This window comes from Amblyomma americanum, chromosome 5 (assembly GCF_052857255.1).
Source record: "Amblyomma americanum isolate KBUSLIRL-KWMA chromosome 5, ASM5285725v1, whole genome shotgun sequence".
NCBI lineage: Eukaryota > Metazoa > Arthropoda > Arachnida > Ixodida > Ixodidae > Amblyomma > Amblyomma americanum.
In genome coordinates, this window is record NC_135501.1 from 169,959,933 (window position 1) to 170,032,021 (window position 72,089).

Here is a 72,089-nt window from a genome sequence, read left to right on the forward strand (position 1 = left end):
TCACTCAAAAATTCTTTAACGCTGTACAGTTCAAGAATTTGTTAGACCAGGCGTTTTCCTCTCCTGACCCCTCGGTTAACTTTGACCGGGCCCCTCGTGTTTTATCGTCTCTGTTAGAAGCCACTCAGCGTTCTGTGCTTACGAATTATTCAGCTGTGGGAAACAAGATTACTTCGTACTGGTGGAATGAAGACGGCGAAACCGCCTACCGTCGCTGGAAGGCTGCATGGAAGAGCCTAACGCAGAATCAGTCCCCACGCATTTCGATAAATTAAAATTTTTTACAGCGTCGTTTAAAAGTGCTGTCTCTAAACCTACAGAGGTATAAATTGCAAATTTAACTACCCATTTGTCTAGCACACAAAACCGATAAGCTTTGCAGAGATTTATGGAACGCACAAACTCTGTACCTTCCAGTCCAGTAGCCCTGTCCACAGTTCTGTCCCCTCAATAAGCATTAGAAAATATGAACTGCATAGCTCCGGGCCTCGTCGCGCGATTTCATGCACCCAGTATGGTTTTTTCGATTTTCGAATCACCCGCAGCGGTAGTGGCTATAGGGCGCTCGGCTACTGATCCCGAGTTCCCGGGTACGAACCCAGCCGCTGAGGCTGCGTTTTTATGGAGGAAAAACGCTAAGGCGCCCGTGTGCTGTGCGATGTCAGTGCACGTTAAAGATCCCCAGGTGGTCGAAATTATTCCGGAGCCCTCCAATACGGCACCTCTTTCTTCCTTTCTTCTTTCACTCCCTCCTTTATTCCTTCCCTTACGGCGCGGCTCAGGTGTCCAACGATATATGAAAAAGATACTGCACCATTTCCTTTCCCCAAAAACCAATAATTATTATTATTGTGTTCGAATCAGCGTGCAGGCTGCACTGCAGTCGTTCCACCTGAGTCAGTCAGTCAGTCTATAGTTAGTGGTCTGCAATCTGCCGCTCTGGTGTTGACAGAGTCACAGTTGGCATGTTGAGAGCTTTAGAGACTTAGAACTTTAGAGCCTATTCCAGGATTGGCTTGCCTCATATTTACCACATCCCCGACTCTGTTCTCCGGTATTATTTGGCCTAGCTATAAGCTCCCTAAGATTAGGCTCACAAATTCTCTGCTATCAAAAATTTCAGTCACAATACGTTCGGTAGTAAAAGTTCGCAATCTGAGGACCGATGCTAGTATTCACTTTGACAACACTCTCCCAAGAAACGGAAAGAATGTGCCTAGAGATGTTTTAAATGGTTTAATAGAAGAATATCTGGACAAATTTCCAACAGATACGGCAATTATTACATATACGCTTCAGCAAAAGGAAAAAGTGGCTATTGGCATTTATTACAGGGCTCTTGATTCGAGTTATTCCTTTCGGGCCCCTGAATATCTGCTTATATTAGTTGCTGAATTTCTAGCGATTCAGTTGGCCATGCATAAGGTTGTTTCCAGCGTTACTGATGTCATTAGACTTGCTTACAGCCTTTCTGTCCGGACTGCACTCGAAGGCTCGAGGGACGCTCTCGAGGACGTTCCCTAAGATTTTTCATTCCACGTCATGTTAAAGAAGTGCGCTTTCACTGGACGTTGCGGCATTGATGCTAATGTGATGGCTGATTTTTTAGCAAAGTCTGCACTTTGCGGACCAGTGGTACCATTTAATCCTAATTCTGTGCAATTGACAACAGCCAGCTTACAACGGTTGCTGCAGCTGAATTCCTTGGGTCATCAGCCTTTTATTTTTGCCGCCGATTTTAAGGCGGAAGCCTTTAATTAATGGCTCATACTCCCGGTCGAGATCCTGTCCGTCTATTACATTGCCAACCGGAAGTCACGACAACGGAAGTGACGTCATACCTACACTTTGACCTTGGCCGATTTGCATCGAAATCAATGTCCAGCCTAATTCGACTTTCACGAACACCCCAAATTTGGACCCGGGTCACCTCCAAAATTGGACCTTGGCCGATTTGCAGCCAAATCCATGTCCAGCCTATTTCGACTACGGCGAACACAATAGTGACCCCCAAATTTCGCACGGGTCACCTCCGAAATTTCACCTTGACTGACTTGCGCCAAATAGGTGTCCAGCCTATTTCGACTACGGCGAACACCATGGTGACCCCCAAATTTGGCTCGGCTCAGCCCAAATTGGCCCACCCATCGTCCGAAATTTCACCTTGGCCGAAGGCTTTTGCCTCCCGCACATTAGATCGCCAAGGTGCCCTCTGAATTTTCAACATTTTGGCTTTCCCGTGGAGTGTGCGCTTAGTAGTTCATAGCAATGCGAGGTGTCTGTGACCGTTTTGCGATGCAGAATTCCACGACTAACTCTATATTTTTTTCGATCACGGTTCTCTCTGTTGAACCTTTGTGCAGCATGTGGTGAAATCGAAACACTAGATCACTTTCTTCCCTCCTGTCGACGGTGTGCTTCTCAGCAAAAAGCTCATCTGCAGATTCCCCTTACTCGATTAGGGCTTCCGCTATATGTTTGGTTCTTCTCTTCTTTGCGGCAAGCGCCAGGGGATATGTCCTAAAACCAGTCTGCGATTACCTGCACAATTTCATCATTGCGTCTAGGAGACTCCTTCGGAAATTATATTGCACATTTTTTTACAAGCCAGGCGTGGTGGCTGAGCGGTTATGGATCTGGCTGCTGGCCCGAGAGACGCGTGTTCGATCCCGGCCGCGGTGGTCGAATTTAGATGGAGGCGAAATTCTGGAGGCCCGTGTACTGTGCGATGTCATTGCACGTTAAAGAACCCCAGGTGGTCGAAATTCCCGGAGCCCTTCACTACGGCGTCCCTTCTAGCCTGAGTCGCTTTGGGACGTTAAACCCCCATAAACTAAATAAACTATATTTTTACAAGTACAAAATTCAACCTCTTCGACTACCTTAACTGAGACATTGTTTGGTTTGATTGATTTGGATTTAACGTCGCAAAGCGACTCAGGCTATGAGGGACGCCGTAGTGAAGGGCTCCGGAAATCTCGACCACCTGGGGTTCTTTAACGTGCACTGACATCGCACAGTACACGGGCCTCTGGAATTTCGCCTCTATCGAAATTTGACCACCGCGGCCAGGATCGAACCCGCGTCTTTCGGGTCAGCAGCCGAGCGCCATAACCACTGAACTACCACGGCGGCTTACTGAGACATTGTTACACAAATGTTTGTCTGATCAAGGCATCCTGACCAATTCCCCACTGTTTGTATGTGCCACTCTAGCAGAGGACAACTACAACAACAACTCCAGGCGGCTGCGGCGATAGCGTACTGCACTCGTGGCCATCAAATTCATAGTCTTCATGCCTCATTATCGCCCTGAGTAGTGCCGCCATTGGCAGGCAGAAGTTTCTAAGCGATGCTTGCAGTTTTTGTTTGCTGCAAAATTCGAAGAGCCAAAAACTGGTTTTTTAATTACTGCATCCAAAATGACTGTTTGCACATCTTTAGTGAAATTACAATTCACCAAGGTTTATTTTTGTTTCTGCAGGATCCAAACTTGCAATTTTGCGAAATTGCAAAAGCCACGTTTTCCACATCTTGTGATAAACAGTTTTGTAGAAGAACTAAGGTCCATTTCTTTGTGGTGGGACATTTGCCCGTCCCGTATAAAAATTTAATTAAGAACAAAGAATGGTGATCAGACCTCAACTGTCATCCTTATCTAGATACACCCATACACCTGAAGTGCCGGCAAACTTTGGTCAAGATTTAAAAATCTACCGGGGATCGATATTTGAACGGAACCTGAAGCATTTCATTCACCCCAGCTAAAGGAAAAAGTTGTATTTTTATATCTAGTTAAACTGAATAAATAAATCAATCGGAAAGCTAGTTTTTTGGCTATGCTTTTTCCGATGAATACTGCAGTCCAAATTGTGAAACGGCCCCCCAAAAAACTTCAAAATTTTAAGTGCTTATTTTGATATGCGCTTTAGGTTAGTTTCTGTCAGGCTGGAAAAAAGGCCAGCCAAAAAGAAAGCCAAGAACAGATGACCAGCGCATGCGCTCCGTGATATTGTCACAAAGTGGTGACTGCAGTCCGCAGAGCAAAAAGGCTGCGAAAATGGTGTCTAAACAAAACTCTTTATTTGGGCTTACTCGCGCCCACGATTGAATGAATCACTCGGCGGCGACGTAGCATCAAGTGTGCTCGGTGGTCGTCGAACAGAATGGCCCGCCGCTGTCGGCCGTGCTCAATCTGAAGCTGACAGCGAACTTTCGAGATAAAGCGTGCAAAGCTACTAGGACATCCTGGAAGAACGTACAATCAGCTCTGCCTGGATGCGATCAATCGAGACAAATCCAGTCGCGTCTTGCATCGCAAACAAAGCGATAAAGAGGCGTGCCGGCTCCTTTGAAGAATGAACAAACACTGCAAATATTCGCGGCAATATCAACGCGCTCCAACATAGAACTCGTGAGTGGCGCTGCGAATGTTAGAGGATGAAGCAATCGAGGTGGCGTTGGCGGCAAAGTTGAAAGCAACGCCAGCGACCTGGTAAATTTCAGTATGAAAAACAGCGGGCGCGCTGATGCAGGCCGGGATGCCGCCGAAAGCGTATGCAGGCCGAAACACTAAGCTGCGTTCCTTGTCGTCGACTGGAATTTTGCGTATCGCTTCTCGGATCTGGTGTCTTGGCGGCCCAACGCCATGCTGTGCCCCTGAAGTTGGAGGCTTTCTGTGACATTGTAGACAAAAAGGCCGACTGACCACTTGAAAGATACCCGAAAGCCATAGATCAGTAAAGCAGTCTGCGGCTATTCCTTTCCAAGTAGACTCCACGAAGCTATTATCTATCAGAGAATTCACATTTACGAAAAATTGCTTTACGATCAGATGTGAACACGACGTATAATATGGTGTAAATGCATAATATTGTTACAAAGCTGCATGCAATTCAAAGGGTATGTATCATGGGTATTTTCACCTGATAATCTCGGGCCTATAGTATGCAGCTGGTATACTCTAGTCTCTAAACTCTTTTCCAACACTTCCAACGCAATGAAGGTTGCAGGGGCGAAGTTGTTGCGCTGCGGATTATGGTGTTCCTCTAAATTTCTTCTCCGTGATTGGAGAATAATGATATGCGTAAGTGACACTTTGAAGGCAGCAGATTGAAAGCTGTACACGTTTCGAAGAAAGTTCGGAGTTGAAAAAAATTCGTCCGGGTCCTTGGCTCGATTTCGGAATCACCGCGGGTCTGTAGCATTCGCTTTACCAAGTGAACTAGCTAAGGCGGACAGCAGCTGGTAGAGCGAGAGCGTACTGATTAACAACTCAAAGTGCGAACAGCTACAGAAGTTTAGGGAAATCCCCCGATGCGGAGTAGATTTTTAGTAAGGAAGTAATTACTCATTAGCATCCATGCCCGCGCAGCCATACAGCTACAAGGGAATGCTACACAGCTAGTTTTCATAAAAGGGAGTAATTACAAATTAGCATACATTCAAATGGAGGCCCATGGCTACAAAAGAAATGTGTAAAGCTTTCACTTCAACTTCAACAAATATTGGACTAGTTCTCTACTTTCTTGCCTATGCCGTAGTAAAAAGCGTCATAAGAACTACATTGTTGAATACACACTCAGTTTCGTGAGTAGGAATCATGAGACCAAGAAGACGCAGAGACCTGTTAAAAGTACCCGTAAACATCCAGCGCACAGCGGAAGCATACGACTGCGTAGCGCATCAGATTTCTCAAAAGATGACGCTTACAGCCGCCTGTTGCTAGTAACGACTTAAGTTATGTGTTACTTACAGTTTAAAGCCTAAATGCCAGCACATGCGCACATGCGAAAGAACACAGGGACATGTTTCAGATCTGTTCTGGTTGATTGAACAGGCCTGTAGCTTTCATAGTCCTCCAATGAAGTGTTGAGCAGTAAGTAGTACACATCTTGCTGCACAGATTTTTAAATCATTCAGAGTTTGTAGGAGCTTAGGAGGGTTTCGTTTGGTAGTCAGATATAGCTTCTAGGTCACGTAGTTTAGGCTTATAGTTTTGTGCTACCTTTGTCGTCGCATCGAGGGCGTACGGTCGTAAGTAGCAGCCGCGAAATTAGAACGCGTCTCTGTAAAACAACCGGAAGTAATTCGTCTTACCATTCTGGTTTTGATTGAAAATCATCGATCCTGCTCGCGGGCGACTGAAACTTCGACGTTATGAAGCGCAATTCATTCGTCTTTGAAGTCGTATCAGAAGGCTTCATTTTTGAAGCCGGTGCAACGCAGCTAGCAACTTCCCGGAACGATTGCGTCGTTGTGTCGTTCCACAGGGAGTGGGCTCAAAAAGTGATTACGAATACAAGCACGCATTCCTCAGCAGAGATAATCACGATGCAAGCAGTACAAACAGCACGAGCCAGTAAATATTGTGGCAAAAGCAAAAATTCCTATTCTTGTCACTTAACAGGCAATCATGCATTCACCGTCACTAAACATTACCGACAACATGAAGATGCTGTGAATGCCAGCACTAACTTTAGAGACCACCCGATTGACTTGTGATTAAACATTGCGCTTGAATTCGGAGCATCTTCAGCATGACTTTCGATATAAATTTTTGGTGGTGACATTAGTATTTCCACAGGAAAGAGCGAATGACCTCGATCGTCAGTTTTATTCTTCGGCAACCGTGCAAGGATATACACTACAGATTTAACTACCTCGCATGCACGAACGCTACCAAGTTATGAAACGGCCCCCTTTTGCAGTTTTTTCGCTTGGTTAGACGATGATGGGCGTGTCCATAAAAAAAAACACGAAGGAAACAGGGCCAACGAGTTCTTCGCCCCCAAGCAAGGATGTCTGTTCAGATTCATTTGATTCGAAAGAAAACCTACCAGGATACCACTTGTTAGATTTCAAAGAAAAGTGTTACCTTATGATCTACCTAGCGATAGAAAGCACGTACGGAAAAATTAGTGGAGAAATCAGAAAGCTATGCGATGTCACCCAGTTCCTGATATCCCGCTGATAATGGGTGGTTATTTTTTTTAGATAGTTTATTCGATCTGTGCGAATTTTTTCACAAGTGCAGAGAGAATATGTTTCCAGCAGGGAGTAAAATCTAGGTGACGCTGGTTATTCGGCTCTTCTTGCATTGATTGGCTTGTGCAGATACCTATTTCCGCCGTTCTGCTTCTCCAGCCTCTTGCAAATGATCTTTGCTTTTCGCCTGCTCAGTCCTAGAGAAAAAAAAGAAAAAAAAGAGTGCGTGAAGAACACATTACTAGGGAGTGTAATATAATAGTGCATTTTACTACAGCATCGCTATCATTATTGCGATTATATTCATTTCGTTTATGGGGGTTTACCGTCCCAAAGCGACTCAGGCTATCAGGGACACCGTATAGTGAACGCGTCTCCGGAAATTTCGACCACCTGAGGTTCTCTGACGCGCACTAACATCATACAGTACACGGGCTTCTAGAATTTGGCCTCCATCGAAGCTGTCCCTTTTAGGATAGCAGCCGAGCACCATAACCTCTGTACCACCGCAGCGGCGCTATTGCCATTATATTGCACAATATTATGCATACATGATCTCAGTCTATCAAAAACCGCGTGTGTACGCTATGGTGTAACTTAGTGGTGAATAAGCTGCGCCAACAAAAGGATAATGGCGATTCTGCAGAGGTTTTTTAACTTTTTTAATTTCAGAAAACTATTTTACATCGCTGGATCCGGAGTTCCCGGGTTCGAACCCGACCGCGGCGGCTGCGTTTTTATGGAGGAAAAACGCTAAGGCGCCCGTGTGCTGTGCGATTTCAGTGCACGTTAAAGATCCCCAGGTGGTCGCAATTATTCCGGAGCCCTCCACTACGGCACCTCTTTCTTCCTTTCTTCTTTCACTCCCTCCTTTATTCATTCCCTTACGGCGCGGTTCAGGTGTCCTCCGAGACATGAGACAGATACTGCGCCATTTCCTTTTCCCCCAAACCTATTATTATTATTATTGCTGGAGTGTTGCTCCGAAGTGTAATTGGGCCATTAACTATTGCGGACAGCTCTATCTGTAATTCTTTGTTCCACCTGGTAATTGCAAAAATACGTAGGCGTGGATGAGGAAACATTCCTAATATTTGGAGAAAACTGGAAACCAATAACTTAAAGTCTTTGAAGTTATTTGAGGAAGTCTGCCTTAGGTACAAGATTTAGCTTAGAATTATTTTCATTGCTCTGTAGAATTAATACAATGATGCAAGGTAAAATTAACATTCACATTGCTCAGTTCGGAATATAGCTACCGAGAAGCGACTTGCAAATAACCGTTCGAACACTCATTGTGAACGCAAATGGCATTGAATTGATCACGCTTTGAATCCAGACCTAGTAAGGAAACTTGCTACTCTTGTTCCGTTCCATGTGATCCGATGAGGCACTTTACCCGAAAAGCGCTGGGTCACACGGTTCAGACAGAAGCATCTCGTGGCAGTCTGATTGCGTTGTTTTTCTTCCGTATTCGTTCCCATGGTTTCTCAGCGGTGGCTATGCGTTACTCACCTATGTCGTTTTAGAACCATACGAATAAATAGCTTGGCGGCTCTTTTTATGGCCGCCCGCATGATACCGTTGCAGCTCTGTTCATTGATTGACGTCGAAGCCCTGTCTTAGCAAGGAATTTGTTACCTTGCCCCTACTTTCTCCTAGCCCTTCGCTTTTTGCTTCACAGTTGCGTCGGAGGCGGATGTGTTGGACGACCTGCAAAAGTCGACCATGCGCTTCAACGAGGTGTCCGCACAGCTTTTCTTCCTTGAAATTGCACTTGTTTTCGGACTCCTGTGTCGCACCGTCATGCGCGGAGTGGCTGCTGTGATTATTCTTTATCTCTTTAAAGTACCATAATTACGCTTGGCCGTGGCATGGGATTCTAAAGCGCTTGCGAAAATCCGTAAATGCATTCCTACCAACTCTTTATAGAATTTATTCACTTTACTGTTGGCACCTGTGTACAAGGTACATAACCGTGATGCAGGCCCACACATGGCTTCATGAAGAATGGCAAAAGGTGATGGTGAAAATAAGGTGAAAAATTAAGGCTGCCACCCTCTCTTTGCTCTGTTATATTCCCTGTTTGCTTTTCTCTTTTCCACACTACCACGCCACACGGAGCCATGATTCGCGTTAAGCACAAAATGTATTGGTCAAGGCATAACGGTGTATTCTCTCTTACAGATATTCTCATGATGCTTTTTCGGAATTGAATTTTAGACGAAAAAAAAAGATGTTATTGGGGCGCCAAGGGTTGACACGAGTATGGGGCGGCCGGGTTGAAAAGGCAGGCGGCTGCGTCGGAGGGTAGAACGGGACAAACCCGTCGGCCCTTCGTCTTCAGACGGCGTCGGCGCATGTGAGCGGCGCCGCAGCAGGAGCCTGCGGACGAACAGGTGGTAGCGCTTCGGACACTTGCTCGCGAATCACAGTGTGGAGGGCCGGAGCCAGGGGCGGTGGGAGATCCGGGAGGTCCCTGAACGCCGTGAAGAAGTCACAGCTGTCGAGCCACCTCTTCACGTACAGTCTTTGATCTTGTCAAACAGTGAGCTGTTATAAATCGGCACAGCGAGGCAGGAAAGCAAGTCAGGCTGCACGGAAGGTAATGAAACCAAAATGCGCTGCTTGGGGACGTCATCACAGCTATGGCAGGCGATGAATACATCGGCAACGGTGGTAGGTTTTTGGGCGATAAGCTTCAGCTTCGATGCCTTTCAGGACATGCTTGATCCGCTCCGCCTCGGAAATAGACGAGTCTACGCTTGTACAGAGGTTGATGACATCCTCGATGTAGCTGGTTAATGATTCACCCTGCAGCTGGGCTCTCACTCGCAGGCGCTGTTCGGCGCGCAGCTTACGTACGGCAGGGCGCCCAAAGATATCTGATAGGGCGCGTTTAAAGGCCGACCGGGTGGTGGAGTCTTTGTGGTTTTTCTACCATAGGCTGGCCACGTCCGTCAGGTAAAACACCATGTTGTTTAGCTTCACGGCCTCGTACCACCGGTTGTGGCCGCTTACCCGCTCGTAGGAGGCAAGCCAATAATCCACGTCGTGGCCATCGGACCCGCTGAATATGGCTGGGTCCCGCTGTTGGAGAGCGCCAGGGCACACGACGGTCGTAGGTGAAGGGGCAGATGACTGGCTTGTATCGGTGGAGATGGTTGACGCGATGGTTCCGCAGCGAAGCTGCAGGACATAAGCCAAAGGCTGCATCCAGCACATCCACCAAATTGTAAGAGGATTCCCAGAGAAACCAGCCTAAGAACAGCTAGCCAAAATGGCGGGCCGAGCTTCGGTCATCAACACAACGATCTCGCACCGTGCGCTGGCTGTAGGTAGGTAGGTAGGTACGCCTCAGACATTGCTGGCACATACCCACTACGGGGGGAGTGGCCAAGACACAGGCGGTTAATTGCTGGATAAAGGAAAGTTTTGGCGGGAAAAGGAGTGGTAATAGCATGTAGGCTGATAGATTGGAAGACGCAAGGACAGGGGTCCTGTTAACTAGGAGATCGAAGACGGGACAATGGCTTAATGTGCATAATAGTATACAATGCCTGTAATGTTTCAATTTCGTACTGACTGAGAGCCGGAAAAAGGAATTAGAATGGGAGTCGTTGCGTTTCTTGAAGGAAATTTTGCACAGCAGACCGCACACTCCCTGTCGCTTCGTCCTTGCATAGAAGCGCCAATGGAAAGAACTACCGCGGAGGACACTGGCAAACCCAGTTGATGAAATGGAATTTGCAAAAGACGCTTCCTCAATTGAGAGAAGCGGCCAGCTAACTTGGGCCAAGGGTTAAAAATAAATTATTAGAGGCAGGCGAATGAAACCAGTTGCATATTGGCGACAGCCTTCTTGCGCACCAAAGGAAATTTTTTGTTTCATAATTAAATAATAGTTTAATTAAGTTTCAATACCTAAATGAATAAATATTGATATCAGACAACGATTTACATTTGAAGAGTTGTCGAGTACCTTCAGAAACCCAAATTCCATCAATAACGATAAGGTAACCCTCACGCGTGTTTTTTTCCCAGCTACAAAGAAAGCACGCGAAATACAAAATTAACCACGTAACTGACGCACTTGCGTGCCGAGATCGCGCTGCTCTCAAGTGTGGTTTGAGCAAACGAAATAGCCTGCAGCCTTGACTCGACGGCATCGCACCAGCGGCCGGCCGATATGTTGGCGTCGGCTACTCGCACCATCAAGTGTGCTACCGGCTGACGCAGACGAGATACCACCGCCAATATATCAGCCTGCCAATTGTGCGATGCCGTCGAGTCAAGGCTGCAGGCTATTTCGTTTGCTCAAACCACACTTGAGAGCAGCGCGATCTCGGCACGCAAGTGCGTCAGTTACGTGGTTAATTTTGTATTTCGCGTGCTTTCTTTGGAGCTGGAAAAAAACACGCGTGAGGGTTACCTTATCGTTATTGATGACATGTGGGTTTCTGAAGGTGCTCGACAGCTCTTCAAATGCAATTTGCTGTCTAAAGTCAATATTTATTCATTGAGTTAATGAAACTTAAGTAAACTACTAATTAATTGCGAAATAAAAAATTGCCGGTGGTGCGCAAGATGGCTGTCACAAATATGCAACTGGTTTCACTCGCCTGTATCTAATAATTTATTTTTTTAACCCTTGGCTCAAGTTAGCGGGGACACCCGGCATAAGCTTGGCTGGCTTAGCCTTGGCACTAGGCATGAACTACTTCATAATTGTTATTCTTGACTAAAAAAAAAACTCTTTTGATATCTTACCGCCACATTTCGTCATGCAGTCCTCGCAGTGATCAAAACTGTTATCATTTCCCTGGCAGCCGCCGTAGATAAAGAAAACACAGGAACCTGTTTTGATGTTATACCACCACTTGGGCATGGATGCTTTGCAGGGCCCAACGACTTTTGGAAGGGAGCAGACTTTTTTTCTGTTGAAACGGGCTGAAAATTGAAAAGAAATACGCAGTCAAGACATGCTAACGTTAGAAAAAGAACGAATATTCTGCGATTACAAATGGATTCACTGTGGAGAGCAGTTGTCAAATTTTTATCATCACTCGATACGGCGGAGCGATATCCCAGGTTGTTATCTGCTACTCACCAATGCTTATATTCGTCATGTCAACCTGGATACCCTTAATTTTACATTTACTTTGAACTTCAATGAGATAGAAACCTGTAGCACTCCTGGGCCCTCCTAGCGAGCACTGATGTTAGTGTATTGAAAAAGAAGAATGTCTCTGACAGCTTAATCCATCCCGACGTTGCGCTAACTAAGTTGCTTGATTGCTGCGCAGAAATCCTAGGGATAGCTTAAGGCGTGATTATGAAAAAAAAAGTCTGCGCACAGAAACGTTCTTGCACTCTGAGGACTCTAATGCAGTAACAATCAACCAGAAGCTCTGCAGCATTGCGTTTTCGTAAATTACAGTTAATTTCGCGCCTAAAGCGCCACAAACTTGTGATTCTGGACGCCGCCTCTTACTAAAACGCCGTTTATATGGAGCTTTTTGCTTCGATACTTTCCTGAACGAAACTTATGTGATTGCCATTGAAGGCATGTGCAACTTATGCACGAAAAAACTGCGGGATATTCTGTATACAGCGATGTTTTCCCTTGTTATGTCTGCATCTTTGGCATCACTGCCAGAGTACAAAATAACCTCAGCTAAATATGAGTGAGTCAGGCTGTACGCAGTTACAGTGGGACAGTATTCTATACGGTCTTTTTCGTTCTAACTCTGCAAATTGTCGTGACATTGTTTTCTTGAGGAAAATAACTTTCATGTACTTATAGTCCTTGAAAGGTCTGATTTATAGTGCTTTGCACATTGCTAGTGCTTCTAATACTTGCTTTATTTTTCTGATGTTTCGAACAAAGGAATCCAGAGCACATACTGCAGAAGATTAATGCGGCGCAAAGAACGTGGGTGCTTTTAACCAGCCTCGTCACTTGCATCTTGCAGAATAGAGGAAAAATGAAGGAACCAGACCTCTTATATTCGCAAAAGAAATCAAGCGCAGATAAATAAGAAGAACATTGACCCTGTTACCAGCCTCGCGAAAAACAAGTTCTAAAAAATAGAGGAAAACTGAGTTAACTTTACCTCTTATATCAGAGGAATATTATAATGAAATTTCGTAGAAGTATTTTGACGCTGCAGTCAGTTCTTTGAAACCTCATTATGCGGAAATCGGACTTCGTGCCGGGAAACAACGCTTAGAACTTGGGAATTCCCAATAGCATTACTAGGTATTAGTTTTACATGCTTTACTCTATACACTAATGATCCGACAGACTCGGGGCTGGTAATGAAAATGCTAACTGCAGTACCTCAGGCCCCGTTGGACTGGTGGCTACCCGCGCGTCCCGACCAGTGCCTCCTTGTTAGCGCAGTATACAGGGTGTTAGACCTAAATCTTTAGACAGTTTTAAAAATAGGCTTTTTTAGTTAGAAGGGCGCCTTTTTCGGCATAGCATTGTCAACTGTGTAGTACATCGCGGCGACGTTCTCGAGAAGGTGTTCGGCCACCCGCCTTTCTTGTTCGCCTCGTGTACCTACAGGCTATAGAAACTACATTTTCCCCGGTAACTTTCACCCTAAGGACTGTCGCTCTAAAATTGGAATTCATAATTGGCTGCACAGAAAAAAGCGTTAGTCCGGATTACGGCTCGAGCATCAACCTCGCCCTCAGACCGTGCATCTTGCACTCCTTCGCCTCACCCTCATCATGTCTTTCCTCCCTCAACCTGTGCTCACGAATTTTCATGCGCCGATCCTGCCTACCCTTCACCTCACGAAGTGATATCTTCATGAGGTGAGGGTGAGCACGCCCTGATGAGGGCTGGCCCTCGTGAGGATGTCCATATCTGGCCGGAGCCGTCTGCGTCGTTGGGACGATTTCGCAAACCACTCTTAGCTGAGCTCGACTGCAACCATTTTTAATGCAGCAATGTATTCCTGGGGCACACTCCGCCCTTTCAGCTCACACTTCAGGCCAGCGCCTCTGTTCGTGAAAGAAAGTGTGGCGCCGGATTTATGGGGTGTCCTCCTATTGAGCGCCTCGAAATCGTCGACCATCTGCCGCGAACAGACAGGAGTAAATAGAAAAATTCCGCCAGCGCTGCCTATGTGTTCGACTTAAAGGAACCCAGAAAGGGAGTCTCGATAAAGATACGATATGTATGGGATGTTCAAACACGACGGTTCACAATTAACCCACAGCAAGAATTATTTCAATGCGTTTTGTGGAAGCTGAGTTATATGCAGACAAAATTTGAACTTCCGCGTCTTCGCGCCTTTCCCTCTCCTCTCGCACGCCAGAACGGAGGCGCTCCTCCGCCGGCCCCACTCACTCGGCCGCTCCCCACCTCCGCCGGCTGCGGCGCGCGCGGAGTGGCCTCTGCCACGGTAGTGCGTGACGTCTGCAAGAATTTGGCGCTGTGAACTAATGATAACTCCCGGCTGTTGACGTCATTAGCAAGACGTGACGTCGTCTGCCAGGTTTTCGTGCGAAAACTCGACACCGCGCGTCGCCGTGAGGTGCGAAAGCAGGTATTTTTAAAAATGTATTGTAAATATCCCGCTCGCTTTTGAGGTCTCGTACGCGGCATGGACGCTCGGTGGCCTGTACTCTACTAAGTGCATGCATTTTAAAGCCAAGCTCAAACACCCCTTTCTGTGGCCCTTTGAGAGCGTTAGCTACGGGAGCTTCAAGCGTTTACATCGGTGTGCTCAGCAAACGTGTAGAAGCCCAAATCCAAACATCTCTGGGTGTTTCCTTTCCGGAAACAGCTCTTGGATGGATGGATGGATGGATGGATGGATGGATGGATGGATGGATGGTTGGATGGATGGATGGATGGATGGATGGATGGATGGATGGATGGATGGATGGATGGATGGATAGATGGACGGACGGACGGACGGACGGACGGACGGACGGATGGATGGATGGATGAGGCTGAACCCTTTAAATTGGGTGGTGGCTCAAGCCACCTAGCCATGACATATCAAATTTTAGCTTTGTCTTGATTTTAGCCACCAATCAGATAACCATCGCTTGATTACTTCTACCCGCCTAAAATCTACTTTCCATTCACTGTCCTTATATCCCAACGCCTTGGGTAAGTCAGCCCCGCTGCTTTCCACTGTAGGGTGAAGCCCTTTACGGAAAAGTATCAAGTGTTCAGCCGTTTCCTCCTCCTCTCCGCACGCAACGCACAACGTTTCTATCTTGTGGTACATGACTCTATATGTCCTAGTCCGCAAACCTCCCGTCCTGGTCTCAAAAAACAAAGAGCTTCCCCTACAATTATCATAGATATTTTCTTTAGCAATTTCCTGCTTAAAGATCCTGTATGTTCCCAGTGCCAATTTCGTCAGCATCCCTGTTTTCCACAGAGCTCTCTCTGTTTCTTTAACCTTTTTCTTAACCGATAAACGCTGATTTGACCCCCCCCCCCCCCCGCCCCACTCCTGTACAGATATTTGCTTGCCAATTTTCTAGTTCGCTCGTTCGCTTTCTTCCTTTAGTGTCAACATTCCTTATGTACAGGTATCAGAAAACTTTACTAGCCCACTGCTTTTCCCCCATTTTTCTCAACCGCTCCTCAAATACTATCTTACTGCTAGCTTCTCTGCTCTAAAACGACGCCCATCCCATATCACCCTGTTCCCCCTGATTTGGTGTATTGCCATGTGCTCCCAAAGCTAGCCTCTCTACGCCGCGTTGCTTGATTTCTAACCTTGCTTGAAGATCTGGTCTCATGCACAGCACCGCATTACCGAAAGTTAGGCTAGGAACCATCACACCATTCTAGATCTCTCTTACCACTTCATACCTATTGTAATTGAACAGTGCCCTATTTTTCAGGACAGCTGCATTCCCACTAGCTTTATTCATTACATATTTTTCATGCTCTGTCAGATGCTCTGCTCCATTATTTATCCACACCCCAAGAAACTTGTACTCATCCACTACTTCTAGCGTGAACTCTTGTATTCTGTGCTCCCCGCCCTCATCATTAAATATCATGACTGCAGATTTTTCCTTACTGAACTTGAAATCCTAATCTATCTCCCTCTTCTAAGACACAAGCAGCGCCATCTACCTTATTGACTTTGCACTACTATTATGATTTACAGCCCCCTTCGCTATATCCGGTATATTTCCTAGTATTATCAGTTAACACATTTTACAAACGTCTTCATCGCAACACGAAAAATCGTTTCACACCATCCGGAAACTCCTGCGACAAACGGTTCGGCCGTAATTGCGGTCTGAAGGCCCCCGGAATGCTCGGTTTGGGGGCGGAAAAGTCGTCGGTGCGAATCCCACACGTAATTCGAGCTTCACCTCAGCTCGTAATTTTATCCTCAAGAACATTCCAAATCACTTGGCACCACCTCGAACATTCTGTGTCCGACACGTGGCCCCAAAATTTAATGCTAATGGTGGTACCGGGAGAGGGGGGGGGGGGGGGTCCACTTCGATGGCCGCTATACTCGCTCATAAATAAAGGATCGAATGTATAGGTGCGAATTGAGGCGCTGCGCGCCCACTGTTGCTATGTGAATAGTGTGGTCACGTGGTTACTGTTTCGGTCAATTTGACCTTCATTGCAGACAGTGACCTTCATCGCAGACATTGCAGACATTGCGTCCTTGAGAAACGTTAGTGCTAAGAGCTAACATTCTTAAAAGGTTCCAAAGACCGGAAAAATAGGCACGCGTTCCACTAACCGGCGAAGCGATGCACTTGCTATTTGTTTGGGCTTCTCTCTGTGTAGCTTCCTGGCTAAAGAATCTGAGCGAAGCTCGGTTACAAACGGATGAAGTGCAAAATCAGCTCCTGACTGCCATGACGGTTCGTTGCGTTTAAATGGCAGCTTTTTCAGTAGGACTTCGCAGCACATGACTGTTCTTCGAGGGAAGGCCTGCCGTAAAAATATAGCTATAAGTATAGAAATAAAGTTACGTAGCCATCGTGTGGCTTTTCATTTCATATCTTGCGCGCATGTTACTCATTTTTCGCTAAATTGAACTAGCGATTCGACAAATGTTACTTGGATATTTCGTGATGCACGTGCGAGCTTAATGAACAGGCTGCAATGGTTAGGGGTGAGGCATATCATCATGCATGTGACATGAAATGTGTTCAGATATGCTGTAGCTAGCGGCATTTACGAGTCATCTGGCCGGTCGGTTGAATATGTATTAGATAAATTTGTATTGTGGCGCAATGAAATCGATGCGTTTCATGGAAGGCTGTTGCCCTCGGTATTCGCTGCCGTTGTAGTCCAAGGCTGCTGAGATTTTATTCTCGATTACCTTAGTAAACACCTTACTAAAAACAAACAGAGCTAAACGGTCAATAATGTTTCAAGTCTCTAATGGTGATTACCTCACAAATTATTATAACGTAAGCATTAATTCTTGCTTACGGCAACCTTGGTGTTGATAATGATATATCTCATTGAAGCCCATGAGCGAGGCTAGGGCTTAGGGGACGCCCTAGTCGAGGGCTCTGTTATCATGTAGATTACCTGTATTCTTTGAAGAGCACAGACATCGCACAATACATGGCTGTTCTTGATTTCTCTTCCACCGAAATCCGGCCTCGGCTGTCGAGATTCGTTGGGCAGCAAAATTGGGATAGCCACAGAACGCCAATGCCAGCGCGGTTGTTTGACTCGCTTGCGTTCACGGAAGACTGGGCTGGAGGATGGGAAGTTTTTCGGGCGAAATATTTCAACCGTTTCTCATGAGATCGGCGTTTACATGCTGTCCACCCGCAGTTTTTTGGATCTGAATTGTTTGCAAGTATTTTAATAGTTCCATTTTCTTAACTACGCGAATGTACAATTCGCTTTTGGTCGCCCACTCTGCCATTGGCGCCACTGTATGTACTGAGCTGTAGATATTAGTATAGATTTTGTCAGAAAATTTTCATATCTTAACATAATTAGTAAAACCCTGGCCAGCTGCTCACATAGATCTGTGGATATGATTTATGAGAGTGCCCAATTTTCGCTTCGTTGTATTAAGGGTAATTTGCTCTTTAAACTAGCTTTATGCAGGCTACCTGTCATGTTTCTAGACGCAGTACCATTTATTTCAACTCAGTATTCCGTGAGTGTATTGGTTTATGAATTATGATTTGTAGGGTAGCGACACAGGCTTTGAGGGATGCCGTTGTGAAGGGCTTCGGGAATTTCGGCCACCAGGGGTTCTTTCACGTGCACTGCATCCCTCAGTACTCGGGCCTCTAGAATTTCTTCATCATCATCATCAGTCTGACTACGCCCACTGCAGGGCAAATGACTCTCCCATGTCTCTCCAATTAACCCTGTCCTTTGCCAGCTGCGCCCACCGTATCTACACGAACTTCTTAATCTCATCCACCCTTCCAACTTTCTCCCGCTTCTTGCTACTCTTGCCTTCTCATGGAATCTACTCCGCTACCCTTAAGGACTTAACTTAAGCTGAACGCTTTCCGTTAGTCTCCACGTTTCTGCCCCATGAGTGGGCACCGGTCAGACACAGCCGTTGTATACTTTTATCTTCAGGGATCAAAGAAAACTATTCCTGTGACATTTTATCTGATCACTGCTTAAGTGACGACGACATAGAAATGCTGGCAGTTAGGTGTGGCGGTCAAGCTTTTTGCGTTGTTTATCGTCCCCCACATGGCAATATAGCCAATTTTTTTTGGCAGCTTCGAACACGAGTTATCTTTTCTTTCTGAAAACTTCTTGGCGTGCATCGGGGGCGATTTCAACATAGATATGAGCACAAGCAGTTCAGTGCAAGAGCGCATGTTAGTCACCATACAAACAGCTGGCTTCCAAAATAAAATCCGCGGACCTACACGTGTTACCCCACATTCTTCTTCTTCTTTGGATTTACTAATCACCAATCGCGAGGATGCGTCATTTGTCGGTCGTATTGCGATAGACATTAGCGACCATCTTCCTATCTTCGTCCGTCTTCAAAGAGAACCTTTCGCCAAGACAGCCTTGAAAGTCCGTCGACAGCTACTTTCCCAAAACCGCCTTGACCATTTCAGGAACAGTATTTCACTTGTGAACTGGAATCCTGTTTTCCAGCACACAACACCCGATGAATCATACAGTGAGCTCCTTCGGCTCTTTCTCCCAATTTATGATGAGTGTTTCCCTATCGTTGAGATAAAACCTTCAAAAAAAGCACGAAAGCCATGGATGACTGCTCGCCTGGTACGACTGGTAAAAAAGAAACATAAGCTCTTCGCGACTTTCATAAAAAGTAGAGCCCCCGCAGTGTTAGCCACTTATAAGTCGCTAAGGAACCGCTTAAATAGCGAAATTAAATCATCCAGGACTGCCTACTATAATAATTTGTTTAATGCGCATCTCTCCGACCGCCCGAAAGAAAAGTGGAGACGCCTAAATGTTCTGCTAAATCGAAATAACCAACATCAGGACCTCGCGAGCCTAGTTATGCATGGCAAGGAAATAGCTGGGCCGTCCCTTGCAAATGCCTTCAACCAATATTTCACTGAAGTTGGAAGCAGTCAGTACAATCCAGGTATGTCTCGATTTTTGGGCGACAGGCTAAACGAATCGATGTTTCTTGAACCAACCGACGAAGCTGAGGTTTACTCAGTGTGCAAAAGTTTAAAGAACACGACAAGTCTTGACCCAAGTAATATTCAAAGTTTACCTGTAAAATACGTACTACCTTTGATCGTGCCATGCCTCACACATATTTACAATACCGCGCTTCGCACAGGACGTTTTCCCGCTGCCATGCAGGTGGCCAAAGTTGTGGTTATTTATAAAAAAGGTGACAAAAACGTTCTAGGAAATTACAGGCCAATATCTGTACTACCTTTTTTCTCCAAGGGGCTAGAGCGAATAATGCATCGACGATACTATAATTTCCTACAGAAGCACTGTGTAATAGCCAACTGTCAGTATGGATTCACCAAGCATAGATCAACTGAGCATGCTCTGCTTGATCAAAAAGAATACATATTAAATAACTTCGAAGCTCAACACCTCACCTTAGGCGTCTTTGTAGACTTTAGCAAAGCATTCGATACACTGAATCACGAAACTCTGTTTAAAAAACTCGACCACTACGGTATACGTGGCCACGCCCTCTGTCTCATTCAATCGTATTTCAGTGCTCGTCGCCAGTATGTCTCTTTAAATCACTGCTCTTCGGACTTGTTAGCAATCACAAACGGCGTGCCCCAGGGCAGCCTTCTGGGGCCACTCCTATTCAACATATATATTAATGACGTATGCAACATCAGTAATTTAGTTAAATACATCATATATGCTGACGACACCAGTCTATTTTTGTCCTCACCTGGCATTAAAGAACTAACTAGCAGCGCAAATACAGTTCTGTCATCGTTATCTGAGTGGTCATCTTTGAACTCATTAAAAATAAACAAACTAAAAACTAAAGCTTTATTGTTTCATCCGAAAGGGCAGCATATAGGCAGTGTGCCACCACTCTATTTCGACAACGCCCCCATTGAGTACGTGGAAACCTTCACATTACTCGGAGTGGTATTTACTGCTACTATGTCGTGGGACGCCCACGTAAGCAAAGTGTGCCTATCCCTTTCCAGATATATTGGGATAATTTCGCGGAATAAACATATTCTACCCGCCAAAACCAAGCTTAATCTGTACTATGCGTTCTTTTATTCTTATGTATCGTATTGCTTCCTTGTATGGGGACAAACCACAGCATCTAACATCCAGAAGCTTCTAGTACTGCAAAAAAGAATACTTCGCGTAATTGCTAATGTACCGTATGATGCTCCGACACGTCCTATCTACCAGCAATACAGAATGATACCCGTAACAAGAATGTTCGATTACAGGTTTTCATTGTTCTATAAAAAAATAATAGCCGAAGACGACGCATTTTTTTCCGGCATTGTGACACTTACACCACATCGGACACCGTATGTGACACGACAGCGTATGATCTATTCATTACCACGATGCAGAACAAACTATGGCTTTTCCACACTAAAATACATTCTTCCGAAATACTTGAACACGCCATTTTACGACACGTTACACAGCATGTCTGTCTCGGCTATTCGAAATGTGTTTTCAAGCTAGGTGCCACAGTATGTGTACCCATGTATAGAACTCTATTGCATTGAACTGTAAATTTTGTGTAAAACCTTTATTCTGTTGTGCGGAAATACTACTTGCCCATGCTAATAAAAAAAAAAGTTTCCTTTCATGCATGTATTTGAAAAAAAAAAGTTTCTTTTTATGCACGTATTCAAAAAAAAAATATTTCCTTTTGAGCATGTATTTTACACGCCTTGTCTTTCCATGTACCTTTGCGTTGTTACAAGTGTATGTAACCATCACAGTCGCTACCAAACTGCCTCTTTGTAGGGGTGGCGAGGCTTGTCAAGCGGTCGTAATGACTGCTTTTTTCTTGCCACCCTCAGTTTTGTAAAAGAAGCTGAAATAAAGTGATTGATTGATATCGGTAAGCTGCCATTTATGATCTGAGAGAACCTGCCAAATGCTCTCCTCGCCATTCTTATCCTTCTAGTTATTTCCCTCCCATGATCCGGATCAGCTGTCACTACCTGCCCTAAATAAGTATGCGCCCTTACCACTTTGAGCACCTCGCTACCAATTGTGAACTGCTGTTCCCTTGCGAGACTGTTGAACATTACTGTGGTTTTACTGGAGCCAGAAATTCTTAGCACCCCCCGCTGCGTCACAGGTCTGACCGCCGCCTTGGTGAGTTGCTCCGCAGCCACTGGGCACTCAGGGCCGAGGGTTAATTGGTTTGTTCATAGAAGGTTGCGGCGAAGTACTCCAGGGTGGCCAAATCCTGGTATGCTGAGGGAGTGCGTTGTCTGTACTGGTCACCTAAATCAGGCCTCAGCTCAGGCATGGTTGTGCGTCGACACGCGGAGTTGTTTTTTTTATTCAAACCCGGTGGAGAATTCAAAGACGCGATTCGAACCACAGTCTTCTTGGACGCGATCCGGATGCTCTACCTCTGCGCCCTTGCTGCTCTAGAATTTCGCGTCCGCCTAAATTCGACCGACATGGCCGGGATCAAACACGCATCTTTTGGGTAAGCAGCCAAGGGCGCTATAACCACCGAGCCACCGCGGCGACTGTGAGCGTATTGGCAAGCCGGTCATTAATCGCCAGTATGCTGGGGCTGCCTTCATTGATAAAATCAAATATCTGTCCTGCAGGCGCGATCCTCAGGTGCTGTAATTTTCTCTTACCTCTAATTTTTCATTTTCTTCTTCTGCACTAAGTAAACCCATTTCCTTTTCAAATGATTTAGCTCTGGTCATTACCATATGATGGTCGGCTGATGTAACCTTGCTTAGTACCGCCACATCCTAGACGACGTCATGATGTGCGTGACATATGAAGTGTGTTTTATTACTAAGACTTCTTTAGTTGGATTACCCGAGTTTTGCCATATATCTGGTGTCGTAAGGGCACTTGATTGCTGAGAAGGCGACCTGTCAGTGCCCGGCTGCACGCTTGCCGCAGGTTGAAAAATTGAAACGCCGCCCGCCGCGTATGCGCACATGCGGCCATTTGATCGGCAAAGCTCGTGCTCGCTCTCCAAGCGGGAGGCCAGGCAGCTCGCGCTGCCGAACAGAAGTTCAAGCGCTCTTCCTTTCATATGACATGGCCCCTCGCAGAAGGCAACATGCCACAGAAGAGGAGCTTCTTGATGAAAGAAAAATATCGATGTGCAGCCGGCGAATGCCGCCGACGCGCTCCATAGCAGGACGATGCGAAACAACAGCGCCAGAAGGCATGCGGCAAGTCTGCCGTCGCCGAGGCGCAGTCAATACTGAGACGCAGCGGCGCCTGAAAATTATTCCGAAAGCGGCCCGATAACGGCGCACCCGCCAAAGCACCGAGGAGCACTAAGCGAGGGGCGAAAATACGCGTGCAGTTAGGCGTCGTTGTGTGCCAGAACGACTATCTACGGTCGTCGTAGATGCCTCCTTTTCGAAGCACTTCATGCCAGACGAGCTCAGCGCTTCTTGCAGCGGGTGCGATAGACTGTTGTTTACGTCGGAGCTTACGCGCGTACAAGAAGTATGCAACGAGATACCCTCCTGCGTCGTGTTCGCTGTCGATTCCGTCCCGAGTGTCCTAACGAGTGCTTTCGCACTTTTTGGAAAAAGAGCGTAGTGGCTGTGGCAACATTTTTCATTTTTATTTCATTATTCACCCTTTGTATCTACAGCGCCATAACAAAAAAATTTGAACAGAGGCATTTTTGAACGAGAAAGGGTTTATGAGCTCATATTTTTCATATATTGGAACATTTCACTATAATAATCAATATATCCACAGATCTCCTATCGACACGTTAGCATTTTTTCGCTATTAATGTTTTTGCTATCGTCTAAAACCTTTCCTATTGGTTTTCTGTGCCAGACTTAGCTGTGCGATGCGGGCAACAGAAAAACATAAAATAAAGATTTTGCTGCACATGGGAGCAATGAACCGCTACCTTCAATAATTCTAGCAAAGTACTTTATAATTTTCCAATACACTGATATTTTTGTCTAAGAATGTTTCACAAGAGGTATTGCCCCAAAAACGGATCTGCTCGATTAGGCTACTGTTTATACCTCGCGTTAATGCTTCTCCGCAACAATATACTCAGTGACGTACAGACGTTGCCTTTAGCCCTCAGCGGAAATGCGGAGAGGGATAATGAATACTAGAGCATGAATACCACATGCGTATTATGAGCCCTAGAGGATGGCAACGCAGTCGTGTCATGAGAGCAAGAAAGGTACAGTTTTCGTGTTAACCGTAAATCGAGGATCCCCTTCCCCCTTTTTTGTTCATAGTGAATCATTGGAAACTTCGCACGATCCGACCGACAAAAAAGGAAAGCTTCAAAGAAATATTGCAAATTAAATGCGGTAAGGCCTATCCTAACGTTTTGAAGCGGCAATAGCAAACAGATTATCCAGAGAGTTATAAGAAAAAGTCTCTACTTTTTCCGACCACTATAATTTAGAATTCGAGTCACATTTTCGAACACACCAAGATGAAAAATTTGACCATGCGTGTTTTCATGTGCGATGTTTCTGATGTTATTTCGGCAGTGCCGCTGAAGTATAAATTAATAATAATAATAATTGGTTTTTGGGGAAAGGAAATGGCGCAGTATCTGTCTCATATATCGTTGGACACCTGAACCGCGCGCCGTAAGGGAAGGGATAAAGAAGGGAGTGAAAGAAGTACAAATTCCCTAATTTCTTTTTTCAGGTTCTTTCCACAGTTCAAATTTCCCCGAAGACGTGCGAATATTCAAGCATATCTGCCTCCCGTGTTTTGAAAATAAAAAAATTTACCATGTGAAAGAGCCAGGCCGAGGAGGAGCAGAAAGAAGCACGCCGGTAACCTGGTCATCGTGTTCATTTTTCGAATCGTTGCCAAGAAGGCGGCTTTGTCGAGGTGAGTGCGGTACAATCCATTGTTTCCCGCCTTTTATTTGCGAGTGTTGCTGGGTGAATACTCATTCACCTCAGTAGATACTCAATCATGCCGGTGGCTTTGCAATAGAAAAACCCTATGAATAATACATTGTCTTCTACGTTGTTGGTAGGCTTACGCCCATACACAAAATTCGCATTTCAAATTTATGGTAATCTAAGATTAGCATTTCATGTTTTTTTTCTTTTTTTTGTAGGTTTGCGTCATACGTTATGAATTTCAGAGAACAGTAAAGCCGTACTTCATGAACAAAACAATTCTTCCGGGTCACCGTGAACGAACGGTCGTATGTGAGCTCTTTTGGCCATTGTTTATTTGTACCCCAGAAATATCTCAGTCTGACAGGTGACGAAATAGAGGCAGTTACCGGCTGTGCAGTTCTCTATTCTTCCGTCCACAATCGCCGCTCAATATTGCGCCCTCAGTGACCTTGCTCACTGGAGTCTACCATATCCTTTCTCTAATATAGAATGAAGACAGTGGAAAAGAAGTCGTCATTGAAAGGACTCACAAGGTGAGAAGCCTCTCCCAAGCGCGCGAGCACGAAGGCCAAAACTTTACCTTCGTTCATGGAGGAAAAGAGGAGCTGCGTTTTCTCGTCTTCTGGTTGAAAAACTTAACAGTTGTAACTCCACAGGGTCCTGTCTCTTCACAAGAGCCCCCTGTGCCAGGCCCACTTGAATCACATGATCAAGTACGGTTCATTGTTGAGGGCATTAGTGAATACGTCGGAAAGACGGCGGGAACGGAACAGCGGTCATTACGAGCGTACTTCTAGCAACGTCTTTCTCTGAACAGCCCCGAGCTTCGCTGAACAGCGATGCTCGGGGCTGTTCAGAAGCACAGAAGACACATCCAAATGTTTTTGCGACTGAGACCACCAGTTTTATGATGACAGTGAATTTTTATGACGCAAGCGCTGCAGCCAAAGAGCGCCATGGCAGAAGGTATTTTCGTTTTTGCTTAAGGTGGAGACGAAGACTCATTTCCCAAGAATTTCGCCCCTTACTAGCCGAGAACCAGGCCAGGGGAAGCTTGTACCCATTTGTTTCACCGGTGTGTACCCGGCGGCACTGGGGATTGAACCTAGCACCTCCCGTATGCGAGGCGGATGCTCATCCACTAGGTCACCACTGCGGTCCACCCGTTCTAGCTCCAGTATCATATATTACAGAATAAGCGGCGAGAAACGGCTTTCCGAATGCCAGGACCAGGGGCCAGGAATCACCTAGCGATTTCACGAAGCTAAAATCTGCCGGTTTCATTGAGGACTGGCCAAATATAAGTTGAAGTAGCCGAACAGTCAGGCGTATATGGCCACGGTCTGTCCCGAGTCAGACTGCAATGTGCGAACGCCAGGGTTAATTACAGAGTACACAGAATCGACTACCTTTAGTCAAAAGTTGAGCGGAAAGAAATGCCCACAAGCATGAGCACCCAATTCGTTTCGATCAATTATTTATACGCTAATTGATCTCTAAGACACGTTCTGCCAGCGCTGGCTGATAGCTTGAGTGAAGTTTTTTTTTCTACTTTCTGCACGTTCGTAGCTTGAGGGGAGGCTCGATTCCCGCCAGTTCCCTCGGAAAGCAAAACTATTCATGGAATGGGACTCTCACATTTAAAGGCGGATGCTTGAAGAAACAACGGACTGAATAAAATTAGGACCCTATATAGAAGAAAGGTGTTTAAAATATAGCGGTGAAGAGTTCTGCAGGAATTGAACTAAGCCGGTGTTACAAAATCACGTGAAATGAGATTTGTGGGTTTCAGGAAATAAGAGTGCGGAATTGGAAAGGAGGTTGCCGCATGACCGCCATTGTTTAACTCATTGTTCCCTCCCAAACCAGTTATTAGTAATCAGAATCTGCACCCTTTCCTCTTATATCTGTGGTAAACTCTGTGTACATATCTTATGTCCTAACTGCTTTTGTCCCCAGATCAAAGAAACTTCTAACCCTCCAGAAATTGCTCTGCATTTTTTTGCACGCTTTTCCGCATTTGAACCATATAATTTTTGGCACAACTACAGTAAGAGTGCAAATGAATTACTTGCATGACGGGCACTTGCTTTGACATTTACTAATTTAAGAAATACTGCAAACCCTTACAATAGGCCGAAGGAGGAGGGTCGTAAACATGTTCACACAAAACAATGCATCAAAAAGCGGAGGGGACATGGTACAAAAAAAAAATGCTCACAGAAAACAATGCATCAAAAAGCAGAAGGGACATGGTACAAAAAAAAAAACAAACTAACGCGTCTCTTAAAGTATGAAATGCAATGGCAAAGTACAAAGTGTTAGGACACAAAAAAACAAACGGTGAAGCACAAAGCTACGAAAATAAAAATACAACTGAAGCATACAAGCCGTTGACTATCTATATTATAAAAAATGTATGCTGTTTGAAGGTTAGGTAACAACTTGTTACAGTTAATATGCGCACTCATAGCGCAACACCTATTCATAATTTATAAATAGCCTGAATAAAAAAGAACACTACGCGTAAATTCTGTCGATTGGGCATCAGTTACCAATCGCTTACCCGCATTTGCTTTCCAGTTGTCGCAAGTTTAAATTATGTAAAATTGGCCAACATTTTCGAAGCGCCAATAGCTCTCTTCTTTATCACCTTTTCTCGATAAGACCGAAGGACGGACGGAACTGATGGTAACAACCTCCCATATGCATATATAGGTTAAGAAGTGTTCTTGCGCAGACAAAAAGTAACCCTTGTTCGCTGAGTGGTGAACATACTGGAGATTAGGTGTGCCTGCATATCTCGTATCACACTTTTTGTAGTTACAGTCTGCATTTCGCGCGTTACATTAATTTTATTCGATTTATACATGCCGTTTCAATGGCAATGATTGTAATTTTTTTTCCTGTTGTAATGCCGCAATAGGCAACTAATGTAAAAAAAAACTGAATTATGTTCAAATCGCAGTAGCGTGAAAAGTACAGCAGCAACCAATTTTTTTTTCTTGTGCTAGAGTTTGAGGGCTCGCATTGTTGGTCACTTGAGCCGCAATTTTTGCCTCGCACTGTACATTCGTTGAGCCAGTTGTAGCCAATCGCAGAAATCATTTTGCTTTATTTATTTTGAATCGAAAGGTTCGACAAAAAAAAACGAACATCGTATCGGAAAAGCCCGGGATAGAAAAACCGTGTGTGTTCATAAGTTTGGTTAGTCGGGAACCAGTTGGAGCACGTTGGAACCAATGTTAAGTAGAACAAATTGCTGTCAGGAGCCGAATCTGATTCCAGACGAACAGCCCGAACCCCAAAAAATTCTTCTTGGTGCTGTAAATCCTTCCGAGAGTGGTTGAACAAATGCAATGGAAAATTTGTCTTTATAATATTAGTACAAAACCTCAATTGAATTCGTCTTTTCTACCTTCTATCTTTCTTAAAACGAGAATCTGTCCTGTGATATTGACCGTAGTTTTTACAGAGAACGCTATGTGAGGATATATATATATATATATATATATATATATATATATATATATATATAGCGTGACGCGGCGCTGGTGAACACTCTCAAGGTTCGCGTACACCAAATAAACATAAATACCCGCGGGAGCAGCAGATTGGACCGCCGTCGCCGTAGCTCAGTTGGTAAGAGCACCGGACGCGATATTCGGAAGTCGTGGGTTCGGATCCCACCGGCGGTAGGGTTGTTTTTTCTGCTGCTTTATAAGTAATTTTCTTTAAGCGATTTATCAACGTAAGTAATATTATCCCACTAATAAGCACAACATATTAAAAAAAATAATGTTCCCGTATGCACCTTGGTTGCGGTGACTCTTGGCTCCCTTCATATATATATATAAAGATTTAGGAGAAGTGGGCACGTTCTAGCCCTCAGCTCACCGGAAATTTGTGAGACCCCCAAAAGGCGCCTGGTTTGGCCTGTTCGTCGCTGCCAGTGTCATTTGCGCAGCGGCTCCTCTTTGGCCACGCATCTGCAGCGGCGCCCTTTGTGCCTGTGCATTTTGTTTGCGTGTTTTGTTTGCACATTTTGCTTTCGTACGCCTGTGGTTGCCGCGCTGCCCATGTCCCCCGCACCGTCTTCCTCTCCCTTTCTCTCGTTTCGCCATCTCCTTTTGTACCCCATCCTTCCTTACTATACTAGTTTTCCCCTTTTTTATTTCTATTTTTTTGCTTCCTCCTCCAATATTGTCTCTGTCTGCTCCCCGCACCCTCATCTTTATTTCTTATTTTTTGTTCAATCTTTTGAACTGTTGTTGCTATTTGCTTGTTACACTCTTTTCTCCCTCCTCTTCTGCTCACAAACTTAAAGCGTCCATCAGACGCGAGACCACTACAGTCCTGAAGAAGACTGCACCGCGGTCGAAACGTTGATGACTAAATGTGTCTTTGTAGAAATATATCTTTATTCTGCGGAGCCAACGCAACCTACGTTCGTAACACACACACACACACACACATACACGCACACACACATATATATATATATATATATATATATATATATATATATATATATATATATATATATATATATATATATATATATATATATATATATATATATATTAGCAGACAAGGCAAATGAAGTGAGGGGCTCGTTTTGACAAACATATTAAGGAAGCGAACAGTTACCGAAATCAAGGTGCATAGGGGAATGTTTCGTTTTTTGTAATATCTGGTGCCAATCAATTGGTTTTTTTAAAGAAGATTACTTAAAAAGCAGCAGGGAAATGACCATGCCGCCTGTGGGATTCGAACCCATGACCTCCGAATATCGTGTCCGGTGCTCTTACCAACTGAGCTACGGCGACGGCTGTCCAATCTGCTGCTTTCGTGGGTATTTATGTTTCGCGTGTAAGCGAACCTTGAGAGTGTTCACCAGCGCCACCCTTGTCCATAGCGGTGGACGTAGCACGTCCTGGGGCGCGATTACGGATCAGTCTCAATCGAAATTGTCTCAAAAAGTATATCATTTGCCTCTCTCCTATTGGTCGGCGGCCATTTTGATTTTTTTCGTCACTGACTGACGTCGTAAATGGCGCAGAAGTGGTGACGTTGGCCATCTAATTATGCGGGCAGATTGAGACGATTTTTTGAGACTGGAAAAAGTAGTATCAACACGTTTGAGACAGAAAATGGCGGCTGTTTACATCGTCGTATACGCGGGTGACCGCGCGAGCAACGGTGTCGGAGGGTGCATGAAGACGACTTTGACGCGCGGGAGAGTTATTTCGAGGAGACTGCGCAGTGTCTGTGCGACGAACTCGCCGTTGAACTGGGAAGTGCGCGGGTGAGTGCGCTGTCAGTGGTGCGCGCTGCGCTTCTTCGCCTCCGGTGGGTTTCAAGGCGCCGTTGGAAGTGAAGAAAACGTCGGCGCAGCCCAACCGACTGTGAACAAGCCTTTGCGGCGGGCAGCGGAGACCAATGTCAACGTTGGGTAACAGAAGGGGGGTGTTCGCTTTCCGAGGAGACCCGAGGAGAAGGCGGCGGTGAAGGAGGGCGTCCTTTGCCTAAACGTTCGCCGCGGCAGCATCTCCGGCGTCGTCGGGTGTGTCGATTGGGCACTCATCACTATCAAGGAGTCTGGGGGCAGTGCTGCGAACGAGCCGCAAGCGGTTCTACGCTGCGGACGTAATAGTGAGTATACCTCGGCTACTGTTTTTGAACGCACGAGTTCAAGTGCTACAAGTGCATGAGCTACAAGTGCGGGCCTCGGCAGCGAGAGTGAGTATGGGCTGTGCTTGTTTTTTCTCAGATCTGTGGCGCGAACATGTGCATCCTGGCCGTGGACTCGCGCTGACCCGGATCCTTCCGCGACGCGTTTGTCTGGCGGCATTCCGAGGCGGAGGAAGGCCTGCTGGACGACGGTGATTTTTTTTCTGGGTAAGCAGTAAAATAGCCGTGTCACCCGTCGGGCGAACTCAGTCACATCTATTGAGCTCCAGCACTATGCATTTGGCCGGATCTGCTAAAGCTACAAGAATCAGTCTGGACAGTTACACAAATGCAGACACTTTACAGTATGATACAGTGTATTGCCACCCTTTCCTTTTGTTAAATATAATTGCAGCAGAAACACAGGACACATATTACATTGTTGAAATGCATAGCCTTTCCTGTTGAAGAAACCAAAGCAAAATGCACCTGACAGCGCTTGTGTTTTGTAGGCAATCATAGCGTATCATCTATATGAATATGGTGGTAAAAGACTGACCTTACAGTAATGCTCACTTATACATCTAAATCCTGCATGTATGTATGCTCTTGAATGTCATATTCAGCAAAACCTGGATGTGGGCTACTTGGCGTGAGTCTTCTACTGTATAGCAGAGTGTCCTGTAATGCTGTTGAGATCACTGAGAAAGGACATGCTTAGCCGCATCATTTTTTGTTATGCAGGAGACTATGTCTACCCACTGGAGCCATGGCTGCCTGCACCAGTTGCATGACATTACAGACCTGACTAAGCAGAAGGCCTGTACAACACGCCACATGCTTTCACACAATTTGTGGCTGAGCGCTGTATTGGTGTGCCGAAGAGCTGCTTCCGTTGCTTTCAAGGGCACCGGATGCACCAGTGCCAGTGGAAGTGGACAGTGCGCATCATCACCGCACGTGCTGCACTTCACAGCCTCTGTTTGGATGTGCCCATATCAGCCGAGGGTGCAGGCGACACTGCCTCTGACCCAGATAACAACGGGCCACCTCTAAATGGTGGCTGCCTCGTACAGACGGGATCCCTCCTCACCTGCCTCCTGAGAAGAGCATGCGGTGCTGTACTTTTGGCCTCTCTAGGACGACCCGTCTCCAGAGGAAGGCGTACCGAGGGATGGTGCAGCGGCAGTTGCGATGGAAAATCTAGCGTCCAGAGACGACTCACCATGCTGGCATAGAGAGTCATATCAGGCACTCTTCCCCTGTTGCCACTGTCATTTCCTTGTGTCATTGCACAACACACATCTGCAAGTGTGTGAGTAATTGTGTGATGTGGTTGTGCCCTTGGCCAACCTGTGTGCAGCGAGAAGCCAGCAGTGACAAACAAGTGCCCCCCACCGGCTGCCACTTCATTTTCAGTGTGTTTGCTAGTATATCTTCCAGTCCCTCAGCAGCGTGTTGCACAGTCTCTTCCTGAAGACGGAAAAGGTGTTGAAGCAGCTCGCCCAATTTCTGAAAAGCATCATTTTGAACTCTCTTTTGTCAATGCTTATGTCAGCCCACCTGCCCCTTCTCTGCTGTCTCCTTCCAGCTTGGTGGAGTGCCTGTGGTCATTACCTGTGTGACGAACATGCATGAACCAAACGTGTAGTGCTGGAATAAGGCATGAAATATTTGTGATGCTTGTTGGAATCGAAAAGCTGTTTTTTATTGCATCATACATTCAGTAAGCGCGTTTATTTTTTTAGGCACAGCATTTGACACGAGTGTTTCTATTGCAGAAAAGGCAGTGTACATACAAGCATAGTTTACCTTGATGTACAATTACCGTATGGCATTTCTGAGTGCAGTTAAGAAAAAAAATCTGAAAAATTGAGTTCAAAGTGCATGTTTTCTTTCATACAGAGGCTACCTGTACAATAAATATGGCATAGTACAGTGTACATGATGCATTTTCCAGACTACAAAACATTTTGGCACATATAAGTAGTGTAAATACCAAAGCTAAGCTTTTAGCGTAATGGTGTGTGGCTAAGGGTTTCGCTCTGTGCTAAATGCTGTACCTACTGCAAGGAAACCGCTGTACAACAATGCATAATAAAGATTGTAAGGTGCAGTGGCTCCAATGGCTGCTGAATGACTAGAACATCTTCACTGATAGACAAAGATGTGTAAACATCACAGACACATCATCAAGGAGATGGTGTGTGATTGGAGGTTAGTTTACAATCACAAATCATGCAACACCGTTACTGGAAATGCTCTACAGCTCTAAGAATATACATGCAGCTCCATTGTGGGAAATTTTGAGCACTCGGTTATTGCCCTATAACTGACACCTAGCTTGGTTTGCGTAACACAGGGCTATGAAGTCTTGTCCATGATGACACGAGACGGTGACAATGCCGAATGGCCGGACAAGCTCCTTGTGCTATCATATAATATGTGTGATAAGTGCAACTGCTGTCAAGCTACTTTTCGCCTAGGTATTTAATGTCCTAGTCATTTTCAACTGGCTGTTCCCTTTCAAACTGGAGTGGCCTGTATACAGGGTGTCTCAGATATGATGGACCATAATTAAAAAAAAAAAAAACAAGTGGTCTTCCGACCTGAAAGGAAGTGCATGTTAGAAGCTATGCAAAGTATTTAAAGCCCTTCAAACACTCCCTCACCAAACCCAGTTATACCAACATCACTCCGCCTGCTGAGCAAAATACAATATTACACATCACTGCCCTGTCCTACCTACCTCACTGCCCTGGATCATATGCAATTCAAGCGCTGTGTACCAGAAAACATGAACAAACTTGCTCAACTTTCTGCCCAGTTGCAATTAGCCTCTATACAAGCAAACTACTTCTTTCCAGGTTGACCCTGGATCTACTACATGATCAGTAAATAACGTTAATGGAACAAGCTCGTTCTCTCCTCGGTGACAATAGCAAAGTTATCAAGTCAAGTGCTTCCTTTCTCTCTAAACAAAGTGGAGCATAAACATCACAATTTCTGCATCTTGCACAGGAAAAAAAAGAAACTACGGCAACAACTGAACATAAACCGAACGGAGCTACAAAAATACAAACGGAACATCAAGTGCTTAGCCCGATGTGGGCGGCAACACTTGGTTACGAGGCAGAAGAGTGCTGCCACAGAGGCAGGCCGTGTCGGCTCTCATTTCCCGCACCGAGATTGCAAGCTATCAGCAGCTGCACCTGTCTGTCGGCAGTTGCTTCTATGTGATGATTCATGGTTTTCTGGTATTTTCTAAAGAAAATAAACAGAACCACACGTCACTCGGCGATCGAAAGGCGCCGACCGAGAACACAGACTAAAGTTGTCTTCGTCGATTTTCGAGCCGAGCGCTGCTTGTAAGTTGATCTCGGCAGGCCCGTAGCATTCACTGCCTTCAATCAGATTTTTCTGCGCACTTAAGACATCCGCAAAGTACCTTGATTTTAGACGACACGCGAAAAAACAGGAACTAGCCATGGAATCAGCTGTTTTCTTGCAGGCCGCCATGTTCACGTTATGCCACTGCCAGCGCGCCCTCATGGCAAGAGAAGTTAACCTGCAGCAAATTTAATTGAAAAACTGAGAATGCTTCTAATTTTCCCTCGTGTTGTTGAGATTGCAACAAAGTTTACTACCAAAATAAAACATTACTTGTTTTCTTCATTACGTTTTTGTTCATTTTCAGACTAACATGTTCACGCTATACCGCTGACAGCACACCTTCGCGGCAAAAAAAGTGACTAAACAGCAAAATTAATTGCAAAAATGAAAACACCGGTTCTTTTGCTTGGTGCTGTTGGGTTTGAAATACAGTTACTTAGCAAAATAAAACATTACTTGTTTTTATTCACTGCGTTTTTACTGGAAAACATTAGTCTACGGTCCCTTGTCGTGCGATTAGTGGTTTCGGGGCGGAGTCCACCGCCTCCTTGCTCCGCATTGGCCGATTCAGCGGTCGGCATTTCTCGGTGTCGTCATTTTGACGTCACTGTCTCAATATTGAGACAGTTTTTTGAGACTGATCCGTAATCGCGCCCCTGTAATACCGCAAGTGTGAAGTAGAACGTCATCTAACGGCGAGGGCGGAAACTGCGAGAGCCCTCTTATGCTACCTATTGCATCAAGACTGCCAGAGCCGAGACCCCCGTTAAGCTATTAGCAGACAAGGCAAATGAAGTGAGGGGCTCGTTTTGACAAACATATTAAGGAAGCCAACAGTTACCGAAATCAAGGTGCATAGGGGAATGTTTCGTTTTTTGTAATATCTGGTGCCAATCAATTGGTTTTTTAAAAAAGATTACTTAAAAAGCAGCAGAAAAACGACCATGCCGCCTGTGGGATTCGAACCCACGACCTCCGAATATCGTGTCCGGTGCTCTTACCAACTGAGCTACGGCGACGGCTGTCCAATCTGCTGCTTTCGTGGGTATTTATGTTTCGCGTGTAAGCGAACCTTGAGAGTGTTCACCAGCGCCACCCTTGTCCTTAGCGGTGGACGTAGCACGTCCTGTAATACCCCAAGTGTGACGTAGAACGTCATCTAACAGCGAGGGCGGAAACTGTGCGAGAGCCCTCTTATGCTACCTATGGCATCAAGACTGCCAGAACCGAGACCTCCGTTAAGCTATTAGCAGACAAGGCAAATGAAGTGAGGGGCTCGTTTTGGCAAACATATTAAGGAAGCCAACAGTCACCGAAATCAAGGTGCATAGGGGAATGTTTCGTTTTTTTTAAATATCTAGTGCCAATCAATTAGTTTTTTTAGTTTTTTTAAAGAAGAATACTTATAAAGCAGCAGAAAAAACAACACTCTCAACAACAACAACAAACAACAACACTCTCAAGGTTCGCTTACACGAAAAACATAAATACCCACGAAAGCAGCAGATTGGACAGCCGTCGCCGTAGCTCAGTTGGTAAGAGCACCGGACGCGATATTCGGAGGTCGTGGGTTCGGATCCCACCGGCGTCATGGTTGTTTTTTCTGCTGCTTTATAAGTAATTTTCTTTAAAAAAACTAATTGATTGGCACTTGATATTAAAAAAAACGAAACATTCCCCTATGCATCTTGATTTCGGTGACTGTTGGCTTCCTTAATATGTTTGTCAAAACGAGCCCTTCACTTCATTTGCCTTGTCTGCTAATAGCTTAACAGGGGTCTCGGTTCTGGCAGTCTTGATGCCATAGGTAGCATAAGAGGGCTCTCGCACAGTTTCCGCCCTCGCCGTTAGATGACATTCTACGTCACACTTGCGGTATTACAGGACGTGCTACGTCCACCGCTATGGACAAGGGTGGCGCTCGTGAACACTCTCAAGGTTCGCTTACACGCAAAACATAAATACCCACGAAAGCAGAAGATTGGACAGCCGTCGCCGTAGCTCAGTTGGTAAGAGCACCGGACGCGATATTCGGAGGTGGTGGGTTCGGATCCCACCGGCGGCATGGTTGTTTTTTCTGCTGCCTTATAAGTAATTTTCTTTAAAAAAACTAATTGATTGGCACTAGATATTAAAAAAACGAAACATTCTCCTATGCACCTTGATTTCGGGGACTGTTGGCTTCCTTAATATATATATATATATATATATATATATATATATATATATATATATATATATATATATATATATATATATATATATATATATATATATATATATATATATATATAGCTCTGCGGGACTGATCTTTAGTTGGAACTACCATTAAAAGTTGGGACTGTGAAAGATTAGATTTGCGATTAAACATCTGCGTGGGAAAATGTGTCTGATGCGTAATTTTTAGGGAAAATTAAGATATGCTCAACCTGTAGGACACATCGTACAATAGTTGATTGGCTTTCCTTGTAGAATAAATGATAGTCTGTCTAGTCATGAAATTACGGAATACGTGCCCTTCACTGAAACCACGGAAATGGCTCATAACCGGATAGTTTGCTACCATTACAGTCTCAAATGGGCTGTGCCGCATAACTGTATCCTTAGTCGTTTGGTAAAGGACATGATGTGTCTAATCTCAGCCACATTACTGCTATATCATATATCACTGCGCTTTAAGAAGTTGTTCAAGCTCCCGGCACTAGAAAGCTCGCTGTTTATGGAAGGAATCGTGCTAACAGTGTCGTTTAGGTCATGTGGATCGGCTTATAGAAAATTTCTTGGCGTCTTTTTTCGCAAAGACAATTTTTCTTGCTACGAACGAGGATGGAAAAGCTAATATTCAACTAGTTTGGGTGCAGGGGTAAATGGCTCGGCTGAGATAAACCGATATTTCCCAGAAAATTTGAAACATTTTCGAAAAGAACTTCGGGCGCGGAAGTTTTTTGATGCGCTACTGTTTGCGATGAAGTTTTGTCTTTTCCCGATTACGGTAGAAACCAGCAGCAGAACTGGCGCTTGTGGCGGCACCCGGAAAGACTAAAAAAGCGGCAGTCACGTGTCGTGGTGTCCTTTTTGGGAGCCACCGAAAATTTGTGCAACAGATACAGAAGTGTGGCGCATGACACTTGAGGTGAAATTCAAATAGCCACATTTCCTCTGCAGGTATTATTCAACAAACTATTCAGACACATCCACAAATCAGTAAGAACTTTTGATGTATTTTTCAAGTTTTGCAGCTTGCGAATAAAAGATGCCAAAGATATTATTACCGTGTCTAGCTGTACCCAAGCGATATGGTGGAAGTGTTCATCAGGTCTATTCTTCAGACAATGCTTGTTGCAGAGAGGTCAGTTGAGTTGGAACCTTCTTTAGACAGTGCTGTTGCTTGCTCTCGTGCCGAGGGCGTGGTAATCGCCTCATATCTAGGGTGCCTCTTGCACTTGCGCCTGGTGTAATGTGCAGGAGCATCAGGGCATTCTACTCACGTGCTCCACACACCAATAGTTTATACAGGCGCTACTTGCAGCACTGACCACTATGTTTTGAACAAACTTCCAGTTAGGAGAAGCTGGAGCATGCGTTCATGCTCACGGCAAACTCAGAGCCTCCCTTTAATAGGGCTCAGCGTTAGCGCAGCAGTAGACTGGCCTCAAACTTCAACGATTTACGTTAGATTGAGCTTGGCAGGCAATCTTCACAGCGAAAGCTACATTATCTTTGTACAAGCTATTTAGTGACTGCAGCGGCAGCCGTAACTCGTAATATTTTTGGGGTTGATATGTGCACCGTCAAGCGAGACAGTAACGGCTCCGTTCCTTTCATAAGCTAACCAGCGGCTCTCACTGGCGCCGTTCACTCTCTCCCGTCGATTGCAAGAAATGAAACCACGTGGTTGCCTTTCGCAGCCACCAAAACTGGTTCGAACCCGGCCGCGGCGGCCCCGTTTACAAGGAGGCGAAACGCGAAAGGCGCCCGTGTGCTGTGTGATGGTAGGGCACGTTAAAGATCTTATAATAAACTGCACATCTCCAACCAAAAAAGTTTAATTTCAACCCAATGTTCCGAAACCCACTCGGCTTCTTCACCAGGAGTAACTGAGGGCAGTAGCTAGCGTATTTAAGTACGGAGGAGAAGAAGGGGTCAAAGGAACGAAAGCTGTGATGCGAAAGGCATGGGGAGGGGGGGGGGGGGGGGAGGTAAGGCTGTTAGTCATGTTTTCGCACTGTGGGGAGGCGGTCAATGGCAAATTTTTTTTCGTTGAGTTGAAGAGCGGAGTGCCTAGGCATACTGGGGGAAGCTTTCTTTTTGTGCGGTTGATGTTGATCGGGGTGGTTTGGATGTGCCAGGATTCCAGCAGGAGCCTTTTTGTGGTAATTTGTTTCGGTTCCGAGGATGCTGGTTTCTTCGAAGTTGATTCTATGGTCGGAGTCCTCGGAATGTTCGGCTACAGGATTTCGCTCTCTTGCGAAGTTGCGGACGTCGTTTTTATGTTTCCCAATTCTTTCTTTGAGATTTTTGGTTTCGCCGATGTAGCTTGCGTCGCAGTCCTGGAACATACAAACCACCCCGAACAACATCAACCGCAAAAAAAGGAAACCTGACCCCAATATATGCCCAAGGACTTCGCTCTTCAACTCGCTTCGAAAGCCTGCTTCGAAAGTCGCTTCGAAAGCCTGCGGACCGTTGTTGAGTGGGAGATAAGATACTAAGTTTCTCACCCTTGTGCCCAAAAAATAGGCGAGTACCAGCGCTGGGCACTCATCCAGTTGCGGTATGCGAAGGAGGTAGCGAAGAGCCAGCAGCTGGCAGCAGAAGGAAAGGAAAGGCAAACCCACCCCTTGAACGAGGGTGCCCGAGCTGCTACTCCGCGTTCCTCATAATCAATGGCGAAGATGCGGATGCTGTTGATGTGCGCAATTTGCAGAGCACCACTAAGGCGCGCTTCTGGCTGCCAGTCACCAGATGTTTCTCTTTTTCAAAACTGAGCGCAGCCACTTATACCCTACCGTACTTCTCGAAAAGATGAACACAGTCAGTGACTCCCGACATCACATGGGTAGTCACCAGATACTTTTCCAAATTGACCGCATTTCCAGGCACGCTGCCGCACCTGCCGAAAAAATCAAGCCAATGTAGGACGCCCGCTTCATCGCAGAGATACAACGGGCCGTCGTCTGCTTTAGGAGCAATGCAAAGGGGGAAAGCAGCTCGTGAGGATCAGGTAAGAGCAAATTTGTTGAAAGGTACTGAGGGGATATTGTGCTCAAAAGACTAGCCATCCTGTTTGCACAACGCCTTATCGCCTCGAGCGTACCGGAAGCTTGGAAGAACGCTAAGTCATCTTAGTCCATAACAAAAAAGGGCAAAGAGTTGAAAATTTACGGACCGCTCAGCTTACTCTATTCATTATTAGGTAACAAATAACAGTCAGGGCAAGCTCAGACTTCAATCCACAAAACGATCAGGCAGGCATTCGTAAAAAGGTATTGGACAATAAACAATATTTACACTATCAATCAGGCGATACAGAAATGCACTGAGTATACCAAACCGGTATATATAGCTTTCATTGATTACGAGAAAACATTTTACTCAGTGGAAACTTCAGCACTCATACAGGAATTGCGGAATGAGGGTGTAGAAGAGCCTTATTTAAAAATACTGGAAGATAAGAACTGCACAGCTACCATAGTCTTTCTCAAAGTCAGCAGTCAAATTTCAATAAGGAAGGGCGTCAGGGAAGGAGGGACGATCTCGCCAATGCTATTCACCGCCTCTTTACAGGAGGTACTCCGAGGCCTTAATTTTGAACAGTTGAGGATACTGTTAATAGAGAATACTTAAATAATCTGCGATTCGCTGATGGCATTGCCTTGCGGACTGACTCAGGAGGTCAACTGCAAGTCATGATCAATGAGTCAGAAAGGCAGAGCAGAAGGTGGGTCTAAAAACTAACATGCAGAAAACCGAAGTAATGATCAACACACAATTGGCAGCCTGGTGCTGGAAGGGGTAAATGAATATGCCTACTTGAAAAGGAATATGCCTACTGGAAATAACTAGATGGATAAGAATGGGGTGGAGCGAATATGGCCCGTTCTCTCAGATCTTGAATGGCAGTATACCAATATTCCTCAAGAGAAAAGTGTACAAGAGCTGTATCTTACCGGTACTCACCTACGGGGCAGAAACGTGGAGGCTAACGAAAAGGGTTCAGCTTAAGTTAACAACAACGGGGCGAAAAATGATAGGAGTAACGTTAAGAGACAGGAAGCGGGCAGAGTGGATGAGGGTACAAACACGGGTTAGTGACATCATAGTCGAAATCAAGAAGCAATGGGGTTGGCAGGGCATGTGATGCGATGGCAAGATAACCGCTGGTCTTTAAGGGTAACGGAGTGGGTTCCAAGAGAAAGTAAGCGTAGCAGGGGGAGTAAGAAAGTTAGGTGGGTGGATGCGATTAGGAAGTTAGCGGGGATACGGTGGCCGCAGCTGGCAAAGGACAGGGTTATTTGGAGAGACACGGGAGACGACTTTGGCCTGTAGTGGGGCGTGGGCGTAGTCAGGCTGATGATGAAGATGACTTTGGTGATTGAGTATGTTATGTCTCCGTTCTTCTTCCAACAAAAATAAATTTGTTAATGATTCGCTGCTTGTATTCCATGCGGAACCTTGTCCGTAAAACGACCTCTTAACGCCACCGCGCATTACGACACTGTTTGAAATACCTTTTGTGACTGATGATGGTGAGCTTTATAGTTTAATTTGGACGCACCGATGATATAGGCTCAGTAACATTCAGGATTTATGATTACGCATCTTGCGTAGGTTGCTTTCATCTGCATTCACCGTGTAGCCCTTTGTACCTGTTCCAAATATGCGCTGTTTTATTTGAAAGGAAAAGCTTTTAGTAGAGGAGAAATTTTCTTTAACGCTGCCTAGATGGAATAGATCGCTTCTTTATGGGCGTGAGAAAGTCCCGAAACTTTATTCCTGTGCTTGAGGAATGTATTTGACACAGTGCACTGACAAGACGCTCACGTTTTAATTTTCGCCTTTACGTTTATTTGTTGCAGCACTGTTATTCAAATGGCATGAAATTCATGTCCAAGTGACATGTGCAAGATGAGCTGAACCGCTTTTAAATAATAAGTATAAATAGCATTATTTAGGAAGAATTCATCACAAATAGCTTTGACCACTTGCTTACAATTTTTGCGTGACTGCCGTCGTTGGCTTCTCGCGAGGAGTACAAGGTCTAATGACGCATTTGTGCTAATTTCTTATCAATATTTTGTCTTTTCTTGTCGCGAGCCTAATATGAATTTCTTTATTGATGGTAAAAGAAATCTCTAGATCATTGCTGTAGAAACCATTCAGTGGAATTAGAAGGTATAATACTAGCTGTGATGAAAAAAAGTAACTATTAAAGATGTGCCACTGTTCGTACTGCAGCCGAAATACTTTGAGGTGGCTTGAAACCGTTTGAAAAAGCGCAGCCTCGTTTCCGACGCGTGCCAAGTGCGACTCGCATCTTTTCTCTTTTCCTCTTCGGGCCTGTACAAAAAACACGGACTGACAGCAGCACTTAGCCATTGCTTCCTCATGAAGAAGATGAATACGGTACTGCATTCTGAGATCCTTTCTTTTAGTGCAAACAATGACCACTCAGTCATGGAGGAACAGGACGGAGGTCAGACTGATCAGCCCGAAACAAGCCAATATGGTCTTTTTGTTCTTCCTTTCTTTTTATACATAATGAGGGCATCATCACCATCATCATATCAAATTACGACCCTGCTTCCAGCACGTTGAATTGTGAGCATATAACCCCCCTATCGTTTAACTTCGCACAAAATCTCTGCTACTAAAATTTGGCCTAAGCGTTCGCTTCTGGACTATGTATTTTGGTTTGCGTTGTTTACGTTTTGATTTACTAGGATTTGGAATGCATGACACATTTGAAGATTTGCGTTCTTCACCTGTACTTGCGTGAGAAGGTAAATAAGCTGCAGAGAGGTTATTTTAGCAAACTATGATATCTTTTATGACATTTCGCACGGCTTTACCTTCGAATTTATTTTGAACATTTAGCACAGTTATAACTAATATGCCGCACACTTTCCTTGCTGTTTGAATTCCCAAATTGCTGAAGTGTAGCTACATTTGCTAGTGTTTTTTGTGTCCTGAATGAAGAAGGATACTACTTGCTCAATGTCGCCAGTTTGGCTTGTAATTATTACAGGGTTTTTTGGTGAACAACCTTTGGGATGATTAACAGTGCAAAGATTCCTATTCTCCAGACCATTTTTCTCATAACTGCAGGATTAAAAAATAAGTTGGCTGTTTTTATTTTCCTTGTCTCTCCACGACTGCCAAGGATATGTAATTCAATATACTTTTCTTTCAGTGCAAACAATGGTCACTCTGTCATGAAGGAACAAGACGGAGGCCAGACTGGAGGTCAGGCAAGCTAATATGGCCTGTTTGTTCTTGCGCACAAGTACTGAACACCGGTGTCTACTGTCTGGTCTCGTCAAACGGGGTAGAACTTTTAGAATTTATTCACTTTGAATGGATTCCTTATTATTACTGTCTCGCAAATAATGTGTTACAAGTACCAGGCAGTGTTAATGCACAGATTCGTACCCTAGACGCAAATCAGTGCAGTAAGATCAAAAATGGTTTTGATGCATGAAAAACTACTAACTTAGTGCGTCGTTGAAATTTTTTTTAATGTTCTTTTTGCCGCAACACAAAGAAACTGCTGTAAAGTCCACGGATTGTTAATGCAGTGATATGCGCCATAAAAAGAAATTACGTCAAAATCCTGAGGGAAGCTTTTGAAGCATAAACACTTAAAGCGCAATACACGGTAACGACAGGTAGCAATATTAGCTGTTTCGCTTTAAAACAATGAATGAAAAGGAACAATGAAGGAGAAAAAACACTTCCTAAATGATTAAAAAAGAATGAAGAGCAACGCTACCAATTTTATTGTGTAAACCATTTCAAGTTACCTAATGCGGCTATCATGTAACCCCTATAGTAGCTCTGACTAAAGACGTAATAAACACCGAGGCTTCCGTAACCAGGCATTCTTTGTACATCCGAACTATCGCTGTAAGAAAGCCAGCTGTCCTACAATTGACATATGTTGGACGGTTAGCCTGACATTTTGTTTCTCTAAATATTTGAGCGCGAAAGCGTGAAAGGCACCGTTACTGAGAAAATCCCACATCAGTGTAGTGACGTAAAAAGACGAGCATGACTCTGGCAGGGGGTGCCAAGAGATCAATCTAAGAGCCGAGTGGGCCACCTGAGTCACGTGACCTTGCGGAGCCTTCATAACCTGCCCCATCGCCTAGTGAGCAAACTGCCTACATGTGCAGGTTGCAGTTAAATTAATGACTGGTCGCTCGGAAAGAGCAACCAAGACTCACCACTGGCAGCGCCTACCATCGGAGGACAGTGGCACATCGCTCAACCGCTCTACCACTGCGCCAAGAGGGGTTTGAGGAATTCCAAAGATCTATGAATGTAAAAGTAGAAAGCTACGTTCTGCATATAAGCCAATTAAGTCAATGCGCTATCGCCTCAGACCATTAAGGCAGAGCCTAAGTGTCTCCTTCAATTTTTCCGAACGGAAATGATCGAACTGCCCTGTAATAAACGGTGAAACAATGACAAACTTCCTCTCACACCACTGAGAGCGTTTATTCGGACACAAATTCACTCAATGCTGAAGGCGTTAAATAAGTGAATGGATATCATTTCCTTCGTCTTGATTCACTCTAATTAAAAGCCGGCGCAGCTTCAGGTTTGGTCACCATACACTAGCACTGCGAAAGCAGTGTTTTAGATTGATGTTTCTCGGCGAAAAGTTAAGAGTTTCTGTTAAATAAGGAAACGACATTGATATAGACAAAATATTGTTGGGCGAAGTTTTTTCGCTAGGAATGAGGCGGCTTCGCCATACACGTGAAAAATCTCTTCACATAGCTGGAAAGTTGTATTCTTTTCCAGAAAGTGCAACATTTACAGACAGCCTCTTTGAAGCTTGAGTAAAAAAGTGCATGTCTATAATGAATAGTAGCTATTGATAAGACTTGCCCAAGTACCCCACTCTCTTTCTGTAGCTGAGAGTAAAACTGTAAGCCGAGTCAGCCACGGACGTAATTAGCGGGAAATACAGGCCACATAGAGAGTAGCTCCGGTCTATTAAAAATTAAGAAATTAGAACCATTTGCCAACCGGCTTTTCTCCGTATTGATACTGCGTATGCAATTCTATCTCTGCCGAAGCAGGAATGGACGGAGGAGATCACTCAAAAGACAATTAACCTATCATGGTAGCTTAATCGATATGATGTTCGGCTGCTGAGCCCTAAGTTGCGAGATCCATTTCCCGCGGCGGGAACTCTATTTTGATTCAGGCGATATACAAAAATCGTCGCTCTGCTGAGCGGTGTCAGTGTGCGTTAGATAACCTTAGGTGGCGAAAATAAACAAGAACTCTACACTGCAGTGTCTTTCATTACTTATGTGCACCTTTCAGACCTTTATGTAGTAGTAGTAAGTAGTAGTAAGTGGTTTTTTATTAAAATAATAATAAAAAGGAAGGAAACGATTTTTGCTAGCCCCGATATCTGCCATCGATACTGAAGCACCTGAGCTGGGGCAGCGGAAATAAAGGACTGTAGGCAGAATGGAGAAATGAAATCAGAGAGGTGAGGAGACAGGAAGAGAGGATAGGGGGAGAAGTAATATACAAAAACCTTTTGCACAGTAAGAAATGTGTGCAGGTTGTGCGCATGATTAGTTAATGATGGAGCAATAAAAACACACGCGCACAGCACTGCGTTGACTACAACTGGAGTGGGGCGTGCAGTTGTTAATCGTTCAAGGTAGAACTCGCGGAGTGTTCGGTCACTGCGTGTAACTATCTGGTGGTGAACAGACGGGACGTCAAGCCCGTCTGTTCGAGGAATGCACAGAGGCTCACCAAGGTTCGCTCACGGGTGCGCGCACTGCCCTGCGGCCACAATAGCATCTTGAGGGAGTCTGGTAGTATGCCCAGCGCCCTATAGGTCGCAAGCATATCGCAGCGAGCATCGGCGAACGCGGAACAGTGAAGGGGCAGGTGTTCTAGTGTTTCCACTGCACCGCATCCGTCACACACATCAATCGTCGCGATTCCGTGACGCTCCCGTCTTTCCCCGGGCCACACGCAGCCAATGCGCGTGCGGAGGATCATTACACATTGTGACCGTGTAAGTGCGCGACAGCCGGTAACACTATCGATGCGCTCACCTCCTGCGAAGCGTGGGTCGGGGTGCTGCTTTCGGAGATGGTCGTGGATGACCGCACGCAGAGTTTAAACACCACATTCCATTTTTAGGCAATATATGTATGCACAATACGCAGCCTGATGAGTTGATAAGAGAAGCTAGGTTTAATGTCTTTTCTTGGAGCGCATGTCGTCCATTTGTGTACAAAAGAGAGACTTTGCAGGAAAGGTGCTATGAATGAAAACAGCTGGGGTGAGGTGTGCTAGCGTAAACGGAGTTGGAATATTGTTTGATGCATCTCAGGGACCGGTACTGAAGAAATATACATTTGGATGTCTTAGAGCGTGTTATGACGTACTTTTTGATGATGCTTCCAGATTCAATATCAAATTTCTTTTTTTTTTTTGCGAGCTTCGCGCTGCTATTCCGGTTGTGCTTGTGTTTATTACGAAGACAGTGTCATTACTTCTAGGTTGCAACCAAAAAGAGCAGATGATGACGTTTCACATTATACCCTTCGCAGTCCTTTATAACGCCGGCACTCATACTTTTTTACCCGACAATAAATTTTAAAAAGCTATGCTGTGGCCTTCCCGAGGCATGTCTCAGGAGCACGAAGATTTGCGCTCGAAGCCCGCCAGCGTAGTCGGCATGTCAACAGTATGGTCTACTAGCAATCACTGGAGTTTGCTATTGCGGTGTTTGAGAGTATTTTAGGTAAGTTTAATGTTTTTCCCCCAAGACCAGTTAAGCGAGCTTTAATGAAGACGCAAGGACACATTTTATTGTATTTTATTGTGCATATATGTGTCAAGATCTTTCTAAACTGCAACTCTGTTAAAATACGCTGCTGGAATAACTGAACACACATTGTTTCTGTACTGACTTCCCAGCTGCTTTTGCGGAAGATATCATTGTGGTCGGCGGGGTTTAGAGTTCACTCTGTTGAAGATATAGTTGAAGTCCGGGATGAGCTTCTTACAGAAGTACTTATGGCGACCTGGTATAAAAAAAGACACGATTAAACATGATGAATGAGTTATACCGGCAGAGCAGTACTATGTGTCTAAAAATAATATGAGGAAAACCAGAATAATCTTCAATAGTGTCGTAAAGTAAAATCAGTTTACAGTTGGTAGCGTGGTGCTGGAAGTGGCAAGTTGTGACTACCTATCCGGGTGATGAAAGTGAAGTAACTAGAAGAATAATAATGAGTTCGAAAACACTTGGCTGAGTCTCTCGAATTATTAATGGTAATTTACCAATATCCTCCAAGAAGTAAGTATATAACAGCTTTATCTTACCGGTGCTTACTTATGGTGCACAAAACATGGCGGCTAACGAAAGGGGTTCAGATCAAGTTAAGGACTACGCCGCGAGCCATGGAAATAAAAATGACAGGTGTAACCTTAAGGGACAGGAGGAGGGAAGAGTGGGTGAGGTAACAAACTCGTGTTGATGACATCCTAGTCGAAATCAAGAGGAAGAAATAGGCTCTGGCAGGACATGTAATGCGAAGACAAGATAGTCGCTGGCCCTTAAGGTAACGGATTGGATTACAAGAGAAGGCAAGCGTACCAAGGGGCGGCAAAAGGTTAGGTGGCGGATGAAATTAGAAGTTTGCAGGCGTAAGGTGGGCGTAGCTTCGACAGGACAGGGTAATTGAAAATATATGAGAGAGACCCTTGTGCTGCAGTCTGCGAATGCGGATGATGATGACTGCTGGCATTTCTTTCACGCGCCTTGATATCTGTCAAGGTAAGCTACAAGAAAAACAAAAATGAAACGATCAAAAATCGTAAAGGGGCAGATACGAGGTTTGTGTAAGCACGAAAGCGGACTTCACTGCTAACCCTGCCATGTTTGCACAGTAGTGCTGAAAGTGTTTGCTAAACGACCCCCAAATTAGCACTTGCTTTGTCGATGCGAGTAAGGCGGAGAAATGGGACAAGTGAGGAAGAAAATGGGAGATGACATGTCCCAGGTGATTTTTAGAGGTTGCAAATTACTTTAGAACAGTAACAAGTGGAAGGAGGAGAAACGAACATCAAGAAAAAAAGGAAGGAAGGACAGGTAAGAAGATCAGAAAAGCAAAGAAAGCCTAGAGAAGTACACGAGGAAGGAAGGAAAAGTAATAAGGAGTGAGAAACAGCGCAAAAACTGAAATATTATGTTGTGTTGGCAAACTTCACGATGATAATCTCAGAAAAAAAAGAAAAACGGAAGCGATATGACTGAGTACACATACACACATTGGATGCTTCAGTTATCACATTCTCAGTTTTGTCAGAAAGTGAGGTTCTTTTTATGACAAGAGCAACGACGGTGTCTCGGCACAATGGCAAAATTCTTTATTTTCACTACACTTCCACGCCACCGCCTCCCATAATGCTGTCTCCGCCACATTGACTACAGTATTGTGGCGTAAGGACGTGATTGATATGTTTCAAGAATAGCGCCAATTTGGCACGTGTCGGATACGATAAGTTCCAAAGCTAAAGGGGAGTTCAGGCTGCCTAATTTAGGAACGGCCGGTTAAAATGATGTCGTACTAAACAGCTGCTTCAGACGCGAAACAAGGGCTCAGAATTCATGCGCACAGAATTAAATGTTAGTTGCTTTTGTCATTTCAAGTTCTTTCGTCCAATTTTTAACTCTCTGCTTCAGGAGAGAGTGAATGCCTGTTGCTACAGCTCTGGTCGCTGCTGCCCTTGATAACCATATTTTCCGTTGAGACTTAAACTGTGTCGGCGCTCAGTGCTTTGGCTGCCGGCAAACCGCAGCTGTTGTTTTTTTAGTTTTTTTTTCAATTTATTGTATGGGTCATGCATGGTACAGCCCGTCGGAAGCCCGCTAGATTTCGTCGCGAAGATTTCCACTGTTTGATTTTTCATGTCCTTTCTTAAACACCATTAGCAATCTGCCTTATAACCTTGGTTGCACGAGATATATGAGAAAATTTCTTTAACAGCTGCAGCCATGCATTGTACTCAGTGCGATTTCCATATGATGTGTTTATGTTTCAGGCGCCTGTGTGTCCAACGTTTGTCACTTGAAAACTAAACCTTTCTGAGAGCGTGGAAATTCTGGTCCCGACGCGCTTTATTTCACTTCATCGCCAGCCATATTCTTTGGATGCTTCGAGCATGCCTTTTGTCAACACCACGTGAACATTGCCTAAAGGGGTTCTATGCAGCATCAGCTGTGTTCCTGGGGTTTTCAGAAATTGCGTACCTTGCGCATTGTTTCGCAGCAGACATGCAGGGTATGTGGCTCTGTAACTCGTCCCACCGCTATGTAGTGCACATGGTGAGTGAAAAATTCTTTTCGTACAAATGATAGCTCCGGTTCTCATCAACGATTGGATAACAAGCGAAAATACTTATCCAAATCAGTGGCATAGTCCTTCTCTCCTTCACTCGTAAGGCTGTGCCAAGAGCTGGCAAATGCGAACTGCTCATTGTTAACGGCTGTAGCTGGATCGGTTTATAACCAACCGAACAATTCTGGACAAAAGCATTTTTTTGCGGGAAAACATATATGAACGCGATTTTTTATATAGTGTAAGGTTTCAATATAACAATAAATATATCCGCAGATCACCCGGCGGCAGTCTTAATTTGTTTTTCTATTAACGTTTTTCCTATCGTCCAAAGCGTTACCCATTGGTTATCTGTGACAGTCTCAACTGTTCGATGCGATCGACGGAAACAGTTTAATATTTTCATAAGGTTAGCTTATAATCTCTAAAGTTTCAAAATTTCTTTTTGTATGTTGGACATGTAATGAGGTGTTAAAAACGTCTCTAAATATGTAAAAGACAAATACTACACATCAAACCAACACAAAATAGCACAAGCGACGTACGCTTGCCGCATGATTCCATGCACTTCCAACAGCTTGCAAATCGGTTTCCATTTCCTTTGCAGCCTCCATACACGAATCCCTGGCAGTACCCCTTTTCAATATTGAAGTACCATTGCGGCATATAAGCCCTGCAGGGTCCTGGATTTGGCTTTTTCGTACAGATTGAACTAGGTCGATGTGTCCCTGCAAACAAGAGCAGGGGAGAATAAATACCTGCAAAAAAAGACTTGCGAGAGGTTTTTAAATTTCTAAACAGGTCTCTAGAGATGTGCAGAAGTAAAAATAAACTATTACAGGTGCTCACGGACGAACCCGAGAATCTTGATACTTGTATATCGTAAACAGAAAAAAAAATTCTGGAACATTATCGGGGGAAAAAAAAACGTTAAGGACCACACGACTCGGAACCGTTGTGATAAAAAAATGATGCGTCAGAAAAGCCCACAGTACAACATACAAACGTTATAAACAAGCACGAACTAACAAAAAAAAAACGCTGTAATAAAACCCCAGCACCATATTGGAGCATTGCTCAAGGCACGAGGAAAAAAAAAGCGAGAGGAAACAAAAAACACGCAGGATGACATGTAAATATTAAATGCTGTTAAAATCCAATTTTTTCCGTTTCTTTAAGAAGAAGCAGAGGGATTAAAACATCTCTAAACGGTCGGAGTAAGTTTAAATGAGGTTTGTAATCTGTTAATTTAGGAATATAGACCCCGCAAGACAGCAGTTACGAAAGCATAGTTTTGGGGGGTCAGTTCTGTTCAGGACGTGAATGTTATCTTATTTTTTATTTCAAATACCTTTAAACACCTGTTCACGGCTATGCATAAGGGTGAGGAACAAAGATGCGCTCACAGTAAGCACACTGTACAAAAAAATAGGCCTCTACAGAAGATATCGAGGCCCAAAATACACGAGAATTATTAATAGACGGAAGGTTACTTAGCCTCCGAACCAGGTCGCCTCTCAATATATTACCGTGAACGAGTATTTAGAGGAATTGAACACGTACCCACATTCCTAGACACCCTGGACTGGGGACAGTTGTATTGAAAGACATGTCGCTACTCGTATCTACGTTCAGGGGATGAAAACGGCGCGTGCAGATGTGCTTTGGAGTTTACCACAATTGACAGTAGCGGCGTTAGAAGGCAACTTTTGCAAAGCATTTACTGTGAAAGGTCTTTATTATTCAGAGCTTGTATCTCGCAACTACTCGCAATAATATTTTCTAGAATACATATTGTTTGTGACAAATACATTTTATAACGTAACTCCCCCATAGTTGGTATCATGATTTTAGCTCGTGAATACTGGCGATTGTTTTTTTCGATGCCTGCAAAAAAAGATTGAAACAGAGATCTCTATTCATTGGCATGGCATATTAATAAGAAAGGGCTAAGAACGCCGCTGGCATTCGTCGCACTGCTAAACATACAAGCTACTCCCAATAAGCATGCAATAGAAAGCAATTAATGCACAACTGAATGCTGCCTCTCCTAGTTTTTTTTAATTCTCGAATGCACCTACTGTAAACTAATAAATCTGTTAGCATCAAAACTGTATGCCGTGGATTTTCTCTTGACGGCGTCGCCTACACTAGAGCTTTGCTTGAAAATAAATAGTGATGCCACTTAGGCAGCACATTTCACGCTGCCAAGCAGTCACGGCTAAACGCAGACATGGCTCTTCGCTCATACTCAGCGCCTACACATCGTAAAATTAACTTACTTGAGCATGCTAGCAGGCATTCTTTCTTGGATGAGAACTTGTTATTATTTCCACCGCAGCCACCGTAGGTGAAACGATGACATGTGTTGGTTCTCGGGTCAAAAAACCACATTGGAATGCTCGCTCTGCATCGACCAGTTTGCGGTGGACCATGACAGCCGGAAGCGTACTGACGCACCACTGGAAGACAATTATTCCAAACAAAAATATATTTTTCCACAAAAATTCTTCAAAAATGTTCTTCAGGAAATACATTCGTTACACTTGAGGTTAATTGTAAAAAATTCTTCGTTTCGATTATGCATGAAAAGAGAGGGCATGTGCTGCTCTGGGCAAGGAATCGACCGTTTTCAACCCAAAGAATTCGGACGTTTCTTTTGGCGGACCAACCTTGTGCTACTCGCGAAAGCAAGGCGGAAACGGGCTGTGCCTTAATTGGTCACAAAATGTTAGGTGAAATTGATACTTTCGAAATAAAACAATTTATTTTCGGTGAGAAAACCACTATTAACTGAATCATCAGATTCGATGTGTCAAAAAATGTCTCTTGATATAACTTTGTTGACACAGGCTACAGTGGTAGTCCTTTTTGCCTATATTCTCCCTATCCATTTCTTCTATGCATATTCCTAAAGTTTACCACAGGGGGGGGGGGGGGGGGGGGGAGAACTGATTACAAACGACAGCATTGTGAGAAACCGAACGATAAAGAAAGCTTCAGCGGTTAGTTTGGATTATTTTGGTGATTTTGGAAAATATTCTTAATATAGAGTGTTCTTACGTTTACTATTCAGGAAATAGTTATTTCAAATGCAGATGTGGCTGCCACATTTATTAAATATATAAAATGAAAAAAAGCAACTTGTACCGAATATTCAAAGGCACACCAACGCTTGCAGATATTAGGTTTCGAATACAGGAGAAAATAAATCGCACAATAACTGCTTCAGTTCGCGATGGGCTCGAAGCCGAGACTCGGGAGAAGGAATAAAAAAGAGATTGAAAGACTGAACAGGTGTCGTAATAGAGGGCGTGATGAGGAATACTTTCGGCCACCTGGAGATCTTTTACGTGCACAGAACTTGCGCAGCGCACAGGGTCCTTTCATGTTTCGATTCCGCGGCTGAGATTGCGCTAGTTTCCTCGGGCGCATTGCTGAAGAAAGTACGCGCGACGAGTAGAAGGTTTACGTAGAGGAATCCAATGAGAGAATTTTATTAGAAAGATGAGTTTTACAGTGCCCTTTCGATGACAAATCAAGATGTCCGAGAGCTATTGTACTTTCTAATTTCAACTCAGCCGCCCTTGAAGTATACCGTGATCACTTTGCACGCCGCGTTAGCATAATGAACGTGCTTATCACTTCTTTCCCGGAGACTACAAGGATTCAAAGAGCGTTTGCTTGTAAATGCCAGTACAATGAGAGTTTCGTCTCTAAAAAGTACTAAGCTAGGGAGTACACTTAAAAGGTGTGATACTCGGCTTCATTTTTGCAATAATTAAACTTTCATCAGACACGAAATCAGGAAAACACAAAAAACATCTGTTATTATTAGGCTTTTATCTTCAACAAAAAAATTGCTTACCGCACGAAAAGAATGTCAAGACCAGAAAAATGCCGGCGGTAGGTGCCGCGTTCATTTTCGAAGCGTGCACTTAACCATGCAAGAAGAGCTGCTTTAGCCAGAGGAATGAGCAAAATAGGTAAGGGATGGACTTATATATACAAGAGAACACAAAGTGAACAAAGGAGGGAAGACTAAGGGTGCTTAACTTACGTTTCGACAAACGGTCTTGATTTCTTCCTCTTGTCGAAGAGTTGAAAAAGACTGAACTTGACACAAAACAAGTTTTCTTGTCGAAACACGAGGCACCCCGGCCTTTGTTCACTTTGTGTTGTCAAGAAACACATATTCCTGCCCTCTCGCTACCTTATATACAGGAGATACTGTGAGCCTTGTTTACTTTCTCGCGCTTGAGGTCACATTGCTGCTTTTTATCGGGAAGCTCTACTGCTGGATTGTAGGAGCGTTTCTTACTTTTTTCGCTCCTAGTAGAGATGCATGATTTACCGTGTTTATCCTTTCTGTACCCAATACCTTTATCGGGTGTTTTTCCTTCGTTATTTTTCAGATCCAGGAGGCGTCTTCACTTTAAGTTGTTGCATCATAATAGCTGTGGAAGACTGCAACGAAAGCGGCGAATGTGTGGGAAGTTAGCCTCCCCCCCCCCCCCCCCCCCCCCCCCCTAAGTGAACTATGCGTGCTATTTCTTTACATTTTTTTCCACAGAACACGTCTAAAGGGGGGGGGGGGGCAAAGCTAAATGCGTAGGGACGCCTGACGAGGTTCGGCCGCGCATACATATCTACCACAAAAGACCAATGAACACAACTCGGGAAACGGCATACACTTGAGAAGCAAAATATATGCACAGGAGAAAAAAAAAGAATCAAGCAAGAGCAATGACACGCCAAGCACAAAAAAAGGTGAAATTCTTAGTTACAGAGAGCATGCTTGCTAGTTCAACACAGATATTTCATCTGCCATGGTAAAAATACACAGGTAAAATAAACCTTTGGTATGAATTGGCTAGTTTTCTTAGCTCAACGATATCACGCGCAAAAAAACAATGGTGACACTGCGCAGTATTCCATGAAACTACGAAGAATGAAAGATAGTGAAACATTACAATGAAAACAAAACACTGCATGAGACGAAGAAATTTTTGCATTCTTTCTTGAAACCATCAAAGCCTTTTTCAAATCGACTTTTACGTCTGTTCTGCTCAATATCTTGACTTTGAAAATGCAAGGTTAGTCGTCCGCAGTTAGCTCTTAGATATGGTTGTGTAACTTAAGGATTTCGTATTGCCTGTTAACGTGAAACACCTGGAGGTGTGCTGTCAAGTATATTTTTATGAATCCATAGCAGCAACTTGAATAATACACCTGGTCGGCCCTTAACAAGCCATGCATTTTACGGTATACCTTCTCTTGCCACCGTTCGAAATCGACAAACGTTTCTTAGTGCCTGCTCCTAGGTGTATTTGTCCTAGGTGTATCTGTTACGACAGCGCACATTCAGCAGTGCAATGGCATATGCTGATAGTATTTACTTTAATGGAACCTTCATGAATTCACTTTATGTCTACTGCTTGGATCGAGTTCTCAAGTAAGCTGACTTTCAACACAGCTGCGGTTATTCTGTACCGTAGAGGTACTCCCTTGTGAGGCCAAAACATGGAGAGTAACAAATAAGGTTCAACTTAAGATCAGGAAAAACGCAGCGAGGTATGGAAAGGAAACTGACAGGTGTAACGTTAAGAGACCGGAAGCGGGCAGAGAGGGTGAGGGAACAAACGCCGGTTAATGACATCCTAGTCGCAATCATGAGGAAGAAATGGGCTTGGGCAGGGAAAGTGCTGCGAAGGCAAGGTAACCGCTGGTCCTTAAAGGTAACGGAGTGGATTCCAAGAGAAGGCAAGCGCAGCAGGGGGCGGCAGAAGGTTAGGGGGCGGATGAGATTAGGAAGTTTGCGGGGATACGGTGGCCAAAGCCGGCAAAGCACAGGGCTAATTAGAGATGTATTGTAGAGGGCTTTCTTTGTCTTGAAGTAAACGTGGTCAGGCTCATGATGATGATGGTTATGCTTTTTGTTTCGGAGCGAATGAATGCGCCCTGACTCAAAGTGCAGAAAACATGAAGGCACGGGGTAGTGGTCTGCGCTTTGAATTTTTAGCTAAATTAATAACTTCGCGAGACCTTGCCTTGGTTGCACACACTGATTCACTCAGTGAGTACTGATCATGCTCTGGGTGGAATAGCTAGGTTATAAAAAACTCAATAAAATTGGATTGTATGAGTTATTTAAAAGAGTATGAATATATAGCAGGGAAGTCGGGGGAAAAATACCTGCATGCGTGTTCCTGCCGCATTTCCGAGCGTCTACGCGTGGCTGCAGCGCTTTACACAAACAATATAGGTTTTTCTTGTTTTCCATTTGATGTCACTTTGTTTGCATCAGTAAATTTTAATAATATTTAACCTTTGCGAAATGTTTTATTGAAAAAATGAAATGCTAAGAGGTATTCTTCGCGATATTTTGTCCGATTGTCTCCTGCGCGTTTACATTTTTCACCCTCAATTTTTGAACATTTAAGTGACGAAATTTGATTCATATTTTATTAAGAACATAAATGAATGTTTACGTTTTCAGATGAAATTCGTTAGTTGAAATTGGTTAAGACATTGTTTTTCAGGCTTAAATTCTACCCACGAAGACAAATTAAATAATTGTTAGTCGGCACTTCGTTTTATTTGCTTTATTGCCAATAATTTGGTACGTCTCGATATGAATTGAATATTATAATGATTTCAAAAGGATAAGTGTATTTTAAAGAATATGCTAGAAACATATAAGGCAATAACACTGCGGTAATGTGGATCGATGGTTAGCGCTCACTAGTCTCTCCTTGTCCTTTAGTGATAAATATTGCATTTTAAGGGTTTGCATAAAGCGTAGATCTTACTTATTCAAATTTAACGGGTGCCTTTAGCCTCGAGGAGCGAAATTTAATTATCGTGCTGTCTTTAAAAGGTAGCATAGAGCTTGAGCGCCAGCAGTAAAGGTTTCCCTCGCGCGTTTTATTTGGCCTCGGCCAGCGCCTTCTGGAAATGGCGACGGCCGAGGCCAAATACCAGGACTCGAGTCCCACGGTTTCTGGTATGCCACAGCGGTGAGATACCGACTGCTAGCTAATAAGCTAAAACAACAATGTATTGTCCATGATTATGCTTCCCACTAGATCCTATTACTTGATCGGCAAGACATATGGCGGCGAGTGCAAAGCACTTTATTCACTTTTATTTTTATTTCCTTTAAGAAGCACACGTTAACCTGCTAAAACGCGCTGCGCATGATGCATAGGCCGCATTCTCCGTGGCGCCACCTTTGTTCTGTACGTTCCCATCCCCGTTTGAAGCCTGGCAGCCTGACAGTTGAGCAAACTTACCACGTTGACAGGTGGCAGTTGCATTAATGATTGGTCTGGAGCGGTTGCTCGGGAAGAGCAACCTGGGTCGCACAATCCCTACGGGTGGCAGCACCTGCGATCGCAGGGCAGTGGCGCATCGCTTAACCACTGCACCACTGCGCCAGGAGGGGTATGAGGACTCCCAGGGATCTATGAATATAAAGTATAGAATGACCAATTTTGCATTATTTGCATTAACCCATTAGCGCTATCGTGTCACACCCTTGAGGCAGAGCTCAAGTGTACTCCTCTCAAAATCTTTTCATGAAGCAACATATTGAATTGCATGAGCTGAGAGAGCAAGAACATAAAAAAAGGAAGGGAGGAAAAGAGAGAAGGTAAGAAAATTATCCAGGCAGGGCACAAGTGAAGGCAAGTGTTTTAGTTAGCTCTCTTGCAGCAGACGAGAAGGAAGGATGGAGCGGTATTTAGGTATTTAGGATGTGCGTGCGGAGGAGTGAAAATTTGAATTACGACAAAACCTTTCATTTCTGTGATACGGCTTACAAGAGTTACTCCAGCATGAATATGGAGTTCATGTGCGCATGAATATATTTTTTTGAGGCAGTCTCAGCATAAGTAATCTTGGTGAAGCATTCAGGATCTACACGTTATAGCACAGCAGAGCATTATGTTGCCGGGCAACGTGAATGTCTCCTTTGTTGGGCCCCGCAAAAAATATTTCCCAGCAATACAACATTAATCTCGCTGAAGCAATACAAGAGACCACTATTAAAACCGTGCAGCTCGATTTACGCTCAGCTGCATTCGATACGATGACAAAATAGCTTTGAAAAGGAATTTTTGTATACAGCTAAATAGAAAGTGGCGCTCGGCAAATTCACTCTACCTTCGTGCACCTCTCAAAATCTTGTATACGCTAGGGCATTACGCGAAAAATAAGAGCTTTGTCTGCAGCATAACCTAAGTGCACTTTCAACCCAGTTTTGATATTTGCTTCGCCCACAGAGCCTTTTCACATGCAAGACAACCTGCGGGTGCACTTCGCACGTGTGTTGTTGGCTGATTCTGCGCAGTTCGCTCTTTAAACGGGATTATCGCTATGTTTTTAGTTTCAGAATAAGGTTTAAGGAGCCTGGTGCTCACTTGTACTTGGATGTGGAAGTAAATCTTCCTGGACACATTCTTCCTTCGCAAACAGTATTCCCTTTCAAAATTCACGTTGTTTCTGATAAAACGTAGCAGAGCCATTAAGATTTAATTCGTAATTAATGAGAGTGCAGCTTCTTATCCCAGCAAGCCTTCTGTTTCGAAGAAAGGAGAAAGAAAGTTGTAGAATAACACAGATATTCTTGCAGAAGGCCAGAGAACCCATGACGAAGGCACTACGCAACCAAGAAGAGTTCTGTGTTTACGTCTATTTTTGTGCCTTCTGCAGTGAAATAAAGGATGACACCTTCTCTGTGGCTTTATTCTATCCTTGACTTTGCACCACCGCAGCGGCTTTGTAATTTAAAGCACTTTTCTCTCAGCATTAACAATGAACACTAAGTCATGGGAAATAAATTGTTGGTTGACAGAATAATAAGCCACCGTCACGAAGGATCTCCTTGGTCTTGGTCAGCACTTCTGGAAAAATCAAGCCGTTGTCTGCACTCGCGATAACAGGTGGAAAATGAAGATGTTTTCTCTTTTCGGTCCCGTCTGTTGCGCTGTTATGGATCACCGTGAACGCCAACTCGCCCAACAACTGGTATTGTCAAAGATGTTTTGCTTTCAGGCCACTTGTTTACAAAAGTGCAATGTGCTGCATTGTGAAGCACAAAGAATGCGCTGTATAGACTTTGCGCCGCTCACATGAATATATACGCTCTAAAAATTAAAGAGTGTTGAACGGTAAGAAATAATTTCGATGCTCTAGGCGCTAATAGGAAGAACTAATGTGCCCACAATGATGAGCGATCCGATTCTGTAGATAAGAACAAGAAAGCATGGCCATGGACGCACCGAAAATCCAACTACTGAAACGGTACATTGAAAAAAAAAAGGCGCAGGCAGTGATAACATGTCTTGTGGCAAATATCTGGTAGCAGTATTGATCTGACAGTAAACTTTGCTTTTACATTGATTTTCCACCCAATAATGTTTGAGTTTGATTTCGTTCTCGGTTTTTCATCCTGCTGGTGCGTAGGCTTGTAGAGAGAGGAGGCCTTCTGGAAGATAGTGGTGGGTGAGTCGGATCGCTGGTGAGAGATGCATTTTTGATGATGGGTACTCACACTCCCCGCGCCTATTGGAGGAACTTCAGAGGAGGCATGGTTATGCACGGAGTGTGCACGGAAAGTGTCCTGACGTGCTTCTATCCTCTAGGGGATGCGGGCAGCGTACGACGAGGATGCAATGTCTTCACGCCCTCACTGTAATGGAAACGCATGTTTGTGTGCTTTCCACCTGAAACTAGTACGTCGCCTATGAGAGCCGGAGTAGTACGGTTGTCTGAATTAATTTAGAGCACCTGGTGGTTTTCAATGTTTACTCGCGCCACACAGCAAACGCGCTTTTTGAACATAAGGCCATGAGCTAGATCCGAATGCAAGCCGTCGTGAGCCCAGCAGGTTGCTGGACCTTCGCTTTAGAGCTAATTGCAGTACTGCATTGATGAAAACAGTGTTTCTAACAGGCACAGTCTTTGTGAAAAGCATAGAGCCCAAGAAGTTTGCTTCTGAGCCCTGCAGCGCGGCTCCTCTTGATTGCTCAGGGACCCTAATCTCACGAAGGAGGGAGGAGCTTAAGTCAACGCTCCCAGCTTAGGACTGTCAAATGTGCTTAAGAGTCCCACTACACAGCTTGGAAGAAAACCCCTCGGGCTGTGTATTTTTCACAAAGACTATACCTCCACACATGGGCCGCACTTGCTAGAGATTAGCTGGCCCGAATAAATGACGGAACGAAGACTGCGCCACTACGAAGTGGGCAGGTCATGTTGACGACACCAGGAGGCGCTCCTACAGGTATATTTCTTGTAGCAAAAATACGAAGATAATCAAGTTGAAATTACCTGAGAAGGAATTAAGAGTACGACAGCTGTCGAGGGACGCAATAGATTAAGGCAGGGTTGTCTTCTATCACTGCACCTGTTCATGTTTTATATAATACATGTGGACAGAGGGACACAATAAACTTAACAATGTTATAATCTGTCGTAAAAATTAGAAGCACAGGTCGTAGAGCAGCGGCTGTCCGGTTTAATGCATGCGGACTACGCTGCACTCTTAGGAGATAGGCAGGAAGATTTGCAGACTCCGGTCATTTCAAGTGGAGACGAAAGAGGCCCTCTATGCTTCCCTTTTAGCAAACCAAAGTAAGGCCTGATGATTTTGAAGGATTCCACAAGTCAGATGCTTATAATACGAAACCATGAAATACTCAGACTGGCACAATACAAATGCGTCACGGTATAGGTAAACGACGGACGTATATACATGAGAAAACACGGACAGGAGGAAAGGGAGAAGAGATGCCGCGAAAATGAAAAATAGGGCGTTATGAATATGCAGGTATGAAGTACTGAGAGCTCTCTGGAAAGAAATAATAGTACCAGGGCTTTCTTTCGGGAATTCTGTTTTTTGCCTCAGAGCAGATTCAGTCGAGGGCTGTATGAGATTAGCACTACGTGCCCATTGCAAAACTACAAGCAAGGCAATACAGCGGAATATGGGTTGGGCTTCGTTTGAAGCACATCAGCTCAGAGTAAAATAATAGATAATAAACACCGGAGGGAATGGCACGATAAAAGAAGGGCAGCTAAGGTATTTAACTAGTTCTGCAGAAGGAGCGTTGACTCCAAGTAGTGGCAAAGGGTTAGGAAACTAAGCAGTAAGGCAGCAGACACAATGAGGGAGAAATAAAAAGTTTTATGCGAGAGGTTAAAAACGCAGAAGGTAACAACTGGATTAATTCAGTAAAAAAAGCAGACGGTGGATTTATATACAAATTGAAGAAGGCAGATCAGGTAGAAATCATACTATGATAACTCAAGAGGAGTGGTCTACTCTCTTGTGCGAGATCAGGCTGTCTTAGAACACGAAGCTGCAACAAGAAATTTAACAAAGACACATGAGCAATGTATGGCAAATGCATAGAAACAGTGGACCGTGAGTCTTGTTGGTTGTTTGGCTCCAAATAAAACTGGCAGCATACCAGTGGCAATGTTGAGTCCATAGATCACTTTTTCCTCTTTTGCCGGCGGCTCACTTTTGACTACAGAATTTACTTCGAGAATCCCCTCGCTCGACTGTGGTTGCTCTATCTATTCAAATTCTCCTCTTCTTCGGGGCAAGCGCCAAGAGAAATTCCTAGAAACCAGTGTGCGATTATATTCGCGAATATATAAATGCATCTGGTAGATTTTTCTGCTAGAATGAGAATTCACTGCTCTTTCGTTTCCGATCTTTTTTTCATTTTTTACAGAAATTCAGGTCTAGAACACAAAATTATCCAATTACTCCACACCTTGTCCATTATTTCGTCTGTCTCCGCAATGCAGACTGGCCAGTCGCCCGCCGTGAGTATGTGCCATAAAGCCTAAGGTCATTATCATCATCACCTTATTCTGAAGTAACTGAGGAAGACGATCTTAATGTTGATACACTGAACGATAATTTGACAGCTATCATTACCGAGTGCGCAGTAGAAGTAGGCAGCAGGAAGGTTCGACAGGATACCGGAAAGCTATCTGAGGAGACGAAAGATTTGATTAAGAAACGTCAAAGCATGAGGGCGTCTAACCCTGCAGACAGAATAGAAACAGCAGAGCTATCGAAGTTAATAAACAAGCGCAAGGTAGCCGACATAAGGATGTTTAATAGGGAGAGAATCGAGTATGCTCTAGAGAACGGAGGTAGCCTAAAAGCTGTGAGGAGGAAACTAGGTACAGGTAAAAACCAGATAAATGCGTTAAGGGACAAGGAGGGCAATGTAATTAGCAATATGGTAAGATAGTTAAAGTAGCCGAAGACTTCTACACAAATCTATACCAATATTGCCAATCCAATCAGAACCTTAATGATTGAGACTGTAGCGCAAGCAATGCGTCATCCCGCCAGTAAAGAAGGAGGAAATGAAGAAAGCTTCAGGAGCGATGCAAAGGGGAAAAGCAGCTGGTGGGGATCAGGTAACAGCAGATCTGTGAAAGATGTAAAGTTGGAGGGGAGATTCTGCTAGAGAAACTAGTCATCCTGTATATGCAATGCCTTATGACCTCGACCGTACCAGGAGATTGGAAGAACGCATATATAATCTTAATTCATAATAAAGGAAACGCCAAAGACTTGAAAAATTACAGACCGATCAGCTTACTGTCCGTTGCCTACAAGGTATTTACTAAGGTAATCGCTAATAGAGTCAGGGCAACCACAGACTTTAATCAACCAAAGGATCAGGCAGGCTTTCATAAAGATATTCCACAATGAATCATACTCACACTATCGATCAGATGATAGAGAAACGCGCAGAATATAACCAACCCCAATATATAGCCTTCATTGATTATGAGAAAGCGTTTGACTCAGTGGAAACCTAAGCAGTAATACAGGCATTGCGGTATCAAGGTGTAGATGAGCCCTATATCTAACTACTGGAACACACACACACACACACACACACACACACACACACACACACACACACACACACACACACACACACACACACACACACACACACACACACACACACACACACACACACACACACACATATATATATATATATATATATATATATATATATATATATATATATATATATATATATATATATATATATATATATATATATATATATATATATATATATATATAGGAACTGTGCAGCTATCATAGTCTTCCATAAAGGCAGCAATGAAATTCCAATAAGGAAAGGCGTCAGGCCGGGGGACACGATCTCGCCAATGCTATTCACAGCCTGTTTACAGAAGGTATTCCGAGGCCTGAATTGGGACCAGTTGGGGATAAGAGTTAATATAGAATACCTAAATAATCCGCGATTCGCTAAAGACTACACATTGCTGACTCACTCAGGAGATGAACTGCAAATCATGGTAAAATGGTTAGACAGACAGAGCAGTACGGTGGTTCTAAAAATTAACATGCAGAAAACCGAAGTAATGTTCAACAGTCTAGGAAGGGAAAAGCAGTTCACTGTTGACAATGAGGTGCTGGAAGTTGTAAAGGAATTCGTCTACTTAGGGCAGGTAGTGAAAGCTGATCCGGATCATGAGAGGGAAATACTAGAAGGATAAGAACGGGGTGGAGCGCATATGACAGGTTCTCTCAGATCATCAATAGGAGGTTGCCAATATCCCTCAAGAGAAAAGTGTGCAACAGCTGTATCTTACCGGTACTCACTTACGGGCAGGAACGTGGAGGCTAACGAAAAGGGTTCAGCTTAAGTTAAGGACAACACAGCGAGCCGTGGAAAGGAAAATGATAGGTGTAACCTTAAGAGACCGGAAGGGATAGAATGTGTGAGAGAACAAACGCGTCTTAATGACATTCTAGTCGAAAGTAAGAGGACGAAACGGCTTGGGTACGGCATGTAATTCGAAGGCAAGATAACCGCCCTTAAGCGTAACAGAGTGGATTCCAAGAGAAGACAAGCGTAACAGGGGGCGGCAGAAGGAATGGTGGGCGGATGAGATAAGGAAGTTTGCAGGCATAGGGTGGGCGCAGCTGGCAAAGGACGGGGTTATTTGAAGAGACATGGGAGGAGAAGCGTTTGGGTGCAGGTGGGCTGGAAACGCTGATTGGTCGATGGGATGCGCTTCTCCGTGGCGTTTTTCTGCTTCTCCCTCGTTCTCAACCGGATGTGGGGTCGCCGCGCCTCTCTCGGCCTGTCCCTAGACGGCCTAGGGAATCGCTAGGTCCGGCCGTCCGCTTCGTGGTGCGCGGGCATTCGCTTCGTGAACCTAGGCGGCGGCGGGCGCGTTTCGGGAGCTGTCCAGGTGTGGCTTTTTTGCGTGGTGCGCTCGTCGGCGACAGCCAGCTGAAATTTCTGTGCAGTTCTCGCTTACGGCTTTCGCCGTTAGTGAGAACATGCACTTTCAGCTTTAGCGGCCACGACGCAATCAGCCTAGCTGAAATGATTCGAGAGACATGCTTTCGGCACGCCGATTTTGTTGTCCTATATGTTGGCGGCAACGATCTCGACAGAGGGGATGACCCGCGAGAAATCGCCAGCCACATAAAGGTAGGCATTTTATCTCAAATTTCGCTTCATGAAGTGCTGTACCGCTTACCTACATGTCTTGCGCATTCCAGGACCTGCAGAACTCACCAAATTGCGGCGCTTGTAACGTAACTTTTTTTGCAGCATTGTTTCCTGGATGCTTCTAGCAAGCCGACGCTGTCCTTGTTTGCCGCAGACCGATATCACGTGGCGAGAGACCGGGGCATCGACCAGATGTCAAAGATTATCGTCGCGGCCCTCGTCAATATCTACGGACCAGGGATAGCGTCGGCTTCAAGGGCAAGACCAGGAGAGGTGTACGTCGTGCACCGGTGTCGTCGGTGCGGAGCCAAAGGGCACAAGACGGACCACTGCTGGGCCTACTGCTCGCCACGCCGCTGCAGGTCGCGGTTGAAGTGCTCCTGCAAACGGCCCTTTTTAGGGCCACCTCATTGTTTCCTGGCAGATCGCGAGCGTCCCGTTTCGTGCCCGTATTCCCTCTCTGTCGAAATCGACGCCAGACATCAAAATCGCGTGGTGTGAGCTAGTAAATCGCTGGTAGAGACAAAAACTCGTGCTTGTATACAGACTTACCCATCTCCAGTGCGCCTTTGTTTATTTCCGTAGGCACTACTCGCGCTTTGTAGAAATCGACGCCAGCCGCGAAATTTTACATGTTAGACCTCGCTACAGCATTAGCGCAGCGTGCCTTCGTCTCTTTACGTTCTAACTTTTATGCAGCGCACCTTTGTTTGCTCGTTACTTTTGTTCTTTTCAGTCGTTTCCTGAATCCGTCCAAAGAGCCGGGCTAAATGGATGATTACGGAACCACATGGCGATTGCACTGCATACAGCACGACTTTGGTCCCTGTGTTTTTAAATAAAAACATCAGATGTCGAAGGTCATGGTCGTGTCCGAGGATGGCTTCCACAGCTGGGGCCTAACCATAGGGACCGCACACGCTTTGTCGTCGTTGCCAAGTGGAGAGGCCCAAGATGGCTAGCATCCTTAATAAAGATCCCTTCTCGGGGCCGCTTTAGTGTTTCCTGGCAGATCACGCGCTTTCCACCCTGTGCACATGCTCTCATTTCCAATTAAAAAGGTCCTTCAAACCCTGCAGAAGGCTTGAATTAGCAACTGCTAATAACAAGATGTTGCATGGTACTTGAGAAACAATAGCGGCTACAATGACCAAGGTGAAGAAGTGCTGGAGTTACACGGAAATAAAAAAGGTTGGGGTGCCCACATAACAACCTGGAATGGTTTTGGACAGGACTCCTAGTTAATTGCATTTGGAAGAGAAAGACAAGGTTTAATTTTGCAGTGTAAGCTTGCTTCTCTAGAATGAACAGAGAACGTTGCCTCACACTGCTTGGGCCACCTTCCTTGACCCCATGAAAAAAAAAAACAGGATGCCTCTGGGAAACTATTTGCGGCATCTCCGCCCCCCCCCCCCCCCATTCAGGAGGGAAGGGTGGGGGGGGGGGGGTGACGGCCTCCTCTTTGTCGGGCTCGGCGCGACGCACAATGGACAAGACGGCGAAAGGAAGGGGGCTGTCAGTGACGCATGTTCCGCGCTCTTCGCTTAGCCAGCGTACAAGTCCCTTCGACAGCCTGAAATGCCTTCGGTGGGCATCGTCACGCATGTCGAAAGGATTGTCATGCACGTGCGACCGCCGATAACATTCCTTGCAAGCTTATTCATTGCCGTGAAAATCACGTCCGCCCCGTATCTCGCCCCAATTTTTTTGAGCCGGTGTGAAATTCAATGGATGTATGGAATGCCCACCACTTGTCTACGTCCACCGTCCTCTTTTTTACTAGCATGGGCCTCCCTCCTTTGAACAGGATCCTTTCGGAGATCTGAGCCAACTCAGATCAGGATACCCGGCTTCTTTCAGCCTCTCTACCTGCCCCAGGAAGCTAGCCTCCGCTCTGTGTGTACAGGATTTCCCAAGAGCTCTTTTAAGCATGAAGTCGCTATACCCGCCTTGACGAGTGTGGAATGCCCCCAACTGACGTTCAAGAGAGGTTTTTTTTTTTTGTCCTAGGGTGATATTCCCAACAGACCCTGCTCTCTAGATAATGGATCCTGAGGTATAAAAACTTTTTTTTTATGGCGCAAGGGCATCTATGGCCAAATACGCCTTGACATAAGGTATTTTCTTTTTCTCAAGGTCGGGTAAAAGACCCGTTTCCCAAGCATTTCACCCTAAATAAGCCGAGCACCAGACCAGGGAAAAGCTTGTACCCATTGTATCCCCGGTGGGTACCCGGCGGCACTGGGGATCGAACCCCGCACCTCCCGCATGCGAGGCGGATGCTCAACCACTTGGCCACCGCTGCGGTCGGTCTAAAAACTGTAGGGTAGCTGAGCTGGGTAGTTCGAAGGTGAATCTCAGGCCACTACCTGTATCTTTGAAGATTTTGACGACATCCGGAACTGCCCTGGGAGAGTTCGACTTAAGAATGATTAAAAAATCATCGACGTAACGGAACACATTTAGCGCGAGGTCAGCAAGATTTTGTGCCAGTTCTTGATCCATCCTGCTCAAGTAAATATCGCTCAAAACGGGTGCCACACGGGAGCCGATGCACACACCCGATTTTTGGACGTACACCTTTTCGCCCCGCCCAACAACGGTTCCAGGAAACTTTCTATGGAAACCCCCGCACCCCGCCACGAACACCAACTCGCCATTGTCTTTTACAATGCAGTCTTTCACTCTCTGCATGAGCTGAGCATGGGGTAGCGAATAAAATAAGTCCTCCACATCGATGCTGAAGGTAGAGTACTTTTTCTTATCCAGCCCAGACAGGTACTTAACCACACTTGCGGAATTGTTCACCAAGAAAGGATCCGAAAGCTTGAGTGAGCTCAAATGTCGCTGTAGAAATCCCGACACAACATGCTGCCAAGTGTTGCGCTCGGATATGATTGTCCTGAACGTTCAGGGAATGTAATTTCACACCGGCTCAAAAAAGTTGGGGCGAGATACGGGGCGGACGTGATTTTCATGGCAAAGAATAAGCTTTCAAGGATTTGTAGTGCTGTGCGAAAGAAGCTCGAGCCTGAGAGCAATCGTGCTGGAGCTGAGTGCTCGATAGCGCACAGACAGAAAACCAGGCTCACAGAGTGTAAGACTGGAGTCGTATACGAAGTCCCCCTCTTGTGTGGGAAGAAGTACATCGGCCAGACGGGTCGATGTATTAACGAGATGTTAGCAGAGCCTCGCAGGTCGTTGAAGGGTGCACCTTCCTCTAATCTCGCCTTGCACTGCAAAGAGTGCAAAGATTGCTTCCCACGATTGAACAAGACCAGCGTCTTGTTTAAACACAGGGATCAGGTTTGCAGGGAGTTGGTGGAAGCGTACCAGATCAAGAAGGAATCAGATGACTGTGTAGCATCACCATCTGTAGGCCTCATTGATGGGGAGATACCTTTTTTGTGCAGTTTCTTTAGCGCAAGCATGCGGTGTGGAGCGCTAGCTTGGCAGGAGTGTGCCTGTGAGTTCGCTGTTTGTTTGTTTTGTATCTTGTCTCTGACGATGCGGAGATTGCTTTTAGGTTGTGATCAGTGGCATCACGTTACATGTGCCAAGATGGTGTGTGATAGGGTTTGCGCTTTCGGGTTTTTTAGCATGTTTTTCGCGGGATGAAGATGCATATATAGGCCTTTTTTCCTTGAAGAAAAAATCGGTTGATAGTCTGCGCTCGTGTCGTGCCTTCTTGTTCTCTGTCTTCGTTTCTTTGCGCAGTTAAGCGTGGACTCCATGTACGCGAAAACTCACGCGAACGCGAAGGCGACGGCGGCAAGCGACGAGCGACGCCGTCGCGCGAAGCAAAATGCATGTGTCGCTTGCCGTGTCGCTCGGATCTGCACCCACAGAAAATTTCGCTCGTCGCCCGGAAGTTTCCCACGCGACTGGCCAATCAGAGCTCCCCAAAGCCGTTTCCGGTGTGTCCACGGTTTCTCACGGGCACATCTCACGAAACCAGCCCGTCGTCTTGGTCATCGCCACCGTCGAGAAAATATTTGGTTTTGTAGTTGAGAGGCAGACCCGCACGATTTAAATAATTAAAACAATCTACTTGTTAGGTGCGGAGGGCTAACAGCATTTGGAGCGGGCTACGCGAGCGGGCGTACTGCAGGGAGAGATGCGTGTCGAGCCGCGGGTACCGGCGCTCGATCCACCGTGCCGCTGCGCTCCAACTGTGCAGAAACACTCGCGGCGCGCATTCTCAGTGGTATATTATAGTTTGCTCACTTACAACCAGGTTGCGGTGACAGTTTATGGGAGTGTTTTTACTAAGCCGGAGTGCACAGGCACCGAACGAAAGCACACCTCCCCCGTGAACCCGTGATGCGACTTCGTCTCCGCAAGCACGCCTTTGGCTATCTCCACTGCCGCTACACCGCTGCCGTAGAGGATAGGATAGGATAGGAAAACATTTATTGAATCATAAGTATTTAGGCGATCAGAAGTCTTATTGCTTGCTTCGCGTGTCGCTGTCTTCACGCTGCGCTGCAGGGAAGGCTTCTTCAGCAAAGGGTGGTCCCTCAGGCCAGGGCTCCACTGAGTTTGGCTGCATCCCGTGCGTGCTCTATCATCCTCTTTTGGAGAAATATTCCTTTGGCCCTGACTATGAGGCACACTCACACAATTTTAAAGAGAGAACAGGTTACGGGCGTGTTTCTAAGCTTGAGTGCGCAAAGCACGGAATCCGCTGCGCACGTCGCGGGTTCGCGTCGCCTCCCGCCTTCGCTTGCATGGAGGTTGCCCACAAGCGACAGAGCGAACGCCAGCCGTCGCCGCCGCCGTCGCCTTCGCGTTCGCGTGAGTTTTCGCGTACATGGAGTCCAGGCTTTAAACATGATACATACCCAGCTCCAGTGCGCCTTTGTTTATCTCCGTAGCGACTACTTGCGCTTTGTGGAAATCCACGCCAGCCATGAAAATTTACATATTAGACCTCGCTACAGCATTATCCCAGCGCAGCGCGCCTTCGTTTCTTTGCGTTCTAACTTTTATGCAGCGCACCTTTGTTTGCTCGTTACTTTTGTTCTTTTCAGTCGTTTCCTGAATCCGTCCAAAGAGCCGGGCTAGGTGGATGATTATAGAACCACATGGCGATCGCACTGCATACAGCACGACTTTGGTCCCTGTGTTTTTTAAATAAAAACATCAGATGTCGAAGGTCATGGTCGTGTCCGAGGATAGCTTCCACAGCTGGGGCCTAACCATAGGGACCGCACACGCTGTGTCGTCGTTGCCAAGTCAAGAGGCCCAAGATGGCTGTCATCCTTAATAAAGATCCCTTCTCGGGGCCGCTTTAGTGTTTCCTGGCAGATCACGCGGTTTCCACCCTGTGCACATGTTCTCATTTCCAATTAAAAAGGTCCTTCAAACCCTGCAGAAGGCTTGAATTAGCAACTGCTAATAACAAGATGTTGCATGGTACTTGAGAAACAATAGCGGCTACAATGACCAAGGTGAAGAAGGGCTGCGAGTTACACGGAAATAAAAAATGGTTGGGGGTGCCCACATAACAAGCTGGAATGGTTGGACAGGACTCCTAGTTAATTGCATTTGGAAGAGAAAGACAAGGTTTAATTTTGCAGTGTAAGCTTGCTTCTCTTGACCCCATGAAAAAAAAAAGGATGCCTCTGGGAAACTATTTGCGGAATTTCCGTCCCCCCCCGCCCCCCGATTCAGAAGGGGGAGGGGGGGGGGGGGGTGACGGCCTTTTCTTTGTCGGGCTCGGTGCGACGCACGATGGACTAGACGGCGAAAGGAAAGGGGCTGTCAGTGACGCATGTTCTGCGCTGTCATTAGGACGAGCTGCCCGGCCTCTCCGCGGCAGCTCCCCGCGGGCGACGGCGGGGTGGTGCTGAAAAGGAGCGCCCTTGGGGTCAAGTCAACACCCTCTAAATACTTTCTTCAGGCCTCTCCAGGCCCTCCTTTCCACACGCGCTACGTCACGCCAAGTGTCCGGTCAGGCTGCTCACCAAGCGCGGCTCCGCTCCGCTCGGTTGTCTCCCTCGATGTGCTCGCGCTTGCCCGGGCAAGCACAGACACGAACGCAGTCTTGCAGTGAGCGTCTAGCTGCTGCTTGAGTCTTTCAGCCTGGCGTTGGGTGCATTTCCGTTCGCTCCTCGCACGGCTGTGTCTGTTTCGTGTGGCCGTTTCTTGTGTGGCGTGCGTACCTGTGCTAGCGCACGAATGGGAAACTGATTGCCTGCCGTGTAGCGAGTGCAACTTCGTGAAACATGGGCCGGTGCTGTGTTCCCGGGTGCCGCGGGAACTACCAGAATGGTCCCAAAGTACGTGTTTATTGCTTCCCAAGAGACGAAGTACGAAGAAAAGCCTGGTTGCGAGCCATTCCACGGAAGGATTTCACACCTACAGAGCATTCGAGGGTAAGACTCTGAAATATTGCTTAATAGGCGCTGGTAATTATCTTAGTTGTGAGCTGTCGCTCCCGGAAAGGCATGCTGTCTTTGTAGGCAATGATATCACTTCTTACACTTATGTATGAATTGTCCAGGAAGCATTTAGTTCTGTGGATGTGCATAAGGCTTGTGTAAAAGCTGTGTAAATATGTAAAAGCTGTTCACTATTCAGACTCTTTTTACTTAGTGTTTTAGGCAATGGAGAGTCATGGCGAATGGCCTTGCTTCATTTTCTCGTGCAGGTGTGTGAACTGCACTTCCACGCAGGCGACTTCATTACGACGTTGTCACACCAAGATGAACTGACAGGGAAAATAATAGAGGTGAAGCGTGACAGGCTACAGTTGAAGATTGATGCTGCGCCTTCTGTTTTTCCAAACTGCCCAAAATACTTGTCCTCAACGCCTGGACGGAGTGAATCGCCAGAGACGAAAAAAGCAAGAAGGGAAAACGCTGCTTTGCAGGAGGCTATGAGGAAGTCACTTCAGTCTAATGAGCTTGAACAGAAAAGAAACAAAGTTTCATCTTACGAGGAGTTCAAATCTAAGTTGCCTGGAATCTGCAACACGAAATTCTGGACCGTTTCTGTCGATGAGCAGTGCGTTAGGTTCCTTCTCATCGAGAATGATCCTTCACCTAATGTGAAATGCGCCTTGGTAGTTCTCCCTGATCTGTCACTTTCTGTTTTCTTGAATGGAGTGAAGCTTCTGTCGCTTCCTTCAGGCAGGATTCTGCCAGCTCAAGTATGCGACACCTCCAGCCTGTCCTTGCTGCTAGAAGAACTCGAGATAGGCTTGCATAATATACCTGAGGTGACGAAAGAGTCGAAACATACTAAAGTATTGCAGTTTGTCGGTTCACTGCTTGCAGACCTCATTGAGGACAGTGATACGACGAAAGAACAGTCTTCTTTGCTGAAATTTCTGGTTGAGCAGATAGAGCTTCTCCTCGCGAAACAGCATGTGTATAGCGCAGAGCTGCTGGTATTCGCCAGTATTTTGAATTCAATTTCTCCTCACGCATATCACTTCACAAGAGCTGCATCAAGAATCATTCTGCCCCATCCTTCCACACTGCGCCGTGTTTGCTCAAATTACAAAGCTGACCCTCTTGTGGAGCAAAATCAACCGCACTGTCTCTCCTACATCCGAGAACGAGTCAAATCAATGAAAGACCACGAGAAGACAGTGACCCTGATGATCGATGAGATCCACATAAAACCATACTTCGACTACAAAGGGGGCACAATAGTAGGATCGTCGGTTCATTCAACGGAACCAGCAACAACAGCCCATGTGTTCATGGTACAATCACTCCTTTCTGCAAACAAGGACGTCATTCACATATTACCTGTGAGCAAACTGAGCGCAGAAATTTTGCACGAGCATGCTAAGAACATAATCATTAATGTTGAGAAAATGGGGCTCAAAATTATCGCTGTGATAACGGACAACAATGCTCTGAACCGCAAGATGATGTCGTTATTTGCTACAAGTCCTCAGGTGAGCATTGTCTATCCCCATCCAGCCGATAACGCTCGCCCTCTTTTCTACGTGGTCGATCCTGTGCATCTCTTGAAGTGCATTAGGAACAATTGGATTAACCAGAAAAACCCTGGAACATGCCTCTATTTCCCTGAAATGGACTTGAGTGGAGCAATGCCCGAAGGGCCTCCTCGTATGAAAGCTGCTTCTTTCGCAGCTGTGCGGCAGCTTTATTCTTCAGAGAAGACGTCGCTTGTGAAGGCTGCTTACAGACTGAACGCAAAAGCCGTGAATCCAACCTCAATGGAGCGGCAAAATGTAAAGCTCGCTCTCGACGTCATTAATCAGTTTGTTTCAAATGCCCTCAGGACACATGGTTCCGCGTTCAAGATTCCTCAAGCTGAGTCGACTGCTCTTTTCATTGACGTTATCCTCACATGGTGGCAAATAGTCAATGTTAAGACCCCTTGCAAAGGCCAGAGGCTAAGGGACAGCATGCAAGACCCTGTAAGGTCTGTTGATGACACACAGTTAGCTTTCCTGAGCGGCGTTGTGGACTGGTTGGACGCTTGGGCAAGAATAAACATCACCAGTGGCTCGCTGACGAAAGAGACTCACAGTGCTTTGCGACTGACATGCTATTCTCTGGTAGAACTCTCGCGCTACTGCTTAGAAGAACTTCACTTCAAGTACGTACTGCTGGGCAAATTTCAGACGGATGCGCTAGAAGACCGGTTCGGCCGTTACCGCCAGCTGGCAGGATCACAGTACCACATTTCCGTGCGTCAGCTCTACGAATGTGAGAAGAAGCTTCGTCTTCAAAAACTTTTGACATTTCCACGCGAGGAAACAGAGTTTGAAGACGTAAGTGAGGATCTTGTCCCATGCAACTTTTCTGTGGCTGTCAGCGACGACGATATTACACACGCCCACTCTGACATGGATGCTATTGTCTACATTGCAGGATACGCTGCTCATGCTGCTTTAAAGAAGCTTTCATGTTCTGATTGCTTCAGCACATTGGTGATTGAAAATCGAGAGATCGAAGCGGAAAATACTGCCATGATAGCTAACCTGTCGAGAGGAGGGCTGAAGTTTCCCCAGCCATGCACAGTTCACATGGTACTGATGACTAAACTAGTTGCAGAGAAGTTGTCTTTTGGAGCAACCGCGGAAGATTTTCTCTCCTGTAGAAATCAACGTGGTGTCGTGATTTCACAGACGATTTCCCTCCTGGACGAACACGACATTGAGACATGTGAAAATGGCCACACTGCACAAACTCTCCTGCGCTTGGTAGTACGCGTTGCAACCAACGTTGTTCTAAACAACTTTTGCAAACTAAGAAATGATGCCATACAAGACAATGCGCAGCAGAAGGCCGCAGCCCGGAAAGCAGCAACGCTTAAGAAGAAGTAAGTTTTATTCCCAAGCAATAAAAATGCTTTG

General features: G+C 45.2%; 2 protein-coding genes and 1 long non-coding RNA gene across 3 annotated transcripts; 2 read left to right on the forward strand and 1 right to left on the reverse strand.

Moving 5' to 3' along the window:
- Positions 1-6,652: 6,652 nt before the first annotated feature.
- Positions 6,653-24,526, reverse strand: LOC144135264 (serum basic protease inhibitor-like). Its single transcript, XM_077667991.1, has 3 exons — positions 24,394-24,526; positions 11,758-11,937; positions 6,653-7,184 (listed from the first exon to the last, which is right to left on the reverse strand). Exons 1-3 carry the CDS (start codon positions 24,458-24,460, stop codon positions 7,081-7,083), a joined length of 351 nt encoding a protein of 116 aa, XP_077524117.1. The 5' UTR covers positions 24,461-24,526; the 3' UTR covers positions 6,653-7,080.
- LOC144135263 (uncharacterized) lies at positions 20,493-21,479 on the forward strand. Its single transcript, XM_077667990.1, has one exon. It carries the CDS (start codon positions 20,579-20,581, stop codon positions 21,128-21,130), a length of 552 nt encoding a protein of 183 aa, XP_077524116.1. The 5' UTR covers positions 20,493-20,578; the 3' UTR covers positions 21,131-21,479.
- Positions 24,527-29,463: 4,937 nt separating the features above from the next.
- LOC144135265 (uncharacterized) lies at positions 29,464-32,816 on the forward strand. Its single transcript, XR_013315422.1, has 3 exons — positions 29,464-30,171; positions 30,290-30,417; positions 30,934-32,816. It is a non-coding gene; the product is annotated as an uncharacterized LOC144135265 (long non-coding RNA).
- Positions 32,817-72,089: the final 39,273 nt, after the last annotated feature.

Excerpts from the sequence above, each read along its gene's own strand:
- LOC144135264 (XM_077667991.1), bottom strand. The coding sequence starts at position 24,460 with ATGAACACGATGACCAGGTTACCGGCGTGCTTCTTTCTGCTCCTCCTC. Across the intron at positions 11,938-24,393 it reads CGGCCTGGCTCTTTCACATG|CCCGTTTCAACAGAAAAAAA; the intron begins GTAAATTTTTTT and ends TTCAATTTTCAG. Across the intron at positions 7,185-11,757 it reads CTGCATGACGAAATGTGGCG|GACTGAGCAGGCGAAAAGCA; the intron begins GTAAGATATCAA and ends TTTTTTCTCTAG.
- LOC144135263 (XM_077667990.1), top strand. The coding sequence starts at position 20,579 with ATGTCGTGGGACGCCCACGTAAGCAAAGTGTGCCTATCCCTTTCCAGA.